This window comes from Citrus sinensis, chromosome 8 (genome assembly GCF_022201045.2).
Source record: "Citrus sinensis cultivar Valencia sweet orange chromosome 8, DVS_A1.0, whole genome shotgun sequence".
Classification (NCBI taxonomy): domain Eukaryota; kingdom Viridiplantae; phylum Streptophyta; class Magnoliopsida; order Sapindales; family Rutaceae; genus Citrus; species Citrus sinensis.
The window spans coordinates 11,743,399-11,815,487 of NC_068563.1; the positions used below are offsets into that span (position 1 = coordinate 11,743,399).

A 72,089-nucleotide genomic window follows, 5' to 3' on the forward strand; every position below is an offset into this window, starting at 1 on the left:
GAAACAAAAACCATGAAACCTGAGGAGATATGAGTTCTTAATTTGTAATTGAATCAACTGAGTTTTTATTACCTTGCGTACAAACTAATAAACAATTTGTTTCATTCTAAAAGAGATAATGCAGCATATACATTTTAAACAACCACAACTGATGCTATATCAAACAAACAAATAAATAAGTAATAGGATCGAGATATTCACCTTTTGAGAGATTCCAGGCTTGCACAGATAACTAATGTCATTGAATCTCCGTAGAACATAGCATTAAATTCGAAAAAAAAAATATAAAGGTGAGCCTCTGCCTACAAAATAAACAAAGCAACTATCTGCTCTATTGTGGACTACAAAGCGAAGATGACATCGTGAATCGACCTACAGGAACAAACAAAACAAGAGAATGGTCGATTGATAAGCACTCAGCAATTCACCAAGTAATCTTAATATTTAAACCCTAAGCATATAACTCTAATAATAGTAAACCCCAGGCCCAGACCCTATAATCAGGTATAGTGTATAGATGCTATGAAAACACCTCTATTCAGTGAAAGCACACTACAAGAAAAAGTGCCTACCATGAAAGGCAAAATCTGTCATAGTAGGGGGTGGATGACGGTTGTTCATACCGTCATTGTAGCCACCATCAAGAATTGATGACAGAATAATACCAGTCATAATCTGTGATAAATATTTTTAGTCACATAACTGTCATAACTTTATTTAGAGAGGAATATAATAAATTTGAATTTGGCCCCTTTTTTTTTAAATTTGTGCGCCATATTTTGAATTTTTGGCGGGAAAATCAAATTTGGCGCGAAATGCAAATTATAATTAAATGAATTTTTTCAATTAAATCAAAAATTGAAATTATAATTAATAAAAAAGGGGTATTTTTTTTGCACCATGAAATTATTATCATTTTAATAACAATCCTGCAATTGATTTAGTAGAAATTAATATTTCATAAATTAGCTAATTAATTAGATTATTAAAATTAATATTGCAATTAAAAATTAACTGACAAAGAAAATGAAATGGATAACATTGACTAAGATTTCATAATTGTGAGCAAACATAATTTAATCAAATTTGAGAGTGACAAATCCAACATAAATAGAAGAAGAGTATTGTAACAACCTAAGAACTAAATTCCAGCAGCATGTACAACACAAATTAACAATGATCAGTTCAATTCCAGTAGCATAAGGAAGCCAAACAACAGAGTCATTTCTACCAACATGAACAAAGGCAACAACATAGTTCATTTCCAGCAACATTTCCAGCAACACTTCCAGCAACATAAGAGGAGCCAAAAATACTGATCAGACAAGGCCAGCAGTTCCCAAACGTGAAAATCCAACCTAAGAACAACCGAAATGTGTAAAATTGCATCAATATCCAGGAGCTATTTTCCAAACAAAGAAAAAAACTAGCGAACTCCAGCAGTACCCACCATCTTCATCATAATCCAACATAGAAGTATAATAAGCTAGATAACTGCCCAAGTAAAATATATTTCATCAATGAACTCACAATAACAACATAATAGGTAAGGGTTACCTCACATAACAGCAAGTACTCCAGAAAAATGGTTTGCCCACTCAATACGGACTTCATCTAATTCAGCATCAGAATATGTTGTCTTTCCGTTGAACTATTTATGAAAAATAAATATTTAGTGAAACTTTGAAACAGGACATGTTCTTTTTTATGAAGCAAATTATGATCAAGGAACTCACATTGTTCATTAGTAAAGAGAAGTCATTAATTAAGTCTTTCATGAATCTCATGACGTAAAATCCACACACGACTGAACTTGCTGGTTGCTGTGGGACCTGTTCACAATCAGCAATTGTACAGTTCATTTTAATAACAATTAAGCATGGTAATATATAATTATAGTTAAGGTAATAGTTCAAACCTTTACGGATCTGACCATCTTATTATAATTCCATTTCTCCTTACCCTCTTGTGCTATAAACATTGTCATAGAGCTGTATACAAAAAAAAAATTGTAACAAAGTATCTGTAAATTATGTAAAAGTAATTTTATATTGACAATGGTAATAAAAAAAATTGAACATACACTTTAATGAGCTCTTTTAAATCATCATCAGGATCTCCCCCATAAGAATCGAGATAATAAACTTCTTTTTTCAACACATCAAAGATGACCAGCACCCAATGATAACTATAATAAAAGAAAGAACAGTAAGGTAGCAATTTCAGTAAATTAAGGCAAGAAAAGAAATTAATATGAGTTGAAAAGTATTAAAGGAGCATACTAGGGATTATAAGGCATAAAGATGAATTGTCCCTTCTTTGCTTTTTTCAATCGATCACAAACTCCACGTGCCCTAAGGTCAAATGATGCAGTAGGATTACGTTCTTCGCCTAGTGAAACCAGACCTGGACGAATGAATCCAAATGGTTTCACTCCTCTTTTCCCAGGGAGAATGGAAGCATACAACATCCTGATAAACAATAGACAAACAATGTTAAAGTCCATTAATTGGGACTCCCATATAAAGTACACATAAAACTAGAATGATTATGAATCACTTACGCAATATAGACTTCGATTACGTTTACTCCTATAGCATCCATTGACAGAACTGCACTACAGTCACGCCTTCCAATATGAGCTCTAATCCCTTCCAAATGGAAAACACCATCATCCAGTAGATATGGAATCCATTCTTGGTCTGACATCTTAGCTTCACACATTGTGCCAAACAACTGCAGCAACGGAATCTTGTTTCGTTGTACTCCTCCTGCATGCCTTGTGTTCCTCCTTGTTGGCAAAGGCTTCACTGCAACTTTTTTGCCCTCGTCCTTGGTCTGTTTTACAACATCTGTATGTCCTATCTCTATTATATCATTATGTTGTTCTGCTGATTCAAAGTTCAAATGTTTTTTTGTGCCTTGATGTTTAGGATTGCTATTTTTTTTTCCCTGTAACAAATCATCAGGCATCTCCACTGGGATTTCAGTTGGGTTCAATCTTGGACTCTTTCTTGCAATGACAGAGAATTTTTTGGCAGGTGTATTCTTGTTTTTGTTTGCTATGTCTGTCTCTTTCTTAGGTGTCCCTTGCTTCTTTTTTTTCAAATGATCAGGCTGTTACAAACATAATTGTTCAGTGTGATTGGCATAAATAGTTTCTAAATACTCTAAATTTCTCTTACAAAGTAGTTAACAGTATCAAATGACACCCCAGAAAGAACATATGTATAAATAGTAAACATACAGCAAACTAAATCCACAAATAACATGTAAGAACAGTAACTACAACAACCCTTATCCAGCAAAAGACTAAATCTAGAAATAATAAGAAAAATAGTAAACAAACTGACCTTTGTTGTTTCAGCAACTGCTTCAGCTTGAACAGACTCTATGCCATCATCTCCAACAACATTATTGTTTTCACCAGGCACGCGAGGGTAGCTGGAACTTGCTATATCTGAATGACGAGGTGTTTTTCTTAGTTCATTTCTCATTTCTTCCAACTGCCGATTAATTGATTCCCTCCATAGACGGTCCTCTCTTTGCCTGTCTCTATCAGCAGGCCTCTGGTAAGTTTGAAAATACAGAGACGGGGTCACAAACTTGCCCACTCCTTGCATATGACCACATTTTGGAGCTTTTCCTAAAGATTGTGCGAGAATATCATTTTTTCCGGATGACCGCATCTTTCCTTTCTTAGCTTCCATCTCCAATTTATCCTACCACACAAATGAATTAAGTAAGCCAATGTTATCAAAGTATAAGTAATCACAAATAGAATTACAGTAGTAAGCAAAAACTTTCTTACGATTTTTTTAATAACTGGTTCAACATCAGGGTGGTATCCTCCGTTTTTCATTTGCCGAGCTCTCTTCCAAAGAACACTCCTGTCCACTTCTTCTTCAGTAAGGCCTGTTTCTGAGCACTGTAAAAAAGTTAATAAAAAGTTAAAATGTTAGTAACAATCATTATTTGCATTAACCAAACAACAGTAAAATGTTAGCAACTAACTCACAGTACATACCACTTCCTGCATTAACCCAACGTAACCTTTTCTACTTAGGCGATGATTAAACTTGTTTTGTGCCCGCCTAAGTTTATTCACACCACTAACTTTCTGCTTAAAACAACCAAACAAACAATGGATAAACCCATAAGGAAAAATGTCATAAGCATTGATATATTATTAACACTTGAATTAAGACACTCACTTGAAATTTTTCAGATAGTCTTTCCTTTACAAACTTAATCCAACTTTCCTTAACAATCGTGCTGTACCGTGCTGGTGGCTTGAAAAGCCTTTTACGGTCATTAACAAATGGTAAAACATAGTTCCTCATTAGAGTGTACTTAAAGTTCCGAAATGCAGCTCCGATGGCTTGTAGTACTTGCTTCCTACTTCGAGGATGAACCACGAAGGACACCTTCAAGTTTCATTATGAAAATGTGAGATTTTTCCAGCCACAATAAAACTAGAGTAATCGTCTAAAGGAAATTATTTTATACCTTAACAGACTCCCATAGACGCTCCTTCGTATCATCTGGAACTCTACGCCAATCGTTGTAGAGGATTGGAATTGATGTACGAGCCAAAACACCAATATACGTAGCCAGCTCAATGGCTTCTTCACCAACTGGAACACCAAGGCTGTTGTATTTAACCACAAACCTTCCACTTCTTTTCCTCTTTTTGTTTTGTTCTGACCCAACAGTGCCACCTCTGCTTCGCTTACTGCTGCTCTCAGGTTCATCCTCGTTCCCATCTCCAAACTCATCAAGATCAGGGACATGATCGGCCAGGGGCGTTTCAGGATCATATTCTTCGCGGATAAGTGCCTCATGGTACTCTGATTCCTCACCAACAAATCCATCATTTTGTTCATCTAAAAACTCATCGAAATGGGCATCAGATTGCTCAGGTGAAGAACTCTCAGGGACATTTTTTCCCTTATCCATGATGAATATCACAACTGCAGAACAAAATCAAATGATGAGAATACACTACCATATAAAAACTGCCAAAAAATATAAAATAAAATAATAATAGATACCATAAATACTTCTTGTATTAACCTTAACATATATCATTTTGAGAAGGACTCAACAAACAGCTCATGCAAACAAACACAGAAACGATATTCAAGGTCCAATCCAAATTCCCTCTTTGCTGTCTCGTGCGTACATTTCAGAATCATCGTCAATAGAGTTTATGTTATCAGCACTTGGAAATTCAGTAGTCAACGAAGGGTATTCCACTGCATCTTCGCTTCTTTGTGTGGGTTTACCTCTTCTAGGCATTTGGCATACAACTGACCACTTCTTATCAAGCTGATCAGGTACATAAAAAACTTGGTTGGCTTGAGAAACTAAAATAAATGGATCAGATTTATGACCCATTCGTTGCAAGTCTACCAAAGTAAATCTGAGTCTATCCTTCATAACACCACCTCTGGTATGTACCCAGTCACACTTCATTATTGGAATTCTAAAGATAACATAATCTAGATCCCAAATCTCTCTAATCACTCCATAGTATGTGATGTTAGAAGTGACAGGATTTTTATCTTTTGAACTTGCGACTGAAATTGTTTGTGCAACCAATGACACTCCACTATTTTGAGTAACTCTATTTAAGTCTCGATCTCTTGTAACAAAGTGAAAACCATTTATGTCATATCCAGGATGTTGGAAAACATAAGGACGAGGCCCTTGGGATAACCAACGGATTGTTTGAGTAACAACGTCACCGTTCTCTATCAACATATTTACCTATTATTAATCAATAGGAATATAATGTTAAACAAGCACAAACCGAAACAGAAAGGAAAAAAGGAATTAATTAAACTAATGTTATCAAAACCTTATCTGTTAGCCAATCTGCAAATGTTCGGTTGTGTTCATCTTGCAACCACTTCTCATTTTTTCGTGGATGGCAAAGTTGTAACCAATCCTCATGCTCTCTAAAAATCAGTTAAAAGGATAAAATTTTCAGGTTCCTAAACTACCAAAACCTGACAAATATAAAGCTAAAATAACACAAGTTAGATAACATCACCTTATATAAGGCTGAACTTCCTCAGTGTTATGCAAAACATACAAGTGTGCTTGATCTAATGAAGTTCGATCAACTTCCACCATTTGTCCACCACTCATGGGCTTGTCAATTTCTAAATTCTGCACATGTCCAGGTGGAACCCCAATTGTGGGCATGTTTTCCAAGTATTCTGCACAAAATTCTAATGCTTCCTCGGCAATATAACTCTCCGCTATGCAACCCTCAGGACAGTTACGGTTTCGAACATAGCCTTTTAGAGTTTTCATGTATCGCTCAAAAGGATACATCCACCGAAAATATACGGGACCACATTGTCTAACTTCACTCACTAAGTGAATAGTAAGATGAACCATTATGTCAAAAAAAGAAGGGGGAAAACATTTTTCAAGCAAGCACAAAGTCTCTACGATGTTTTTCTCCAATTCATCTAGCATTGTCACGTCAATCACAGTCCCACACAACGAATTAAAGAAGAAACAAAACCTAATGATAGCTTCTTTGACATGTTTGGGCAGCACACACCTTACGGCAATTGGCAAAAGTTGTTGCATAAGAACATGACAGTCATGAGACTTAAGACCCTGGAGTTTAAAGTCCTTTTTTGAAACAAGATTCCTAATATTTGAAGAGTATCCAGTAGGAACCTTGATACTTTTCAAAGCTGCACAGAATCTTGCTTTTTCCTCCTTAGTTAAGGTGTGGCAAGCAGGAGGAAGCCATGTACGATTGTTGTTTCCTTTAACTTGTGGTGCTAAGGTGGGCCTAATTTTCATTTCCAAGAGATCCATCCTCGACTTCAGTCCATCTTTGGACTTTCCAGGAATATGTAGCAGTGTACCGTAGATGTTCTCACACACATTCTTTTCAATGTGCATAACATCTAATTGATGCCGCACAAGCAAGTGCTTCCAATACTCTAAATTATAAAATATAGATTTCTTCTTCCACCACGCGAGATCATTATTGTTCGCACTTTTACGCTTTTTACTGTTGCTTTTCCCCCATCTATTATCAATAGAGTCGACCAACTGGAAAATTTCCTCCCCGTTTAACAATTTTGGAGGGGTTTCATCACACACACTATTGTCAAAGGCTTTTGCTTGGAACCGAAATTTATGACCATGAGGAAGCCAAAGCCGATGCCCAATGTATACATTTTTTCCACTATGTTTAAGTCTACATTTTGGTGTTTCTACACCACAATATGGGTAGGCATAATATCCTTTAACAGTACATCCTGCTAAATTTCCGTATGCCGGGAAGTCATTTATTGTCCATAGTAATACAGCCCGCAAATTAAAGTACTCATTTTTGTAGGCATCATATGCCTCCACCCCAACATCCCATAAAGTTTGCAAATCCTCAATAAGAGGTTGCAAATACACATCAATATCTAAACCCGGTTGTTGAGGACCAGAAATCAAGAGGGACAACATCATGAATTTTCGTTTCATGCACAACCATGGTGGAAGATTATAAGTAATAAGAATTATTGGCCAGCAGCTATATGTACTACTAAGAGAGCTATGTGGATTGATTCCATCAGCTGATAGAGCTAGGCGAAGGTTTCTAGGATCGGATGCAAAGATCGGCCATTTCTCATCTACTAACTTCCAAGATGGTGAGTCAGCCGGATGTCGGAGTTTACCATCAACCATCCTCTCATTTGCATGCCAAGTCAAGTCCCTAGCAGTTTCGGATGACTGAAACATGCGCTTAAACCTAGGTATAGGAGGAAAATACCATAAAGTTTTTGCAGGAACCCCTTTCCTATATTGGTCTATAGTACCATCCTTTTTCTTCCATCTACATAACCCACAAGTAGGACATTCCAAAAGACCTTCATACTCTTTTCTGTAGAGTATGCAATCGTTTGGGCAAGCATGAATTTTAACATATTCTAAGCCCAAAGCTGACATTGTCTTTTTGGCCTCATACATAGAGGTTGGAATTTCATTATTTTTAGGGAAAGCATCTGCTAAAACACTCAACAATGCAGAAACGCTACTGTCAGACCACCCAAATCTACCCTTCACATTGAACAATTTCACTAAAAAGGATAACTTAGTAAATTTTGTGCATCCTAGGTACAAGGGTTTCTCAGCCTGTTCTAGCAACTCTTTGAATGCCTTAGGGTCCCCACAACAACCCTTATAAGCATCATTAACCATTTCTAACTCATTACCATTGTCAAACTCTATATTTTGTTGCTGAAAATGGTTTTCTCTTTGAGGAGAAGAACTCTTACGAATCTCTTCCCCGTGCCAAAACCAATTGTCGTATTTCACATCAAAACCATGCATATATAAATGATCTTTTACAGTTGTAGGTGTTTCAAATGATAAATTCCCACAATCAACGCATGGACACCTAATGACGCTACTCCCTGCAACATTTTTTATAGCAAAATTTATAAATTTCTGGACACCCTCTTCATATTCTGTCGACAGTCGATTACATTGAATCCAAGATTTATCCATTTCGGGCTTAATAATTAATGTTCCTGACATATACATAAAACAAAGAAAGAATGTACATACTTAGAATATTTGTCTAATGTTATAACACCATGTGAACTAAACAAATTTTAAAATTACAAATATAGCAAACAAGAAAGCTGATAAACTGAATTTCATACTTTTCAAAAGTTCACTCTCCTACTATACTATAAATATAATAAATAAGACAGACCCCACAACAAACACATTACATAGTATCATAATTATAAATTTAAAGATATGTAAATTTTAAGCAAGTGTATAACAACTTCAATCTACGTCAAATAATAGAGGATAAGAAATGGAACTTACCAAATTAAACACAACAATCTGCTGTTATATCCAATTCCAGGTACAAATCCAGCAACAATATTGATTACTGAAATATATTTTGAATGATCAGTTGATAAAATTCCAAAACTTGGATTCAAGAGGGCTAAAAAGTTACCAATAAATTACATTAATCATATGAGTAAGCCTAAGAAGAAATAATAAACTACAACTTCAAATAATATACATCAGTAGAACAAAAATGAAAGCAAACACAAAGAAAAGCTTCAAGTACCTTAATACAATGCCTTCAACAAATCAAGAACATCGAACTGTCACGTTTATGCAGCAATCACAACTATTTATATTTGACACGCAAATGTTACGACTCAAGACAACAACAGTAACAATAATACCACCAGATGCAAAATAGCTACAACACCACATGCATAGGTAGATGACAATGAGATGTGAGAATCCCTCAATTTTACATAACAGAATCAGTTACTAAAAGTCCCTCCTCAGGCTTTGTTATAGACATTTCAGGCCAATATCACCATCTTCATACACAAACACTCATTTAACTTAACGAAGCTTCAATATCAGAAATAGCTAGAAAAAAAATTCACACACAAACACATGAATATAATTCAGAATTACCTAGAATAAAAAAAAATTAACAGCATTATGCAATGCACGATTACAACTCAAAACAGAACTCAAAATTAACAACATTATATCTTCCTAGGAAATTATTTAGTAAATTGATTACCGAAATATATGCAATATATGCAATACATGCAAATACATTTCAATTTTTTACAAATTATTTACTACTTTACATAAAAGTTCAATAAATAGTCAAAATTAAATACATGCAAATGCAGCAATGACTCACCAGTGGCCGTGAAGCTTCAATTCACCGTCAAGCCTAGGGTTTCAACTTCGGCAACAACGATTTGGGTCTTCTTTCACGGTAAGCGATTGGGTTTCTTTCAGTCAATAAAAGTACCCTGGATGTTGTTCTCATTCCAATTTGGGTTTCGATTAGCACTGACTTCGTCCCAGCAAAGAGAGATGATTCAGTGAAACAACCAGAATGATTTTGAAACTATGGGTGTTTGGGTGTCGTTAGTTTGCTATGGCTGGCCTTTGAGGGTTTGCTCCAAGTGTGCTAATCGATTTTGAGATTCCACAATAACGCTTGCAAATTTTCTGAACACTTAGAAAAAAATTTCCCTCTTTTCTCACAAAAATGTTTCCCCCCTTAACAAAACGCAACGTTTTATTAATTGTTTTTTGTTATTTACGTCTGTTATCCTCAAACTTGCGAAACATACAACTGAGACGACATCGTTTCACTTCTATTTTAGTAATATAATATTTTTAAAAATTAAGTCAAACCCGCGCAATTAAAGTCAACATAAAAAATCAGTCTTTCATTCTTGATAGTCAAATAATTTATCACTAGTCTATCATAATTTCTTGATATATGATATTTATATCACCAATATATCATAATTTCTTGATAAACGATATTTCTATCACAAATATGTCATAAGTGTATGACAGAAAATAAATCTATCACGATTCTATTGTTGTAGGCCTCCAGACCAAAAACTGTCACACAGAGGACTGTCATAGTAGATACTTTTTCTTGTAGTGGCAGCAGATTGGGGATGACGTGAAGATGCAGCAATGCCAGTTGTGGGTTGATCTTAACTGAGGGTAAATTAGAAAACGTGCATAAAAAGTATGGGGAAATTTACAAAAATAACCTAAATTTTTTTGTAATTTTCACATTTAACCCTCTAAATTTTTTCCTGTCAACATTAGTCAAAAACCTTCTCAAGTGAAAAAAATACCCCTCCCATTCTCACCAAGCTTCATCTCTCTCTCTCTCTCTCTAACCAACGATTTTTCTCTCAAGGTGGTCACTCATCGCTGGAGACTTCCCGAAGTCCATCCTCGATAGCCAATATCACCAAAATTTCGGTTAAAATCTGAAATTAAAGGTTAGTTCAAAAACCCTAGATTTTGAAGCATGTTCTATTTTCTATTCTTCTTTTATGTTGTGGTTTTCTTGTTGTGTTGGTGATGGTGAGTGAAAATTGAAGTGTTTGTGACATTGATGGCATGGGTGAAGTTGTTGGTGTGGTGCATAGGTGAAGATTGAAGTTGGCGTGTGTTAGGCTACTACTTTGAGATAGCAGTTTAGAAGCGACAAATTGATGAGAAGAATAATGAGAAGAAGTGGCCAGAGGGGAAACGAGAGTTTTAGAAGCAATTCTTATTATTTATTAAAGTAGCAACAGTTCCTTATACAAGCCAAAGTGATCCTACGAAAATAATAATTCCTAATAACTTAATAACTAATCCTTAACGGAAAATGAAATAATGCAGATCTAAGACTAGGATTCTAACATCCCCTCCCCCTAAGAAGGCAGCTTGTCCGCAAGCTGGAAAAAAGGAAAACGGGCCGCGAACTCAGAACATTCCTCCCAAGTAGCCTCCTCCTTAGACTGACCTTACCACTGAACAAGGAGCTTAGTAACAGGGTGATTGTTGCGTTTGAAAATTCCACAATCCAAAATGGCCAAGGGCTGCCATTCCCAAGCAACAACATAAGGAGAATCAGGAAGCTGTTGTGATGGTGTATGAGCCCCAAGTTTCCTCTTTAAGCATGAAACATGAAAAACAGGATGAACCTTGCTTGTAGCTAGCAGATCCAATTTGTAAGCCACAGTGCCAATGCGAGAAAGAATCCGGAAAGGACCATAATAACACGGAGATAACTTATGAGTACCATTAGGATGCAAAGTGGACTGCCGATAAGGTTGAAGACGAAGATACACCCAATCCCCTTCAGCAAATACTCGTTCTGTACGTTTTTTGTCAGCAAAAAGCTTCATTCGTGACTGAGCAGCTTCCAAATTTTCTTTAAGAAGACGTAAAATCAAATCCCTATCGCGGAGAGCCAAGTCAACAGCATGAACATGAGTTGTGCCAGGCAAATAAGATTCGATTCAAGGGGGCGCCGACCATAGACTGCTTCAAAGGGGGTCAGTTGGATAGCAGAATGGAATGTAGTATTATACCACCATTCAGCCTAAGGCAACTAGTTAGTCCATGTAGAAGGCTGGTGACTAGCAAAACATCGCAAATATCCTTCCAATGAGCGATTAACGACTTCGGTTTGGCCATCCGTTTGAGGATGATAAGCAAAGCTGCGGCATAAAGAACTGCCCTGTAATTGAAAGAATTCCTCCCAAAATTGACTAAGAAATATAGGATCACGGTCGCTGACAATGGTGTGAGGCATTTCGTGCAATTTAGCAACATCCCGCACAAAAATTTTAGCGACAAGAGCGGTTGTATAAGGATGGGATAAGGCACTGAAATGAGCGTACTTGGACAAACGATCTACCACAACAAAAATAGATGTTTTGCCTTTAGAAGGTGGAAGACCATCAATAAAATCCATGGAGATATCTTCCCAAATTTTATCAGAGATGGGCAAAGGTTGAAGCAACCTGGAAGGATGCACATTTTCAGCCTTGTTTCGTTGACATACATCACATTCAGCAACAAAAAATTTAGCAGCCCTTTTTAACCCTTTCCAGTAAAAACTAGCTTTGAGTCTTTTGTAAGTGCGTAAGAATCTCGAATGACCTCCAGTTGGAGAGGCGTGAAATTCTTGTAAAATGTACTGGCACTTAACGGAAGAAGAAGGAAGAACAATTCGACCCTTGTATCATAAAATGGAGCCATCATAGGAATAATTAAGAACAGATTGGGATGACTGAAGACGGTCAATAAGAAGTGACAGGGCTGGGTCGGCTTCGTACTCTTGCTTGATTTCGGTAAGATGAGAAAATATTGGGGAAGAAATGGTATGGAAATGTGAGTCTTCGAAGCGATGAGACAAAGCATCCGCAACTGAATTTTCAGATCCCTTCCTATAAATAATTTCATAATCAAATCCTAAGCGTTTAGACAACCACATCTGTTGTTCCGGAGAGGAAATGTGCTGATCATGGAAATTCTTAAGGCTGCGATGGTCCGTAATAATTTTGAAATGTTGTCCCATAAGATACGGACGCCATTTTTGCATGGCAAAGACAATAGCAAGCATTTCTTTATCGTATGTGGACATGGCTAAGTTTTTTCCAGATAAGGCTTTGCTAATATAAGCGATTGGATGGTCCTCTTGCATGAGGACTGCTCTGATTCCCCGGCCAGAAGCATCGCATTCTATAGAAAATGGTTTGGTGAAATTCGGCAAGGCTAAAACTGGAGTGGAAGCCATGGCTTGGCGTAGCTCATCAAATACTGCTTCAGCAGTAGGACTCCAAGTAAAAGAATCTTGTTTAAGCATGTCAGTTAAGGGAGCAGTAATTTTTCCATACCCAGCAACAAATTTACGGTAGTATCCCGTCAAGCCAAAGAAGCCTCGTAAAGTTTTGATAGTGGTAGGTTTAGGCCATTCAAGCATGCACTGAACCTTTCAGGATTGACAGCTACTCCAGTAGAAGAAACAATATGACCCAAATATTTAACAGATGACTGACCAAAACAACATTTTGTAAGCTTGACATAAAGTCGATTTTGTTGCAAACATTGAAGGACAACAGAGAGGTGTCAAGCATGCTCCTGTAGAGAAGTGCTGAGGACAAGGATATCATCAAAGAAAACTAAAACAAATTTGCGAAGGAAGGGCCGAAAAATCTCATTCATCAGGTTCTGAAATGTGGCTGGCACATTTGAAAGGCCAAAAGGCATCACAAGAAATTCGTAGTGGCCATCATGAGTACGGAAGGCTGTTTTTTCTATATCGGAGGGATGAACTCGAATCTGGTGATAGCCCGAGCGAGGTCCAGCTTACTGAAAACTGATGCACCATGTAATTCATCTCATAGTTCGTCAACAACCAGAATCGGATAACGATCTTTGATGGTTACCTTGTTGAGAGCAGAATAATCGATACACATACGCCAAGAACCATCTTTCTTTTTAACTAATAAAACCAGAGAGGAATAAGGACTAACACTATGCCGAATGAGCCCAGCATCCAAAAGCTCACGAATCAAGCGGTCAATTTCTTGTTTCTGAAAATGAGGATAACGATAAGGTCGCACATTGACAGGAGAGCTTCCAGGAAATAATGGAATACGGTGATCAATTAAGCGTTCAGGAGGAAGTTCGGTGCATTCCGCAAAGATGCCAGAATATGTCTCTAGGACTTTAGTAATAATTGAAGGTGCTGATATATCAATTACTGAAGTGGTTATTGCCATAATCTGGAAAAAAATGCCTTGCTTTTCTTGAAGCAATAACCAATTAATTTCACCATGATTTCCCAAAGCCGGTGGCAGGGAATCATATCTAGTGAGTTGAACAGTTTGGCCTTTCCAAGTGAAGTGCATAGTTAGCTTTGAGAAGTCCCACAATATAGCACCCAATGAACGTAACCACTCAGCACCCAACGCAATGTCACAGCCACTTACTGGAAGTAAGAAAAAATCCAAGTGAAATTGGAAGCCTTGAATATTCACTGGGACGTGAGAACATTTTCTCGAGCTGTTGATCACTCCACCATCAGCTACAGTAACTTGAAACTGAGTTGTAGTAGTGACAAGGCACCCACATTGCTTAGCCAAGGATGGATTCAAAAAATTGTGAGTAGAACCAGAGTCTATTAATATAGTGACACCATGTTTTTTTAAATTCCCTTTCAGTCGCATGGTGTTTTGTGGGGTTCCTCCAGTGAAAGCCTTTAAAGAGACTTCTACTATTTCTAGTAATTCCTCTAAAGCCTCAGCTTGTTCATCTTTATCTTCAATATTTGCATCCAACAATAGAAGTTGAGGAACTTTACAACGATGCCCAGGCTTAAATTGTTCATCACAATTGAAACACAATCCTTTGGCTCGTCTTTCAGTTTGTTCGGCAATTGATAGACGTCGAAATGGTGGTAATCCCAGAGGGGGTGGGCCTAATAAAGACGGTTGTGATGACCCCCCAGTTTTGGTTATTGTGGGAGATGAATTAAGGAGTGGTGGCGATGGCCTGCTCATAGTAGGCCGAGGTGGAATCCTTCGATTAGAAACAGCCGCGTATTCTTCTTGGAATTGCTCAAAAGTTTGTAGGAGACTTGCAGGTTTCAACATCTGCACTCCAATTTTAATATCCTCTCGTAATCTCGAAAGGAAGCAACTAATGAAGAATGATTCTGGTAAATTCTGAGTTCTATCAGCCAATCGTTCAAATTGTCGTTGATATTCAATAACAATCCCAGTCTGTCATAGTTTGGTAATGGACCCGACTGCATCACCGTCTTTGAATGTTCCAAATCGAGTAACTAGAGCTCGTTTGAATTGTGCCCAAGTCATATTACCCATAGTTTGCTCTAACCAATGATACCAAGGTATCGCATCTCCATCTAGGTGTCCGATAGCAAGTGACAGCACATCTATCTCAGGCAAGGCAGCCAATCGCTGATACTGTTCACAACAAAAGATCCAGCTTGTTGGATTTTCCCCGCTGAAAATTGAGAAATCCAGCTGTATATGGCAGGGTTGCACAAGTGCTCCTCCAATACGTCCTGCAGGTTTGGGTTGTTGATTATTGATTTGTAACGGTTGGTTGTTGTTTCTATCTTCTTGAAACCGGATGAATTGTGTTGTGCAAATTTTAATGTACTCGCAAGCGCACGAATCTATTGTAGTATAGACTAATGGTGACGAGTGTCGATCCCACGAGGAGGTGGATTTTAATTGTGTAGAATAAATTTTGTAAATGGGTGATTGGATTTGTGGTGGAAATGATTTGAAATATGCTAAATCTTAAATTAAAATGGCAAGAATAAATTCTAAAATTGGAATTGAAATGGCGAGAATAAATTGAAGCGAAATCTATTGAAATGACGTACTTGGGTATCTGGATCCGTATCAACATGCATCATGGGCTAAATAATCCGTATTAATGCCAATTAAATCATGAGGGGGGAATCCACACCTCATGAACCACACTCTAATCAATATGGTGCTAAGGGCTTATCGTGCCAAATAATAATAACCTTGTACTAGAGGGCCAGTGAAACCAAGGCGGTACTAGACAAGATTAGTATTATTTGTCGACGAGAAGTCAAAGCATCCACAAAAACTAGAGGGGAAGAGAAAATAAATTTACCAAATTAAGCCCATGACACATGTTGAGACTTCACCTTCAACCCAAGCTCGAAAGAAAATTAGCCACTCATAATTGAACTAGGGGCAAAATGGGAATTTATTAAAATACGAAGAAAATACAAGATGGAGAGGGAATTTTAGAAAATAGAGTCCAAAAATGGATTCAGAGATATCAAATTAGGGGGGGGAGGCTCCCTTTTTATAGATACATGGAGTAAATCATGGCCATCGGATTAAAAACAGTTTGGACGCTCAGGATTGCGCCACGTCATCAGTTAACAGTCCACGGTTTGACTCAGATGAATAGTAACGCGGTTTGGTTGAAAATAATCCTGTGTGATGCATGTACCGTATGCGAGATTTTTCATCCACTGATATGCTGCCACGTCACCATCAACAGTACATAAGAATTTTAGCCCAACAGGATCGTGACACCTCATCAGTCAATGCCACATCATCGGTTAATGCCACGTCATCGATCCGTCTATGTGAACAGTGTTGTGAACAGTAACGTAGTTAGTACCGTACACGTGAATAGTACCGTACATATGAATAGTGCCATTTTTCCTTTTATGCTCCTCCTAAGGTTTTCGAACGTCCTGAGTTCAAAAGCGATGTCTGTTTTGCCGTCTGATCTCTCCTTTATTGTGAAATGACTATAATGCCCCTAAAATACATAAAATATTAATTAAAATAAAACACATGTAATTAAATCACAAGAAGGTTAAATACATAAAAGTAAGGGTTGTTAGTAAGACTTGAAATGTAAAATGACGGTTTTCTCCTTTATAAATATGCATTTTCTAACACTCAACAAATTGATCGCGGAGACTTAAGATTAATTCTTGGAGGTCGTTGGACTGTTGGGATAAGACCTTAACTTTCTCATTAAATTGATGAGATAATTGCTCTACCCTTTCTTCCAGCTCCTTAACAGTCATTATGCCCAAGAAAAAAAATTGCTCTGATACCATATGTTAGGCTACTGCTTTGAGATAGCAGTTTAGAAGCGACGAATTGATGAGAAGTATAATGAGAAGAAGTGGTCAGAGGGGAAACGAGAGTTTTAGAAGCAATTCTTATTATTTATTAAAGTAGCAACAGTTCCTTATATAAGCCAAAGAGATCCTACGAAAATAATAATTCCTAATAACATAATAACTTAATAACTAATTCTTAACAGAAAAGGAAAAAATGTAGATCTAAGACTAGGATTCTAACAGCGTGGGCTTGGTGCCGGGAGGCATCGCGCCTGTCGCACCAAAATTTTTTGTTAACGTGAAGTTGCCTGTCGCGCCAAATTCTCTTACTAAATTTTTGCGACAGGTGCCTGTCACACCAAGAGACAGTTTCGGTGCAACAAGTTGCTTGTCGCACAAATTCAGTGGGACAGGCGCTTGTCGCACCAATATACAATCGCACTGAAACTCTCTTGTCATACGAAATCAAGTTGACTCTATTTCACTTTGTTAGACTCATGTTGGATTGGTGTTGGATCCGGATGGATTCAGCTGTATTTGATCAGAGTGCACTTTTACCGTTCGCCGTCGTCGTTTGTCGTTGCCGTTTGTTGGTGATGATTCAAGAGTACAAGGCTGCGTTTGGTTTGATAAAGAGGGAGAAGAAAAGTTGCGTTTGATGTGATGGACAAGGGTAATTTGGGGAAGAAACCTTATGTTTGGCTAATTATGATAGGAGGGCCAATTGTGAAAATTACAAAAAAAATTGGGTTATTTTTGGTAAATTTCTCAAAAGTATGTGCAATAGAATGTCTTTATATCATAACAGTGGACCAACTATTTTTATTATTATAAAATGATTATAACTTAAGGTTATTTGTGATTATTATTTAGAAAGTTAAAAGTGATTTTACAAAATTAAATAATTTTTAAAAATTTAATTTTGAGAATTAATTTACACTTATTAAAATTTCTTATATGTCCTCGCATTTATTATAAAAATTCAAAATCATTTATATTTAATTCGAAAATAAAATTAAAAATTTAAAGATTAATATTATTATCAGTAATATTGAGATACCAAAACAAACAAACAAATAAAATATTTATTTGGTTATCAATTATTATATATAATATTATGTCCATTTCATATAATAATAAATTTTATATAATAAGATTTGTTAAATCCAAATTTACAGCATTTTAAAAAAAATTTATTAAACATTTAACTATTTCTTTTCATAATTGACTATTTTTATAGCACATCTAATAGTAATAGTTTTCAAAACTACAAGTAGTTACAAAAATTATTGATTTGACTTAAGATTAGTTTGGTAATATTGAATCTTGTAAAATAATTGTTGTTAGTTATACGATAGAAATAATTAACTATAAAAAAAAACTAGTTGAATTTTTGAAAAAACTCATTTTTAGAAGGACTGTGAGTTTTAAAGCTAGTCTATGTGTTTGGTAAATCTTATTGTTAAACTATTGTATGAATGTAATGTCTAATATTTATAAACAATATTCTTTTTATTGTGTACATATCATGACTGATAATAAAATAAATATTTTATATTCTTAATTTTTTATTTTGTTATCTCAGTATAATTATTAGTAATAATAATAATAATAATAATAATAATAATAATAAGATGTTTAAAGTTAATGATTTCATTTTCTATTTAACAAGGATAATTTTAGAGTTTTTTTTAATATATAAGAGGATATATATAGAATTGCATTAGGTATAAAGGTTGTTCTCAAAATTATATTTTGAAGAATTACTCATTCCCTACTTTTCAAATCAGCTGTAAAATAGACTGATTTTACCAAAAATGATTTTTTAAAACATTTACCAAACATCAAAAATCAACTTTTAACTATTCAAAATGATTTTTGTGCCTCTCAAAAGCAATCCCAATTGGGTCCTTAGCTATCTTTAATCCAAGTGATATAGGAATAAAAAGTATGCATTACAATAATCTTATATAATTAGAAATATATAAAATTATCTTAAAAGTCTAAACTTTTATATTCTCCTTAATGTTTTTCTCTCAATACAATTCCAATAAATATTATACAATAATTTGGTAATAACTCTAAAGAATAAATTATTGTTCCAAGCAACTTTAAAAAAATAATTTATCCTATATTAAACCTTTAATGCAATATAACATTTTTTTGCAATATATAAATAATTACTATTATATGGAGATAAATTTGTTAATACATAATTTAAAAAGTTACAATTTATTATAATATAAACTTTATTCTTATTTATAATTACTCAAATTAAATCGTAATTTTTTTTATAGTTATATGAAGATTTTTCTAATATAGAGATTATCATTATAAAAGAAATTTTGGTGCAGTATAAATAATTTTGAAGCGTGTTCGTATGATTGGGTAAAAATACCCATGATTGTGGAAACTAGCATTGGAATCTCCATACTAGCAGTGGATTATTATTTGAAAAATCTTACACACTGAAGCATTAGTCTCTCCTACCACCACCAGGCCTTGTTTATGTGGCCAACGCCAGCACCAATTTGACTTAAATTTTATTATTACATCTTCTATGATACAAATCTCCACTACTACCATTAGCTAACATATTCATTCTCAATTGAATTTCTCAAAAGACAATGGCTGCTGCTGTTGCTGCTGCTTCTTTTGCCAATTCACTTTTATCTCAAAAGACAATGGTTGCTGCTGTTGCTGCTGCTTCATTTGAAAAATCTTTTTTATTTAATAATTTGTTTGTATGTTGTTAATTATTTTTTTGTTAACATTACTTTAATTTGTCTCTTTACAGGGTACACAGCATTTCCTAAAGTGATGGACATCAACTAGATTTGTGACATTTTGCCACACAGATTAGTTTGCTTACTGAAATTTAAACACATTCATGACACAACAATTAATTATGATTTTGATGTACTTGTATAGATTCCCGTTTCTTTTGGTGGATAGAGTTCTTGAATTGCTATTGAGAGTGTTACTATTAATTATAATTTCTTTCCGGGCCATTTTTGTGAGAGGCCAATTAGGCCTAGTGTTATCATGGTTGAGGTATTTTCTTTTTCTTATTAAGTCAATACTGAATGCTCTTTGCTTATCTGTTTTATAGTGGGCTTACATCGAATCGTATTACTGATAGGGCTACAATGAGTATTAGTTTGTAACTTTCTAATCCCATTTTTTTAAAACCAAAGTTCAAACTCTTCTTTGACAAAATTGATTTGTCAATTGAATGTATTATCCCTTTTGTTTGCTTTTCTTTCCCTGGGGTTTGCGAATGTTGTGGATTGTTGTATTCATTTGTTGTGAATTGCCAGTGGTGCAAGACAAATGAGTTATGATCGGCAAAAATTGGCACAAAAGTCATGCTTAAACATAGACGTGGAATGTTGAACTTGGTAACTCTAAAAGATCTAGGATATACCTTCAAACAATTACCTGACCTTTTAGACCATAATCACTTCACTTCTACAACTTTCTATACAAGTTTTTTACATGGGTCGAAACAAGTATTGTGTCCTCAAGTTTACGACACATCATATTTACAGCCACACCAATGCATTGGTTTCCTTGGGTTATTTAATGAAATTCTGATCAAATAATTGAGTAATTAAGATGGCCATTATGGCTTGGATTCGATCTTATTAATTTTTTTTATTTGATTTCAAACTATTATCTTTTTGGAAATTTTGTAGTTGCCAGATTGCCTTTGGCATTGGAAAGTGGTTGTGAAGAAAAGAGAAGTTGATAATGCGATAGAGATTAGAGAATGTGACAGTCACAAGTAGGACTTCGAGATCAGAACCAAGTGAAAAGAAAACAAAGCAAAAATCTTATTATTCTTATGAATCCACTTCGAGATTAGAGAAGTGGATTCATAAGAATAATAAGATGAATTTCAGACTAGTAGAAAAGAGAAGTTGATAGTGCGATAGAGATTAGAGAATGTGACAGTCACAAGTAGGACTTCGAGATCAGAACCAAGTGAAAAGAAAACAAAGCAAAAATCCTTTAATATAGTGGTAGGGAATCTTGGAGCAAGTGGGAGTGAGAGTAAGATGATGGATGTTCCTTGTGTAAGACTTTTTCGAGAGAATTTCATGTAAGGGTCTGATAATTTCTTGTTGTGCGCGGAATGCAGAATCAAGCGCACCAAATAATTATAGAAAAATAAAAGACACAAGAATTACGTGATTCGGTAATTAAACCTATATCCATGGAGGCAAGAAAGAATAATTATTTATTTAACAATTAATAGAGTACAATATTTGAGTAACGAATCTTACTTCCCAGAAACCCAAATATACCCAGTACTCTCACACTCTGCAAGAAAGATAAATTCCACAGACACACTTCTCTCACTTCTCTCAAAAGCTTAGAAACTTATAAGCTTAACAATTTTGGGATGATATCAAATGAATGAAATCCTTAGCTATTTATAGGAGAAATGAATTACTATGCTAAGAATAAAATAATTAAAAATATAATTTTTAATTATTATTATTTTTCAACAAATTGTTGGTGCACCAACAATTTGTTGACTTCAACATTTCTCACAACCACAAGTTAGGATGAAGAACAGGATTTTGCTAAGATGGTAATTTGCTTTTGGGAATGCATGAATAGAACTTGAAAATTTTTCAAACAGTGTTATGAACGGGCATGAATGAATACCACTTTTAGCATTCAAATTGTTGAGCTTGGCAACTGTCTTACTCTTCTTGGGAGTAGATGCTCCACGATCCAAATGCTTATTTAGGTTTTTAATTTGTGTCTTGAATAATGAATTTGTGGGTTGGTGCGGGCGTTGCCATATTTTATCGTCATTAATACATTGCCTAGAATTGGAGCAAATGCATTTTTGGAATAATCTTTGGATTTATGGCTATTGTTTTGGTAGTTTGCATAATAATGAAATGGAAAATCTTTGAAGGAAATAGATGAGCTCCTTCAAATATAGATTGAGGAACTCTTATCATCTTTAGACTATTAGATGTCTCTCTTTTGATGTCTGTATTTGGACTCTATTTTCGAACACTTTTTGTTTGTATCATTGTATCTCTTCTCTGGTTTACTTTTCTCCCCATCCATTTAAAACCAATTCTTTCTTCTACGAAACATTTATTTATTTGTTTATTTTGGAGTCTAACGTGGACTTTATAGTGGAACCCATATCATATAGTTTTACAATGGGGAAATTATGTTGGTCCATAAAACATTGGATTATTTTACATTTGCTTAAAGAAGCACCAGTAGTTGTTTTTAACAGCTAAGAGTTGATAATATTTTTTTTTTAATCACCAATGTTGTTTTGTCAGTTAGGAGGTGATGTTGATGTTGGAACAAAATTAGAACGGCTCTAACTAAAGCCCAAATAAATATGGTCCCAACAAAGTACAAGTCCTAATTGATAAAAATCTTTAGGAAAATCTCATAAGATGAACTTCATCAGACAAACCACTTGAAACAAATCTCTTAGGATAAGTCACCTAGGATAAACCTATAAATCTCTTAGGATAAATCACCTAAGATAAATCTTCTAAATTTTTCATAGGACAAATTACCTAGTACAAATCTTCTAGGACAAAATCACCTAAGATAAATCTTCTAAATTTGTCATAGGACAAATTACCTAGTACAAATCTTCTAGGACAAAATCACCTAGGACAAATCACCTAGAATAATATCTCTTAGGACAAAACTTCTAGATTAACTTAAGATAAAAATGCTTCTTTCGAACTAAGTACTAGGACGTCATATCCTTAACCAAACGGAGAGGATGGATACACTTCCTCCTCTGACTTGAGAAGATGATTGCATGGCCAAGTGTCACCCAGCCTGGACAAAAGAATTACAAGCTTCACCAATTGTCACAAGCACAATGACATTTGTCATCAAAATAATGACTAAATTCAAATCAAAGTCACCTAGGGAAAATATTGGCTTTCCCTCTCTAAACTTTATCTCTGTAAAAATCTGGTGAATGATTTGGTGGTCAAAGGGTTTATGCTAGTAAAGCCAGTCTTCTGACTTCTTTATTACGTTTGTAGAATATTATCGCGCAGTATCATGTTGAGTGTTAGAAAATGCATATTTATAAAGGAGAAAACCGTCATTTTACATTTCAAGTCTTACTAACAACCCTTACTTTTATGTATTTAACATTCTTGTGATTTAATTACGTATGTTTTATTTTAATTAAGTAATTTATGTATTTTAGGGGCATTATAGTCATTTCACAATAAAGGAGAGATCAGACGGTCGAAAACCTTAGGAGGAGCATAAAAGGAAAAATTACACTATTCACATGTACGGTACTATTCACATATACGGTACTGTATACGTTACTGTTCACGGCACTGTTCACATAGACGGATCGATGACGTGGCATTGACCGATGATGTGGCATTGACTGATGAGGTGTTACGATCCTGTTAGACTAAAATTCTTACGTACTGTTGATGGTGACGTGGCAGCATATCAGTGGACGAAAAATCTCGCGTACGGTGCATGCATCACACAGGATTATTTTCAACCAAACCTCGTTACTGTTCATCCGGGTCAAACCGTGTTACTGTTCAAAGTCGGGTCAAACCGTGTTACTGTTCAAAGTCGGGTCAAACTGTGTTACTGTTCATCCGCGTGGTCAAACCGTGGACTGTTGACTGATGACGTGGCGCAATCCTGAGCGTCCAAACTGTTTTTAATCCGATGGCCATGATTTACTCTATGTACTATAAAAAGGGGGCCTCCCCCCCTAATTTGATATCTCTGAATCTATTTTTGGACTCCATTTTCTGTAATTCTCTCTCCATCTTGTATTTTCTTCGTATTTTAATAAATTCCCATTTTGCCCCTAGTTCAATTATGAGTAGCTAATTTTCTTTCAAGCTTGGGTTGAAGGTGAAGTCTCAACATGTGTCATGGGCTTAATTTGGTAAATTTATTTTCTCTTCCCCTCTAGTTTTTGTGGATGTTTTGACTTTTCGTCGACAAATAATAATAATCTTGTCTAGATACCGCCTTGGTTACACCGGCTCTCTAGTATAAGGTTATTATTATTTGGCACGATAAGCCCTTAGCACCATATTGATTAGAGCGTGGTTCATGAGGTGTGGATTCCCCCCTCATGATTTAATTGGCATTAATACGGATTATTTAGCCCATGATGCATGTTGATACGGATCCAGATACCCAAGTACGTCATTTTAATAGAATTCTCTTCAATTTATTCTTGCCATTTCAATTCCAACTTTAGAATTTATTCTCGCCATTTTAATTTAAGTTTTAGCATATTCCAAATCATTTCCACCACAAATCCAATCACCCATTTACAAAATTAATTCTACACAATTAAAATCCACCTCCTCGTGGGATCGACACTCGTCACCATTAGTCTATTCTACAATAGATTCGAGTACATTAAAATTTGCACAATATATCATCCTTTTTAAATCCCAGGAGGTGGGTGCATCCCAAGAGAAAATTTAGAGGAGTACAATAGAACTTGAAAATGACAGGCCCACGTCGAGAGTTCAACATGGTTTGATCCAAAAAGAGGAAAACCAATCCTTCTAACAAGTTGGGACAAATTTGCACCAATAGTTGAATCTTTTTGAACCACCAATTGTTGTTTTGTTGGCTAGGAGGTGATGTTAATGTTTTTTGAAATGAAGATGGAGAACTTTTTGAAATGATTAGCACTGAATCCAATAAGAAGGAAGCTTAATTTTTCCTTGAAGCTAGGTGGGTTTAAAAAGAAGAGTAGGATAGCAATTTTTCAGTCTAAAGTATCATTACTATGTACTCACTTGCTTTAGTTATGCAATTTGAATTTATGATTAGTAGTTTGACCTAACAAACAGAAATGGAAAATGATTTTTTTTCCTCCCAAGATAGCCTTTATTTTGTATGATTATTAGCAAAATCTCGATTATTTGGAATCTTATGCATTTTAACTCCTGTTGTGGGTATTAAAAATTGGTATTGTACCTCCCCGCTAATGCTGTTTATAGCAAGTAGATTTGGTTATTGTTTTTTTCTTGTTTTAATGTGTACAAACACTAAAATGAAGGTAAACATTTTCACATATAAATCTGTAATATATATTGGTGATAGGTTTCGCACACACGTAGACATTTTAAAGACGAGGTTCCCATATAAATTATAACCATGTAAAGTTTCTTCTGCAATAATGGAAGCAAATCATATGATAAGTAGTGAATTTGAAATCTTAAGTTTGGTTAAGAAAAATTTTAAGTGTATATCTTTTCATTTTTTCCATTGTCAAATACTATATAAATGTAAACCAAAATCCTTCCCACCCTTGTGTGAGTGAGATTCAAACAACCAGCACACGCAAGAAAATGCTTAAAAGAAGCTACTATGTTCTTTTCTCATCCTTTTAGAAATCATATGCACTTGTTTTGTAGCTTGGAATTCCTCCGGTTGATGATTTTATTTTATTTTATCCTACTCTTAGGCCATGTTTGGTTTGAAGACAGGGGAGGAGAGGAAAAGAGTGGAATGGAGGGGAAGGGAGAAGAAAGGAGTGGAGGAGAATAGTAAAATTAAATTTCACTGTTTGATTTGATACAAAATTTGATAAGGAAAGGAATTATAATTTTTTTTCTTTGGACAAATTTATCCGTTATCTTAAATATTAAATTATCTATATTAGTAATAAAATATAATTTAAAATCAATACCAAATTATTTTAATGTCAAAAAGTTCTAAAACAATTCATAATTTATTAGAATTATATATATGTATAATAAAACGGCAGTCTGCCGACGGTCGACGATCGTCCAGCGACGGTCGGGCGAAGTTCCGGCGATTGTCGACAGTCATCCGGTGACGGTCCAGCGAAGTTCCAACGAAGGTCGATGACTGCCTGGCAGAGTTTCGACGATTGTTTGGCAGCTTTCTGATGGAGTTCAAATGACTTTTCGGCGATGGTCTAGTGACTGTCCGATGGAGTTCCGATGACGGTTAATTTATATTTCTATATTTTCATATTAAATAAAAAATAAATAAGTTTATTTATTTTATTAGATTTCTTAAATCATTCGGTAAATTTAATTAATGTAAATTATTTATAATATTAAATTGATAAAATAAATTTATAAATAATAATTGTTAATGGCATTGAACAAGTTAAAAAATTGAAGCGTAATTTTGGAAGATTTGGTGTCCAACATAAGAGGAATTAAAATTCTTCACTCCATGGTGTGGAATCCAAATTCTATATCATGATGGCTATTAAATTGTAATAAAAATTAAATTCTTATATATTTTGTCCAACCAAAGAATGGAAATAAAAATAGAATTTAAATTACTTTCTTCTTCTCCATTCTTTTCTCCCGACCAAACACCATCTTAAAGTTTGTGCCTTAGTGCTAGGTCATTGATTTTGACTTTGGAGATCCAATATGAATGAATGAAATAAGGATCTAGAATACAAAATGGGTAATAGGGTCTGGCTAGCTGTCCTCATTCTTGTAGGATAGGGAAGAGTTCAAATATTGTTACAGATCTTACCATAATCAAATATGAGTTTGGAAGATATTAAAACAAATAGGGAGCACAAGATTCCAAAAACAAATGACCTGACACTAATTTTCTAGTATATGTTAGTAAGAATACATATAAAAAGAGTTATTCTAGATTAACTTATATATACGGTAGAATAACTTAACTGATTGAAGATTTGATCTTTATATGTAGGAAACTCTGCTAAAATTAAATCCTAACCCATGAAATGGCTTTAAAAACACAAAAGAAAAAAATCTCTGCAAAAAGGCTTAAACATTAATATTGATATTAATTGGTTTCTTTTATTAAGTTGATATATTCGATTAATAACATAAAAATATATATTCAGTATTTAATACCACAAATAATTTCAGTAATACTTACTAGTTAATTTGAATTTATGTTTTTAAGCATTTAATTATTTTTTGTAAAATGGTGTCATGTTAGTTTTTATTATAAAACGTAATTACAAAAGTATAATAATCAAAAAATAAATAATTAAACCAAAATTAATTATTTCTTGCTTTTATTAAATATTTACAAGCTTGCCAATGTAGTACTGCTCTAATTTCAACAGTTCTAAATTGTTTAGCTCTTTCCTACCCAATGTAATCCGATCTAGTCCATGGTACCAAATGCGCTAGAAATGTTATTTTGGGTTAGAGTGTGTAAACGATTTGCTTTTCAAAAACTAGAACTTCCTCCATGGCTGCATAATGAGTTTAAGGCATAGATTACAGGCAACATTGAAATTGCTGTAGTACAAACTTATTTAAAGCCATTTCTATTCTTTTATGTTGTATTTGTATTCCAATTAAATAATGATGCATGGCTTTGATTGTTGGATCAGGCAATGGCACTGGTTGGTGGCTTGGTTATGCTGCAACCAGAAGCAGGAGGCTCTCGTGAAAATTTCTTCTTTGCTGGAATTGATAAAGTAAGATTTAGGAAACCAGTGATTGCAAGTGATACTTGGGTCATGAGAATGACACTCATCAAGCTACAGAAACGCTTTGGAATAGCGAAGATGAAAGGCAAAGCTTACGTGGGAGGTGAAGTCATCTGTGAGGGCGAGTTTTTGATGGCTACTGGTAGTTAGTAATGTTCTAATTATGAAATAGTATCTAAATGGGTGGCTTTTTCAGATATTCCTTAATTCCAGCCTCTCCCTGTCTCCCTTGGTCATTGAATTTTGAGTAACCCTATGTTTGCTCTTTGGTCTCCCTTCACTTATTGTAAAATCAACCTCGGTAGCTGCAGACTTTTTTGCATCATCGCATTTTCTGGTCTTATTATGGATAGCTCGTGAAAATAGACATAAAATTTCAGTTATGATTAAAAGACAAAGCTCCTGCTTTAGTTTCAGTTAACTTTGTGACACTACCTTCTTTTCTCTTAAATTTTTTACTTCAGTATGAGATTAAGAAATCCATGAACATGCACGATTAGAATATGAGATATATGATCAGTCTAATGGATGGTACTTGGTGAGTGGGAGAAATTTGGGGCTTAAAGAAGAAAGGGAGCAAGTAGGGTTAAGAGTTGAAAGACAAATAATCTTACTCTTATAATTACCCTTTTCAAAATATGGAGTGATTTCGATTAGGTTTTAGATTCTTAAAAATCTCAACTGGAATCCCAAACTAACCCCATCAAATTGAACTCTCATTGAGGGAACTCATATACATCCGATTGATTACGCTTTAACACCAATCAGTGAGTTATCTACATAAGCATGTTTTACAAACCAAGAGCCCCAAGTGGCGTCTTGCCTTGGCCAGCTTCAAAGTAGAAAATCAACATGGCCACCATAGCAAGCCTAGCATGTTTAATCTCAGCAACTTTGAGCCTGTCAAGCTTCTCAGTGTCAGGAATGTAGACACCATCCTTAATTGTTCCAGCCAAACATAAGGGATCAAAAAACTTTCCACCAGGGTAGCCTTGTTCACCAGTCGCATTGGCAAAGTTTTCAGCAGTTCTTGACCAAGGTGTTGCCCATTCAACTGATTGAGATTCAGGATTGAAAAAATCAACCCACCGCTTGCTCTCAACCCAACCCATAAGGAGAAGCTGGGTTCCCAGGAGTGAGCCGAAGGAGAAGGGTGCTATGGCTCCAGGATCTGCTCCAGCCTCGAACCATGGAATCCCACTCCACGCCTGTCCGACGAATATCCCAACAACTGCAGCCATTGCCCATCGTCCGTGGATCAGTTCTGCTTCTCTGTACCATTTCAGGAATGCTGGGTCCTTTCCAAGCCCAAGTGGGTCGAATCCGTAGTCACCTGGGAGACTAAACACACAGACACGCCCCAGACGCGCACGAAGTTATATGGTAGAATATTAAAATGTGAGAAAAAACAAGAAGGATAGATAGATAGATTGATTGATTCTTAGCTTGTTCGGCGTTTAGGCACTGTTCTAACATGAGTTTGAGTTAGTTGTATTTGAGGCCGACGAGACATATGATGTATTATTAACCAAGCAAAGAATAGATTAGATAGAGAGAATACTTACGAGCCATCGAGCCATTCGGGATTAATGAGGTTGCCACCACCTTTAACAGCAGGAATCCAAGATTTTTTAGGTGGAAGAGCAGCTACAACAACTGACTTTTTAGAACTTGTCACTCTATTCGTGCCAGCCAAAAGAGCCTGGCTCTTCTTGCCACCATTTATGAATGAAGAACCCAATCCGTTTAACACAGCCCCGGATGTTGCAGCCGCCATAGATATGATCTCTACTTGACTTCTGTAGCTGCAGAATGGGCTGTCAATCAATACTAAGTAGTAAAATGCTTGCTTGGTCAGGTTCTTAAGATATCTAAAGGAAGATTTCTAGAGAGCCAAGTCGGATAATGAAATCCAGAGACGAAATCTGAATAATTATCGTGGATAGATTACGGACCAATGGGAGCCTGAGGTCCATCCACATCTTTAAATCTCTTCCAACCATGTGGACCTCTTCTTTTATCTCTCCTCTTCTGCACTCACAACTCACAAGGTAGGGGTCTACATTTTTTTTTCCTTAATATTCTCCATTTAACGACTTTAGGAACCAACAAGGCACCAAAGATATCGGGACTTGGCTATGATATCATATAAATTGACCCCTAGATGGCAGCCAAACAACTTCAGCAACCGGTTTTCCATACGGTTGCTGCCATTAATATGTATTTTATATATAAATAAATTAAATATATATATATAATAAATAATATTATAAAAATTAAAAAAAAAGACAAGTAAAAATAGAAAAAAATTAATTATAAATATTTTTAAAATAAAATAAAATAAATATTAACAAAAAGATAAGTTTAATTTATTTCATATAAAATTTAATATGTCCCATATTTAACACTTGAAGTTTCATGTTTAATGTTGAACGTTTCACGTATTAATTTTTTAAATACTCCGAATTTTTTCCCCGTTTCATATTTACGTTTAAGTTTCATGTTTTCTGTTGGATGTTTCATAGTTGATGTTTCATGTTCACGGTTACAGAGGTACTCATATTTTATATTGATTGTTACACATTTTAAGTGCCTTGTTTCATGTATATTATTCAATATTTCATATGGTTATTTTCGAAATACCACAAATTTTTTCTCGTTTGCCCCCATTTCATGTTTTTTATTCGATGTTTCATGTTTGATGTTTCATATTCATTGTTACAGAGGTACTCATATTTTATGTTAATTGTTGCATGTTTTAAGTAATTTATTTCATCTTTCTCGTTCAATGCTTCATGTACTGATTTTCCAAATACCCTGAAATTTTTCTTTTTGCCCCCGTTTCATGTTTACGTTACAGTTTCATGTTTTCTGTTAGGTGTTTCATGTTTCATGTTTCATGTTAACTGTTACGAAGGTACTCATGTTTTCTATTGATTGTTCCATGTTTTAAGTAATTTATTTGATCTTTCTTGTTCAATGTTTCATGTATTGATTTTCCAAATACCCTAAAATTTTTCTTTTTTGCCCCCGTTTCATGTTTACGTTACGGTTTCATGTTTCATGTTAACTGTTACGAAGGTACTCATGTTTTCTGTTGATTGTTCCATGTTTTAAGTAATTTATTTGATCTTTCTTGTTCAATGTTTCATGTACTGATTTTTCAAATACCCCAAAATTTTTCTTTTTTTGCCCGGTTTCATGTTTACGTTCAAATTTCATGTTTTCTGTTAGGTGTTTCGTATTTGATGTTCATGTTCACTGTTACAGAGGTACTCATATTTTATGTTGATTGTTCCATATTTTAAGTAATTTATTTCATCTTTCTTGTTCAATGTTTCATGTACTGATTTTCCAAATACTTCGAAATTTTTCTTTTTTTCCCCCATTTCATGTTTACGTTCAGGTTTCATGTTTTCTATTAGGTATTTCGTGTTTGACGTTGCATGTTCACTGTTACGAAGATACTCATATTTTATGTTGATTGTTCCATGTTTTAAGTAATTTATTTCATCTTTCTTTGTGATGTACAATTGTCACACTTAAATATAATAGAATTTATTTTAATCTAACAAGCTCCCTTAAGTATTAAAATAATAATAATATAAAATATTTAATTCTAAGTGATGATGACATAAGTAATGACATAAGTGATGATGTAAGAGAAGGTTGTAGAGAAAATATAAGAATTCTAGAATTTAGTAAGGCATTTATAAAGGTTAATCTCAACCATTGATCAAGAGTTATGGTGGTAAAATCCTAACCATCCATTAGCCTTAAAAAATCCTATAAATACCCCCCCACCTTTCATTTAATAGTCTGGCTGCTTTTAAGGCAGAGATGGCATACATTATGTTCTCTTTGCATTCTCCTTTAAATGTAAATGATTCCGTTTGTGGTGGTCAAAAAGTTACCTCCTTTTTCTTGCAATCTATCTTGGCATAATGCTTTGATAGCCAATCCATGCCAAGAATTACATCATAGTCATGCATCTCGAGGATTATTAGGTCAACACATAGTGTATTACCACTAATGCTAACCTCACATGGCTTCACTAATTGTCTCGAGTTTAATATTTTACTCGATGGTACCATGACACTAAAAAGCCTATTTATTATGTCAGGGACATTTTTCGATTTTCCTAATGAATGCTGGTGAGGCAAATGAATGTGTAGCTCCTAAGTCTATTAGCACATATGCAGGAGTTTTGGAGATAAATTGTTCACTTGATATTATTGAGGGGTTTCTTTCTGCATCAGTCTTGGTGAGTGTGAATACTCGAGTATTAGCCTTTTCTTGTTCCGTACCATTTTATGGGCAGTCCCTGATGAAGTGTCATTCTTTTCCACATTTGAAACATGTTTTGGTATTTGCTTGACATTCCCCAGGATGAGTTCTGCCGCACTAGTTGCACGTTGGTTTCTATGGGACTTCCTTCTAATGATTCTTTGGGCGCTTGCTTTTACTCTGATCTTGGACCACTAGCATTCCTTTTTTCTTATTATTATTTTAGCGTTGTCCTTCGTGGTTAGCTTGAAAATTCCTCTAGTCCATACTTTCTTTATTCTTTCGTTTTTCTTCCTTTTTTTTCTTCATCTGCTTGCTCAATTACCAAAGCTCGATCGATGAGTTCGTTAAAGGAACCATCACGAACTCCCGCCACCTTTAAATCTTTTGCCAGATCTTTGTGCAATCCTTGCATAAAATGGTCATTTTTCAAATCTTCCGTTGCAACCATATGTGGGGCATATCGAGAGAGCTTATCAAATTTTCGAATGTACTCGAGCACAAACATCCTCCCTTGTTATAAATAAACAAAGTCTCTTCTTTTGGCTGAGCAAACAGTCTCTAAAAAGTATTTGTTGTATAAGTGTTCTTTAAATTCCACCCATTGTATTGTTGCTTCATTATGAATTCGTTTGATAGAGTCCCACCAGTATTCCACCGCTCCTCGTAGCATAAAGGAGACACAAGTGACTTTTTCTTCTTCTGGCACTTTAGATACTTCTATCATTCTTTCCATGGCTCGCAACCATTGGTCTGCTGCGATAGGATCTACACCTCCTTCGAATATGGGTGGATTTAATCTTCTAAATTCGCTCCTTGCATTGTTCATTGCTTGAGCAGGTTCATCCCTTATAATGTCTCTTTCCAAGAGTCGTCACACAACGTTTGTAAGTCGATCAATTGCATATTGCTCCCCTGCAGCTCCTTCTGCCCTTCTGCTTTTGTTGCCCCTAGTGCTTAACATCTCAACGAGTTTTTAATCTAGTTTCTACGTGTTAGACAAATCAAATGTAAGCTTTTCCTAATTACCTTAATTTTAAGTTATAACTAAAAAGCTGAGCCTTGTCTTTCCCCTTGACTTGTGCATATGGACGGTCTACAAAATCGCTTTAAAGATTAGGCGGCATAGCCAATCATAACGTAATTAAGTATCATAGATTAAAATAAATTCTATTATATTTAAGTGGTCATTGCTTATACCTAATCTATGATATTTAATAAATTCATTTCTTATGTCATTGCTTATACCTAATCTATGATATTTAATTACGTTATGGTCGGCTCTGCCGCCTAATCTATGATATTTAGTTATGTTATGGTCGGCTTTATCGCCTAATCTAAAATACTTAGTTTTATGGTCGGCTTTATCGCCTAATCTAAAATACTTAGTTATGTTATGGTCGGCTCTGTCGCCTAATTTAAAATACTTAGTTATGTTATGGTCGGTTCTGCCGCCTAATTTGTTTCGTGTTTAATGTTGCAGAGGTACTCATATTTTATGTTGATTGATCCATGTTTTAAGAAATTTATTTCATCTTTTTTGTTCAATGTTTCATGTACTGATTTTCCAAATACCTCAAAAATTTTCTTTTTTGCCCCCGTTTCATGTTTACGTTCAGGTTTCATGTTTTCTATTGGGTGTTTCGTGTTTGATGTTACATGTTCACTGTTACAGAGGTACTCATATTTTAAGTTGATTGTTCCATATTTTAAGTATATTCACTGTTACGGAAGTACTCATATTTTATGTTGATTGTTCCATATTTTAAGTAATTTATTTCATCTTTCTAGTTCAATGTTTCATGTACTGATTTTCCAAATACCCCAAAATTTTTTGTTTTTTGCCCCCATTTCATGTTTACGTTTAGGTTTCATTTTTTTAGTTTAGTGTTTCGTGTTTGATGTTGCATATTCACTGTTACGGAGGTACTCATATTTTATGTTAATTGTTCCATGTTTTAAGTAATTTATTTCATCTTCCTTGGTCAATGTTTCATGTATTGATTTTCCAAATACCCAAAATTTTTCTTTTTTGCCCCTGTTTCATGTTTACATTTAGGTTTCATGTTAACTGTGAGGTGTTTTGTGTTTCATGTTGCATGTTCACTGTTACGGAGGTACTCATATTGTATGTTCAGTGTTGCATGTTTTAAGTAATTTGTTTCATTTGTTTTGTTTAATGTTTTATGTATGTATTTTGAAAACGTACTTATATTTTTTCCAACAACTCTAGCAGTATATTTATTGTTGCATTTATAACTCATTCACTATTCAACCAATTAATGTTATTGTCCATTCCTTCATATATATATATATATATATATATATATATATATTTCATTTTAAATGCCACTTTCCCACCATAACTCACTCACCTTGGACTAAGATTTTGTTTCACCTCCATAGCTACTGTAGGTGCAAATTTCAACTGTTGAAAAAATTTGTGTTGTTCCTCAAGTAAGTGTTTATGACTTAAATACTTGTTTTAATCTTCACACCTCAGTTTAGTTTTTATTTTATTTTTATGGCAAGTAGATTTTGATGTCATTTTCATTAATTTTTTAAAATATATGAATGATGTGTGCTGTTGGATGAATGTCAATTGATTTTTTAAAATATACCCATTGTAATTGTATTTGATTTTTATAGTGAAATTTCATGCTATTACCTTTTAGGATTTACAGATAAGTAAATCCTCTAATGTTCTTGAGTTACCTTGGACCAATGTACTTGGAGCTCAGTTTGATTCAGTAGAAGATGCAAATGCATGGTACATGAACTATTCAAGAATGCTTGGTTTTAGTGTTATAAAAAATGAGCTTCGTCGTTCCAAGTTTGGACTATCTATGATCCATCGGTGGGTGGGTTTGTAATTTGGAAGGATATAAGGCTGAAAAATATTTGGCAAATGATAATAGAGTGCGGGAACCACAACCAATAACACATACGGGTTGTAAAGCATCAGTTCGAGTGAATTACGACAATTCCAATGGCAAGTAAACTGTGACAGAATCCAGAACTGAGCACAATCATCTGTTGACTTCTCCGAACAAAGTACATCTCCTTTGTTCACATCATCATGTTAGTGAAGGAGATCTTGCTTAAGCTAAGGTTTTGAGGCATGTTGGTGTAAAGACATGCCAAGTTGTGGATTACATAGGCGATTAAGTTGGGGGTTCACAAAATCTCAAGGTCAAGTGTAAGGATTTGCAAAATAGATTAGATGCATATAGATGTGCTGAAATTGGTGATACTGATTTTGTGGCAACTATAGCATATTTTACGGCAAAATCTAATAATGATCTTGATCTATATCATGAGTATACATTAGATGATGAGAATAGGCTAAGAAACTTGTTTTCGACCGACTATATGGCACGGTATGATTATGAATGCTTTGGTGATGTTTTGCTATTTGATGCGACATACAAAACTAATGCATATTAGAAACCACTTGTGACCCTTGTTGGCACTAACCATTATCGTAGGACTACAGTGTTTGGATTTGCCCTATTGGCAGACGGCACATGGCTACTCCAAACTTTTTTGGTAATCGGAAGCTAAACTCTATGATTACTGATGGCGATGAAGTACAAGAAAATATTAAACACAAAGACTTCACTCATAAATTTTGTGATCATATGTTGACAGGCATGAGTCCACGTGAATTTGACCAGTGGTGGTTTGCTTTAGTTGATGAGTTCAAGTTGCACGAACATGGTTGGGTTAAAAAAATGTATGCAAAGCGACATAAATGGGCCGAAGCTTTTCTTAAAGGAGCATTCTTCGTCGGTATGCGAAGCACTCAATGGTGTGAAAGTATGAATTGTTATCTCAATTATTTTTTGTAGTACATGTTAAAATTATATGAATTTGTACTACAAATTGATCGTGCACTTTGCAACATTCGGACCACAGAAGCTGAAGATGAGTTTAAAACAAAATTTAGAATTCCTGTGTTGACCACACACTTATGTAGCCTAGAAAAGCATGCTACATATGTTTTCCCAATTAGGGTATTCCATTGGATTAGGGAAGAAATTCGTCAAGAAGCCACTTTGATTTAGTTTGAAGCCTTGAACTACACTTATACTCACTACTACACACTGACACAATTTGGGAATGTAAACATAAAGTGGACAGTGGTTTATAATAAACCCACTAACAAAATCGATTGCTCTTGTCAAATGATAGATTTTGCTAGAATCCCATGTCGACACATATTTCATGTCATGAAAGTGGAACAGTTTAGAAATATTCGTAATAATATGATTCTTCATCAGTGGACAAAAAAGGCGAAGGATTATACATCGTGCAGCTTAGCACGATCATAAGTTGATAGTGAGGTTTCCAATGTTGCTAGATTCAATGCTTTCCGCAACTAACAAAATATGTTTCTATGTGGCAAAAAACGAGCACTCGTATAAAGATGCTTTATCTGCAATCAATCAATTGACATCAAAATTTCAAGAACTATTTGGAGGACAGAGAACTAGCTTTTGAAGTCCTGCATACAGTCCACAAACAAATTTCAGGGTACTAGATCTAGTTGTGGTGAGGACAAAAGGTGCTACAATAAGATTAAAAAAATCCCCTAGAAACAATAGGAAGTGTAGCGTTTGGCCATACAGCAAGATGCTATCCTACTGCTAGTAATGGCGTGAGGTAAGTTGCTTTTATATTTGTTGTTGATTGTTTGATCCATTTATGGCAACAAAATAAAATTTTATTCACGAATGATTATTTGCAGGAGTAGCGAAGCCAATGTTGGGGTACATCTATATTAGCTGGCTTGAGTAAACAATTTTCATTCTACAACATTAAAGTCTTGTATGAAATTGAAACCCAAAATGAATGTGGGAGTAGTTCTCAACAGTGCTATGAATCCACAGATCACTTCTGGAATAATTCATCAATGCCACCATCGGTGGGAAGGAATACCTTTACATTTCTTCCATATCCCACCATGCACTTCGAGATGTGGCCTCGGACAATTCTTCTCACTAATCGGAAGACATGTATTTAAATGTATCTAATTGAAGCTTTTCACTAATCAAAAGACATGTATTTAATTGAAGCTTTTTTTAACATTCCTTAAGATGTAATGTTGTGATACGCTTTAATTGTGATGACATAATGTTAACCATCATGGTGCATGCATTACAAATGGCGTTTCAAATTTTTTGGGACCGTAAAATGGTTTTGGAATTGGTCAATTTTTGTTTGAAAGATAAAGAGGCACAGTTGTGGGAAAATCATATAGTTGCTATTCATGAAGAGGCTAACCGATTTCGGGATTTGTTGGCACCCTTTTGGAAAATCGACTAGCTGCTGGAGATGAAGAGGCTAACTAGCATCTTTTTTGAATTGAAATGGCCAGCCGTTTTATATCATACGGCTAGTCAATTTCAGGATTTGTTGGCACCCTTTTGGGAAAACCAGCTAGTCGCTAGAGATGAAAAGGCTAACCGACTTCTTTATGGAAATGAACCGACTAACCGTTTTATATCAAGTGGCTAGCCGGTTTTGTTTATAGGAAGCATCATTTCTTCTTCTTCTTCTTCGTCACTCATTCCATTCCTCTCTCTCTAATGTTGTGTTTCCCAGTTCTCTCTCTCTCTCTAGATTTCTTTGTTTGCCACCCGATTTCTTGCCAAATCAAGCCTCGTGATCCCTTTTCCTTTCATTAAACCCCATCTTTCCACTCTCAAGACACAATTTCTCCATTCAGTTTCAAAATCTCCAAATTTGCAAACCCTAAACCCGTTTCTTATTTGCTCAGATTATAGCTATTTTTCCTCATTCTACACCAAATTAAGCCTAGACATTCACTTAAATATCCTCCATGAACATATGCTTGGGATCAAAATTATCTTTTATGCCAAAATGATTCAAATTGAGTTTGACAATTGTGGGTATAATGGATTTTGTCACAATGGCTGATGGTGACAAATCAAAGGCCAATCAATTAGCCAAGAAGCAAAAAGAACTCACTGAGGACATTCCAGAGTTCATCTCCATTCACTTTTCATAGACAAGGTTCATTATTCACTCTTGCTATGTCAATATGGATAAACTTGATAATTTATCGATTTGTTACAAAACGCTTAGGACTTTACTTGTCAATATGGGCTGGGAAAATGCCTTAGTTCTTAGGGAACCAGTTTATTTGAACTTAGTGCGAGTGTTCTATTCCAATATGATTATTTCTTCTAATACTGCAAGTAGGATTGTTACCAACATTGCTGGAATTCTTATTGAATTTGATGTGAAGGATTTAAACATGATTCTTAGAACCAAGGATGAGGGATTCCATGTGTATACATCTAGAAGTAGGATTGATCATCCCTAGTACTTAGTGGTAGATGTTGTTCAAAACATATGTAGGAGGTCTGATTTATCGGAACAATTCTGTAACTCTGCCCTTAAATCCCAGGCTTTACCTCTTCAAGTTCAAGTCCTGCATAGTGTTTTTCAGCATGTAATTAGTCATCAAAAGGGACATGGTGATGAGGTTAGCATTCTTGTGGGAAGAAAAATTAATGTGGGCTATGTTATCTTTTAGCATATGCTTAACACCCCAAATACCTGTATCCTCAAGCATTTCCGGGTCCCGATATCTGAACCATCTCATGATGAGAGCAGAGAGTTAGAGGACGAGGTCATTGCCAGTTTGGGCTTTGTCTGGGAAAGTGGCTAGTGGGTCAAGAATCGAAACCTTACGAAAAAAGCCACGGAATTTGCTCCCTCCAATGATCGTATCTTTAATGATGTGCTTCCTCCCGACCGGCTTCTTGACCTTAGTACTTCCGTGCGATCACAAGCTTCACCCCGTCGTTCTGATGCTCCATTGTCATCTTTAGTTGGCCTAGAGGATCTGATGCAGCAGTTATTGACTGAAGTTCATTCCATATCGATACATCAAAGCGAACTTCAGTCCCAGTTTGAGGCATTTCAGAAGCAGATACTTTCTGAGTAGTAGCGGGTATTTGCACAACAGCAACAGATTCTAAATGGGCAAATGCAACTCTTTCGCACTCTCGAGCTTCAACACCCCTCCGCACCATCATCGAAGCCTCCTGGCCAGTGATTTTTTTTTGGGTAATTTTTAAAAACCTCCCCTGAGGTTTGGGCTTGTTGCAAGTAGATGGCGAGAATTGATTTATTTGTAAAAAACCCCCTACCGTCAGTTAAGTTTAACATTGACCGTTAGTTGACCGTGCAAAGACAATATTACCCTTAACAATAGTTTATAAACGAAAATAACTAAAAAAAAAACCAAAATTATTAGCTATTTTACACTTTTTAAATTATTGATATTTTCTTAAAGTTCTTATAAAAAATTAAAATTAAAAAATTAAAAAATCCTCTTTAAATTATTGATATTTCCTTAAAATTCATACAAGAAAGATAAAATTAAAAATTTAAAAATGAAATAGTCATAATCTTTACCTATGATATTGTAAATTTTTAGAATTGACAAGGATAAAATTGTCAAAAAATAGGGTTTGTGCTTTTTGCACCAATAATTTTGGTTTTTTTTATAGTTATTTTCGTTTATAAACTATTGTTAAGGGTAATATTGTCTTTGCACGGTCAACTAACGGTCAATGTTAAACTTAACTGACGGTAGGGGGTTTTTTACAAATAAATCAATTCTCGCTATCTACTTGCAACAAGCCCAAACCTCAGGGGAAGTTTTTAAAAATTACCCTTTTTTTTTTTTGTTATGATCCATTGTTCTATGCACTGACATTATTTATATTATGTATTTTGTTTTTCGAACTCATGGATTCTATGTGTATCTTGGCGATGGATTATGAATATTTGAGTTGGATGATCATTTTGTATTTATGTGCATCTTTCATTTCTGAAGGTTGTGATGCCTTGGCATTTGTCTTGTTGATGGACTTGTATTGCTGACAAAGGTTAAGGGTTAGCGAAATGTAATTTGATGCTCAAGAGAACATGTGTTTGGCTAAGATTTTCATCTATGGTAAGTAGATTTTTTTTGGCTAACCGATTATAGTAAGCAGTTAGCCGCTTACTATTTAGCGGCTAACTGCTAATATTCCAGAAATATATCGGTTGGCCACTAATTTTCTAGCAGCTAGCCGAATTCGGGATTTCTAAACCCACTACAATTAAGTAGCCATTCCAAAAATGTTTCGACTAGCCTCTATAGTAAATGGCTAGCCGATTTCGTCTGCATTAAAATTCAATCTTGTCCCAGAGAGTTAACGGTTAGCCGGTTACCATTTAGCGGCTAACCACTAATATTCTAGCCGTTAATTTTCTAGTGGCTAGCCAAATTGGGGATATGTTTCTCCCCGTCCCCAAAGTTAGCCATTCCAAAAATGTTTGGGCTAGCCGCTATTCATGTAGCGGCTCGCCGAATTCGGGTTTTGTTTTCCCACTAACCTACTTTGGCCATTCAAGAAAAGTTTTGACTAGCTGCTACAAGATTAGCGACTAGCCAAATTCAGGATATTTTCTCCCCGTCCCCAAAGTTGGCCATTCCAGAAATGTTTTGGCTAACCGCTATTCTTTTAGCGGCTAGTCGAATTCGGGATTCAGCCACAATGCTTACAATCCAGAAATGTTTCGGCTAGCCGAAATCGATATTAGCTTTTCCAGTCCTTTCACACTCCTTTCATGCCAATGGCGACTATCCGACTATGATGAAGTGGCTAACGATATGTCATCCGAAGACATATCGAGAAGACGACTGACTTCAAGTGGCTTGTCGACCTCTGGCAAATTGCTCTGAGACAATCAAAATCGATATCCTAACCTTATAAATCAGCTAGTCAACAAGCTTTATATCAGCTAGACACCTGATACTAGAATTTTTAAATTGTGTAAAACACTTAAATATTCAGCTACGACCCAAGGTAGCATGAACCACAACACCTTCGTATATTAAAATATACATTATACAAACAGAGAGCATTCAAAGCAGTATTCATGACTAAAAATTATTTGAATACACACATCAGAACAATGTTACTAGTAAGTTATTAGTAATGTATACTACAAAAGTCAGTGCGTAAAATGAACAATTTTGATTCCACAGCTAAACCTATAACAAAATGTGAAATTTCACTCAAGCCCTATCAAGAAGACCCAACATTTACTGCTGTAATCTTTTTGGTTTTTTTTTTGGCTTTTCCCTAGATCTTTTGTGCCTATTCTAAATGTGTTTGCCTTCTGCATAGAGGCTATGGCCCTTGCCTAGGCAACATGTTCATCAAATATAACATTTGCTTGAGCAAGTAATCTGGCTCATGCTTCATTAAAGGTCGAGTCAATAAGTTGAACTGCTAGTCTTCCACGAACATCTTGTGAATCATGCTACGCAGGGAGAATATTTTGGAATAAATTGTTTTACTTGATCAATACAATAAGGAGACAATGAGTTAAAATATCTTTATTAAATTTTTTAATTTCTACCATATATGATTTGTTGGGAATGAGCTCTGGAGTCTCCATGAATTTGATGACATAAATTCCATAATCAAACCAATTTGGTTGTTTCGGAACCCCCTCACCAGACCGGATAAGGAACCAAATGAATTGTGTTGATGGCTTGGCATTTCGAGGTAACTTAGAATGAAATATGAAATCAAGAGAATGTAGCTGCCAAGTTCAAAACAAAATGGAAAATTAAATTATTAAACAATAAAACCTACACGAAATTGAGGAACATCATATACACATGAAACATACTATGCGTTCAGCTTGTTGCTCATGTTTTCGATTACTTTGACCATCTGGAAGAGCGCCCTAAACCTCACCATAGCCTTCTTTGACATTTACGTTGAACAAGAACCAATGAAAGACACCATCGTTAATTGGAACATAAACCTAACAAAAAAAATCAATATCTTTCTCATAGATGATGTTTTACAAAAAGTAAAAAAGTAATCAGTTGAGAGTTTAGAAAGTAACCTTTTGGCACCTTCGAAAGTTTGGCATGAAAGGTTTTACGATAGTAGCTGATTGTGCAAAACCATCAACGTCAGCTCCAACAGTAAGTGTTGATTGCTATAAAAGAACAATAAGTAAACAAGTGATATGTCAATAAATGGCGCATTGAAAAAACGTTATTGTATAGAGCAATGTTTGAAAAATTATTATAGATAAACAACAAGTTCAATTCAAATAGACATATGTAGTGTTTACTTTCTGGAGTGGGAGTGTGGAGTGTGGATTCCTCCCACTCTAGTGTTTACTTACCTTAAAAAAGGGGGGGAGTGGGAGTGGGAATCCGTGGGTCCCACTCAATTTTGGAGTGGGGAGTGGGATTCCCACTCCCATGGGGGGAGGTGGGAGTGGGAATCCACTCCCCCCTCTTCCCATTTTATCCTTATAAAAATAAATAAATAAATAAATAATATTTAATAAAATAAATAATATCATATTTATTAAAAATAATAATTATATCATATTTATTTTATTAAATTTAATAAAATAAAAATAAATAAATATTATATTTAAATTAATAATATTAAACATTAATTTTAATAAATATTAATTAATTATTTATTTAATAATAATAAATATTTTATTCTTAAAAAATATTAATTTTGTACTATATTATCAATAATAATATTTCATTTGTGTTGCTATTATTAATAATTTTTATTCACATAATTTAAATTTAAATTAATAAAAAATTATTATTTACATAATTAAGAATATTAGTAATTATTATTAATTTATAAATATAATAAAATATTTATTTTATTTTCCAAATATATTTTTTATTAATTTTTTAATTACAAATTATAATTCTGTACATAAGGATAAAATTGTAATTTAAAACAATTTACTCCCAATCCAAGACAAAGTAAACAAATAATTAGGATTCTGATTGACAATCCATACTTTCATTTAGTCTAAGTAAACACCCTACTCCCACTCCTACTCCACACTCCTAATCCAAGGATTCGCACTCCTCAGGATTCCCACTCCAATCCAAAAAGTAAACGCAGCATAATAGTGTTGGATACTTACTACATATAGTGTCGGTAAATACCAGTTTATTGGTGCATCACCAGGTTTAGCCCGTTCACAAAGTGTGAGGTGATATGCTATCATGGTGAGAATCTAAAGCAGTGGTCAATAAGTGACAACTTAGTATTTTATCTTCGAATAAGCCATCCAAACATATAGTATGTAAAGTGAGTACCGATACACCACAAATCTCTTTGCTCAGAACTGTGTTAGGCAAAAGGCTCATGAAATTATGCATGGAGATAAATTGATCATCAGTAGAGACAATGATTTCACTGAAAACACAAACAAGTAATAAAATGTTAGCTAATCAATATATATGTATAAGGGAATAAAAAAATACAAAGCCCTATAAACCACAAGTACCTTCCGTATCTTTATCAAATGCATATTGAATGAACTTCATTTGGTCAAGAGAAAGGGGGTTATTTACATAGAAAAGACCAGCTTTAAACTTAGCATTCGCTCCCCGAGACACTTTATCGTAAGGAGAGAATTGGTATCGTCCCATCCTTCTGTTCTGTGCTGGTTGTGTTATCGGTACACTCATGCTAGTAGAGGTCTGGAATTCTTGCTTAATGTCAATTGATTCAGCCAAATTCTATAAATGTCCAAGGTCAGACAAACCTGTCCCTCCTCTTGAGGTAGTGGCGTTAGATTAAGAGCATGTCCTCCATCAAATTGAAATGAATCGAGCGAAGTTTCGCTAGTATGTCAGTAGTCCCAATACAGCCCAACATGGCATCAAAGGCTCGTAAACTTGCTTTCACTTTACGATCCACAGAGTCATCATCACTGACCAAAATCATTTTTCCTTCAGTTTTTGACATTGTTTTTCCATTCGGAGATGTAGGATTTTGACTTTGTAAATTTGAAGGTGGATCGGGGGCAGTTGGTTGTTTGATTGATCCTCCATGATACTCTGATGTCAACTCTCCTAATATTTTTTTCTATGTTTTCCAATCTCCGTTCAAGGGTTTGGAACGACTCTTTGTTTTGGTCGACGAATGACCCAAACCTTTCCATTAGTAATTGAAAAGCATAATTATTCACATTATTCCACCTAGGAGGTTCTGTCTGTTGAGGCTTATGAAGCCGATTAGGGTCACGCATCAAAACCTAAAATAATTCATAAAATAATAATAATTTAGTCCCAAAATATGGTAAATTGATTTCATTAAAATAGCATGCACATTTTCTATACCTTATTGCTTTTAATGCCACCAAGCCTTTTTTGCCATTTCAAGAATCGTCGAATCTCATCATTATTCCATTCATAGATAGGACAGAATGTTCTAGCAATAGAAGGTTGATCATATACAACAGAGGCAAAGTAGAACAGTTGTCCATCAATGGCAAAGATAACCAAAATACAAGAAACAAGTAATAATAATTTTTTTTATTAAACACAAACCTTTAAGAAAAGAACGCAGCTGCTAACAGAGCTTACTTTATTTTCTTTAAACTTTTGCACACCTTCCCATAAAAAGGTAAAGCACCAACTAGCCCAATTTTTTGCTCTAATTAAATTTGTATCTTTCTGTGAACGAAGATACAACAAATTAATGTATATTGCGCTTATGGGACAAAATATGGTTCCCAACGCAAAAAGACTAAAAAGTATCTTAAATTCATCATCAAAAGTTGAACTATTCATTAGCCTTTTTTTCACCTCCACTATATGAATTCCTCTAGGTCCACTGCTACGCAAATTAATTATATCAACTGCTTGGTCATTTAAGTCGACATGTGTCCCTCCATCTCCAACCCCTATTATAGTTGCAAATGTTGTAGGGCTTAAATTGTATTCTTTCCCATGTAGAATTATACTTTGCCTACCCATATCACATTGTTCAATTAATGCTGCACATAACTCTTGTCTTAAGCATCCACATTTTAGGTCAAGTATATTTCCAAAGCCGGCTCGGAGAGCGAGGCTACACAACATCAAGATATAAGGTTGCCACCATCAGCCCCGTCCTCATTAGATTCCTCAATATTTTTACTCGCACCACTATTTTCACCACTATTTGAGGTAGATATCTCATTCATATTACTAAACATTCATTGATGCCTCTCCTCGGGGGTTAATTTCTTCCAATTTTGTGCAATATCAGCTCTAACCTACAACAATGATAATATATATACGTTCAGTGGCATATATATACGTTCAGGTAAATATTCAGTAGGTCATATTTTGGTTACATACCGTTTTATCCACATTTTCTACCCCTAATAACCTTAGTCGTTTTGCTTCTGCCTTACTGTGATCAATATTTAAAGTTACATTAATTATAAAAATTAAACCTTTTAACATAATGGGTACATAAATGCATATAAATTATACTTACAAATAATATATCCATGCTTTTTTATTCACTCCTTGCTTTTCCTACTATAATGATTTCATGTCATCTTGTAAATGCTACAAGAAAGCAGTTAATAAACAACAATTATTGCCTCTCTCACTCGTGTTTGGTGTGACGGTGCCTATCGCACCAAAGCACAGCTCATACGTGTGATGGACATCAACCAAAATGCATCTAAACAAAGGCACGCATGATGCCTTTCGCATCAAATGAATGCATACGCCAACCTATCACACAAAGCTACCACACTCGAATGGCCAAGTCTAATTTTTTTTTTCATTATCAAAGTATTATAAACAAATAGAAAACACAGCTGCAACATTTTGTCAACAAAAAAAAAAAGGTAACCTATAATCTTAAAAAGACAACAAATAATCCTATGGCATTTTGTCAAATATTGTGTGTGCATTATATTTCTACACTATATCATTAACAAATTACTGAAGGTATGGTAGGATTAGAACGGACTTGACTGATTTCCTAAAATTTTTACTAAGGGTATGGTAGGATTAGAACGGACTTGACTGATTTCCTGAACTGTAGAAATAACAGAAATTTCCTCAATGTCAAAATCATCTGTGGACTCTGTAAGGATGAATGCTGTTTGATCATCTTATTCTGTCTGTTCAGAGAAAATTGACTCAACATCTTCTTGATCAGAAAGCATTGAAGATTGTTGTAAATGATGGATAAGATGAACAGCTTTGGTAGACTTGTTTAGACAATTTCTAGCAAAATGACCTTGTTTTTTGCAGATAAAACATCTGTTATGCTTCTTTTTTCTGAACTGGGATGGATCTTTCTTCCTGAAATATCTGTAGGGTTTTTTGAATTTATTGGAAGAAGATTTGTGAGAGTGCTTCTGAAAATGACCTTTCTTTTTTGTGGAACAAGTGCATTTGTTGTCGTCCTTGCACTGAATCTTTAGATATGGCTTTTTGCAGGCTGAAGCAAAAGGTTGTCTGTTTTCAATGAGGTCTTTGAAGAAATCTTTCTGCTCACATATCTTGTCGAGACATAACATAGTCAACTGAAAGATTTTTCCAAGGGAGATGTTGGCTATGTCCAGGTTGAAAACTGTTATCTATCTTTGAAGTTCTGGCTGGAGTTCTGGAGGAAGTGAAGCAATGAAGACATGCTTTAAAGTTGGATCATTGAATCCATTTAACTTGTAGCATAGCATGCTCATTCGCTTGTAATGTATCTCCAGATGATTGCGTTTAAGGGAGCAACATTTCATCTAATGAAATTCTTTTCTGGCTGCTTCCTTTGCTGCAGTTGGTTCCCCAATAAATTGTTCATGAATGACTACAAGAGCTGTAGCTGGAGTAGTTTGAATTAGTTGAAGCTGTCTGTATTCTCCTAGACTTTCAAACCAATCTCGTAGTGAACTAGTAAATCTAGAACAAAATTCTCGGACGACTGCTTATGACTGAGCATTAGGTCGTGTCATTTGAACATCGATCCATGCAACAAATTCTTAGTATCTGGCTGGCCATTTGTGTCAGGGAATATCATCAAAAGTGAACCATGATGTTGGAGATGGTTTGGGAGAAAACTTAGGGGCTGAGGAAGGAGGAATTGGTACTGTTGGGAAAAGACTGTGGCACCTTGAAGATGCACGAACAAAGACTGGATCTTTGGAAGAGGAAATTTATCATCTCTGAGAAAAGCATTCAGAGGCTGATAATCAATGACTAATCTCTTTTTTCCTGGAACTAATTCAGACTTTTTTTCAACATAAAAGGCTTGACATGCCCAATCTGAGGTTGTTGACTCAATGAGACCTTGCCGTAACAATTGATCACATTCTTGTTTGGCTAAAAGAATATCAGAAGGTGACATTCCCGCATGAGTTGCTTTTGTGGGATTGATATCCAGAGAGGAAAAGGATGATTAAATTGAGAATGACTTTCAGGACAGAACTGAAGAATGTTTTGTGTGATGGAGGAATAGAGAGGGGCTGTATCTGAGAGAGTATACAAACATAGAACATATGTATAAAGTAAGAACATTTGTTTGAACTTGATTCCAGTTGGTGTGATGTGAAGCTTTTTAACCAGATGGAAAATATCAAACCCTATGCGAAGGTCTTTATCTGGTAAATCTGAACCAACGAATTTATGCCATATGACACAGTTTGGAAAAAACTGAATTCCAATGGGTTTTTTGGTAATCAAGGAAGTTTCAAAGATCTCACCATTGGCTGCTTTGAAGAATTCTGTGTGATTTTCCCAATAAGAAGAAGGGAGGACAGAAGGATTAAGCATGCTTTGTTGTGCACAAGTGTCAAGAAAACCAATGACAGGAATAGGTTTATGGAATAGGCTATGATTTTCCCAACAGTACACTTCCAGCATGGAGTGTTGTTAAAACAGTACCGATGACATCATGTTGGTATTCCTTGAATCGGGTGTCTAGCAAGGCAACTCTGGCTGAAACTGGCAAACCTTTTTCTGCCATGCAAAGTGAGGATTAATCTTACACCTCCTAAATGAAGGTGTGTATACCCTTCTCGTTTCCAACTGGTAATGAGATCAGTAGGTATCTCAAGTGTAACATATTGTTCACTTTGGGAAGCTTGAAGAGCACATTGGTCCAGTCTGGAAGACTGTATATACTCTTTAGGAAGAGGTCTTTTTGTAGAAATCAAAGTTCGAATGCTTTTGGTGAAGGAGGTTTTTTGTTTGTAAAGTTGGTAAGGGCTCATTACTGGGAACTGTGACTCATTAATCTGTACTGACTCAGGGATGTAAGAGTATTCTACAAGATTTTCAATTTTTGAAGCAACATGTTTTTGGCAAGAGCGAGGAAGGGAAAGAGAAGAAGAAAGGGATATATGAGAAGATTGAGAAGAAGCTGGATTTGCAGATGAAGATGCCATATGAATGAAGTTTCTCCTAGGTTTACAAGTAACACTTAAACACATTAAACTATGGTACCACCTCTGCTTGAGTTCGTTTGGCTCTGATACCAGTTGGGGGTCAGAGTACGTGGCATTGTTATACCAAAACTATAACAGGTTGAACTTGTTCTTTGGACCAGTAGTCCGCAAGTTCGGGTTTCCAACCGATATACCCTTATCCTTTAGATATCAAACCAGTGGGAGAAAACCATTGCCCACGATACCACCCAAGAACAAGTCATTCTCTAGACTCTTGGAGAGGGTGAACGTTGCGAGCGAATAGTTTTGTGAACTGGTTTGAAGATAAATCAGGACTTTTCTGATGCACAGGATCCTTAATCAAACGCAAGTGCAGAGCATACTCAGTATAGATATAGAGATGAAACACTCTTAGAATAGTGGTTCAAGTATTGACTTGCTACCTAGAAGAAGAAGGGTTTTTAGAAAGACATTGGAATTATGAACAAACTTTCAAATGTTTTTTGAAGATGTTCTGCCGAATACAAAGACTTGAGATCTCTTATATAGAGCCTCTCAAAGCAAAAGATAAGACATGACCCTTATCTTTAAAGCAAACGACAAAAGCAAAAGCACACACGTGAAAAACATAAAAACACACTTTAGATAGGACAAGACCCCTATCTATCTTTATTAAAGCCTCGATTTTTGGAAAGCTTCTGTAGCCATATGAAGCTTTATGGAGTGGAGGGGTATCTGGATGGTGATATGTCACCTTTCTCTTTTTCATACTGCTTTCGAATGTTTTGAGCATCTTGGAAAAGGACATTGGTGTAATCAGGACGCTCTTCTCGGACGAGAATTCGTTGAGGACAAGAGCTTGATCCTGGGGTACATGTTTGAGCTTTTGGTAAAATCTCAAGGGAGTGAGATGGCCCTATAGAGGTGTGGTAGATGTCTGATGGGGCTGGTTGAACATTATTGAACTCCATAAGAAAAGCCTTGAGAGTTGAGATTACAGTTGGATCATGGTTAATTGGAAATAAATGTGGAAATGTTTTCCATTCATATGCCATGTCTTGTGTCCAGCAATCCCTTGTGATCGGGTGTTGAAAATATGGCCTGTGTATGATGAACATGGAAGTGAACATATCTGCTTCTTGGTCAGGAAGTCTGTTTAGTTGGTGGTGGTTTGAAATGTTTTAAAGCTGTTTGCGCCACCATGTGAGTGGTGAAAACCATTCAAGTAATGTCTAGAGGAGAGACGATGCATGATCAGGTGTAGAGATGTGCCTGAGAGTTGGTTGAATTGGAAAAACTAGTTTCGTGGCATATAGAACTGTGAGACACCAAACATACCATAATTCATCTTCTGAAATGGTAAGATTTGGGCTGAGGGTGAATTCTGTAAAAAATAAGTGTTCCAGGTGAAGAGATGGAAATTGAAGTGGTTGAGTTTTATGAACATTCATGACATACCGAAAAAGGAATTTTCTGGCAAAGTTTTGGATTTGAAAGGCTGAACTGAAGGAGAGATTGAAAGGGAAAGTTTTTTGGGTTAAAGCTTTGAAAGGAAGAGAAACCATCATCCAGATCCCAAAAAAGATTCAAAAACACGAATTGCTCAAATTAATGCCACTGGATTGGCTCTCTAATTATGAGCAATTTCATCATAATTCAGAACCAATCCAGACTTCTGAGGCTATCTTTCACCAGGACAATCTTCAGCTCTAGAAACTCCACGGGACAAGAAGAAAATCTTCCAATCCATGGTTTTTCTTCAGAAGGATATCTGGTGTATCCTGACAAAGTTAATGGTCATTTCTTATGGGATGTTCCAGAAGCCCATATGTGCAACCCTGATTGCCCTTGTCTAGATGACCCATATAATGATGAAGAAGAATTTGAAATTATGAGGAGAAGATGAAGGAGAAAGAAGAAGCCTTCCATTTCAAAAACTCCTCGCAGATCGTGTTCTCCAGAACCACCAGATGATCCAAGCTCAAGTCAGCCTTTACCCATCTACAAGAAGACAAAAAGGTCACTCCACAAGAACCTATTCCTTCTCAAACAAATATCAGGTCGTGCTTGATGTTTTCTTCCTCCAGCCGGTCTTACCAAGAATCTTTTCCCCCTCTGGAAAAACAAACAGATCCACAAACAAAGGTTATTTCTCAACCTTTTGTGCAATCAGCCATAACTTCCTCTAGCCAACCAGAACCTCCAAAACAATATGAGGCGGTCCTAAGTTGGCAAACTCAGAATGCCAATGCTCATAATCAAGCACTTCATAACCTTGGCAGAAAAATTGATAAAGTTGGAACGCAGATGTCAAAAACTGAAACAAAGGTGGATTCAATTAGTGCTCAGCTTGAACAGATTTATCTAAATCTTCAAAGCAGAATCTCTGAGTTAGTACTGATCTCAGATCGATGATCAATAATCGTATTTGGGGTCTAGAATTCAACAAAAAAGAAGCAGAGATTAGAAAACTCAAAGCAGAATTAGCCAAAATTGATGCAGAGAAAGAACAACCATCTTTTTTCACCAAAACTCAATCTTTACCCATTTCTACCCCGTTCTTTGATACATACCAATCCTTTTATCATCCTTCTAAACCACCAATGGACTATAACTATGAGGTACAATTTTCTTAAATATAGTAGAATTTTATTTTTTAAGCTAACAAGCCCCTTGAGTTTATAATATTTAATTTTAAGGAATGATGACATAAGCAATGACATAAGAAATGATGACATAAGCGATGACATAAGTGATGATGTAAGAAGAATTGTAGAGAAACTTAAAGAATTCTAGAATTTAGTAAGTTATTTATGAAGGTTAATCTCAACCATTGATCAAGAGTTATTTATGAATGTATTTAAATTGACTACCTTTTACTGTTAATGTTCAAGAAATTGTCACCTTGCATATGGCAACAATTTTTACATTTGGCAAATTGCTGAGGATGTGAGGAAAAACTCACCAACTGATTGTGCCAACCTTTATTTCCAAATATATCAAAATGCAAAAAAATAACACAATATCTTAGAAATAGCAAAAATACAAATTTAACTTTGTGGAACTGAATTTCCTATAGTGGCATGAAATTTGTCAAACATTATGTTATAAAAGAATGTTAGCACTGGTATGTGGTACTTATATTATAACCAAAATAAACAAAATATGTGGCACTAAAACATGGAAAGTATAAATTTGCATTTTACTATCTGATGCAATGGAGTATGAGAATACTTACAACTATAATCCTAGTAAATATAGTGAAAACCCTTGTTTTACTAACACCGTTGAGAAGTTGTATAGCATGGATAGGATCAACATGTGCCCATTCCACATAGAAAATATCTAAAATCACATCCTTTAAGGAATGTAAGTTGTGTAGTACATACTATCCCAAGATGTCAGTAGCTACATCGACAGATTCCAAGATTTGAGCTGAAGTAAGAACTTTGTGCTCAATTTGACTAAAATAATTGACGTCTGTTACTACCCTTTAGGTCAACTTCTTCAAAGTAGATGATGAAATGATAAATTTGGTTGGAGGGCCATCATCAGTCATATATGCCTTAATTGACAACTCTTCAATTGAACAGCAAATTAAAAAAGAGTATCTGGTTTAAGTTGTTTTTAGGATATTGAAGCAAAAACACAAAGAATCTTAAGATTAGGAAACCAAATTCCATCTATAGGAAGTTTGAGGACAAAATTTGAATCGAGTTTAAGAACTTCAAGTGTTTTGGAAGTGTAAATATTGTTTGGTAACTTAAAGGCATTTTGCTTGGCAAGCAAGAGTTCAATCTTACGAATAGAACACATCAGTGCGGAAGAAACCTAAAGGTTGAAACGATGCAAAGAAGTTCATCTGGACCAATGGAAGTAATAGGCCATGAATTTTATTTTTCATTTTTTAGTAATACAATTTGAAATTTTATATATCATAGGGAATGGAAAAAATACATAACAAACCATTGCCTTTGCATGCCATACCCATAACGGCCTGCAAATCCAAACAAAAGCCACAATAAGCAAATAACTAACCTACAAACATAAATTTCATTTGAGGAATAACAAACTAAAAGAAACATAGTTGGTAAGTCCAATAAAAAATACTTTTGTAATTAACAGACGAATTAAGATCTAGACTTCTATGGTGATAACAACTGTTGTAAATCTAAAGAGCAATCGACAATATGATAATGATACTTTGTTCATAGCATAAAAAAAAAATTGGATTATACGCCAATGTGAAAGAACATAAATCAACCGACAATAAGATAATGATACTTTGTTCACAGCAAGAAGAAAAACTACATGGAAGACAAACCATAGAATATTTCCTATGAATGAAGCTTCACAATTGCAGACGAGATGGGTTTTAAGTCGGCCAAGAAGGATGTTGAATAAGGAAAGGGAAAGTCTACTTTCTTATAGCTAGATTTGTGTTTCTTTCTTTTTTCCTTTTTGAATTAAAAAACCTAAGGGTGGGAAATGATGTCGTTTTCATAAGATTACTTCGTCAATATTTTTGATACACACCTTGGCATGGAACCAGAAATGTTCATGTCCTATTTAATACCTTAAGGCAATGATGATAAGAACATATAGTTTTTTAACAAACAGATCAAATAATGAGTATAAAGTAACGGTTGTTCAACATAAACTATGCAAATTAGCAAACAATCACAATAGTTCTCTGCAAAAAGATAACTACATTTATACTCTCAACGAATAGAGCTTAACTTAAATTTACCCAGCCATTCAATTTAATTTCAGCAATATCAGACCCTCTTTATGGCGGTAGTAGTTTATGCTGGATACTTTTTGAATTTTTCCCCTTCGAGATTCCAGCTGCAATTAATGCTCATCATTTCTGATACTTCACAATTCTTCTTTAGGAACTCCTCATGTCACATGTTGGTTTTTCTTCGTCAAGGCTCTTGATTTTGATTATCTTGACATTGTAAGTTAAGCATTGGGGAATAATTGTTGTTTCTATCCATCGGAGTTGTTCTTTGCTGACCTTCTTCCAACATGCCGGATGAGAGAACACACAATAATCCATAAATAACTATAATCAAGTACCACATAGATTTTAAGTTCGTGTAATCCTCGCCATTTGTATGACAAAAGTCTTAACGTATGACGTACTACTCAGGATTGCATGCAAAAATTTCCATCCAAAATTACCAACCGTAGCATGTGAATAGGTCAGTTCTGCAATTGAAGCAAAGAAATTATCTTACATGCTTAAGATTTCAATAAATATTAAATATGATGATCAATCAAATGGACAACAATGTCATCCATGGTTGATGGTATACAAACAACAGAGAGAAGAAAAACTTTCATTTGGAGTTTGAGGAAAGTTATTAAAATAACGCTAGCGAACATAGTTAGATACTTGGTTTTTGTTAGACCCATGACTAAGTGAAGAGCATGTCTCGAATTAACATCTAACCAATCTGATACTTCACATCTAATATTGCTTTGCTTAGGGATTGTTGATCCTATACCACATATGACATGAAAATGTCATCATTGATATGGATCAACTCAAGGATTAGAGCCCTAATCATTGCAGTATGGTACCAACATGAACCACTTCAAGGTTATGGATGAAATGATAAAGTGATATGAACCCGGCCATGAACTAATGCGACCCTAATCAATTGTCCCCAAGATTGCTTCTAAACCTGGAATTGAATGGAACCATGACCCGATGCTCAATGAAAGCATGAACCTTTGTATATGAGGACGCGACAATCAGCTATGGATGATTGATAACTCTATGAAATGAGAGTTATCATGGCACTTTTGGACTTAAATCGCGATTACTTAGAAAGTAAATGATGTGTTTTTATTGCATTTTAGTTATATTTTGCATAAACATCTATTTTAGTTTATCTTTAATCAATTTTGTTTGATTTAGAATAATATGTGCGCTTAAATCTCATGCATAAAGTTTCACGAAAGGAATGTTGTTGCAATGGGCTTGCAAAAACAAGGAAAGAACTTGGCTATAGAAGAATTGAAACAAATTTGGAACAGTGTAGTTGTTGTGGCCATTGCTGTAGCAATCCTAGAGCATTGACAGAGAAGATTTTGCGGGAGATACTTTCTGATTGCAATTTAAAGTTTCCTAATCTAGAATATACGCACCTTAGACTTCCGTTTACACTAATTTTCAGCTATAAAACAAGCACACATGCAAAGGAAAAAGAGAGCCCTCAACCAAGGACAAAAATCGAAAAGAAACAAGAGTAAAACAAAGTTCAAGAGCAAGATCTAAGGCTGCACTTGAGGAGAAAATTGCAAGATCAATTGGGAAACCAGTCTTTCTTATTCTTTTCTTGTTTTGTCATTTACTCTTTAATCATGGGTATGTATTTGATGGCTGAACCTCTGTTATTTATTTTTCTTTCGCAAACCATGAACTAAATTTATTTGTGGTTCAGTGATAAACAATCTTCATGGTTGCTATAGCACTTTGTTTTGATAGTGCTTATTTCTATTCATTATTTCAGTTGGCCACCCATTTAATGATATTAGCTAAGAAAGAGCACAAAATGGCCTATCTTAGTGGTCAGAGCAATACTTGGTTTTAGATTGGGTTTCCTGAGTTGAGTTTTACTTGATTCCAAAAGGGTCATGTTTAATCTAAAATTAGTGATGAACTAGATATAGGGATTCACCTTGTAGGGTCATTAGAATCTAAGAGTGTAATGCTATATATTATGTTGGCATAACAATTGGTCACTATTAGGTTGCATATAGATATAAGACGTCCAACATGCGACAATTAAGGATACATAAGGATTCTACCCAATGCTGTAGTAGATGCTGTAGCAATTAAACCTAAAATTTGAACAAATAGTCAAAACCATTAAGAGAGTTTAATCACTCAACTACTCCATGACCATTGGTTTTATCCTTGTGTGTGACATGAGAATTTACTTTATTGAGATTGTTGTAGCAAATCTAATAACATCAATCCTTGTGGAGACGATCTCGAATATTTATAATTATTTTACATGTTGTGTACACTTGTACATTGACACCAATAGCATTTGAATCAAAAATTACAACAATGATCTAATTGATAAGTCAAGAGTTTGAACGCCACAGAAATTCAATAAGTTCAAAGAGTTTGTTTAGAAACCAAAGATAATTAACTCTCTCACCAATTGCATTAAAATTGATCTGTCTCTGTTTATTGGATGCGGTGCATTATATAGGGTTGTATACAAGAATTTTCAAAAATAAATAGGAAAGGAATCGTACATGATATTTAGACAACTAAGGGTGTGTTTGGGAGAGAGGTGCTGTAGCTTTTAAGCTGCAGCTGCTGTGAAGTAAAAGCTACAGTTGTGGGGTAGAAGTTAGGAAAAAAAATTTGCTAAGCTGCCAAAACTCAGCTACAAGTGTTACCAAACACCTTAGCCAAAGCCCAACCTCATCACACTCCCAAACGGACTATAAATGTGTCATTCAGGCTCTTAAAGTTTCCAAATAGTCACTTCCATGAAATCAGGAAGTTGGCTTGCACATTATGGTGGAAAAAATTATTACTTTCTTTCCTAGATACTTTCCCTTTTGGAGAATATACTACTTTCCTTTTTGGATACTTTCCCGTTTCTTGAGGAGGGTAGTGGCAAAACAAATCAGTTATTTCTCTTTTAATTGCTTGTTTCCATTTTAATTAATGTAAGACATTTAAGCCGATTAGAATTTTGATTTGATTTAGATTCTTTCCTATTTGCATTAGGTTAGGATTCTGATTTGATTTAGATTCTTTCCTTATTTTCTTTAGATTAGGATTCCAATTTAATTTTGGATTAGGATTTATTTTGAAAAATTCTTGTAACCAACTCTATATGATGTACTCACATCCAATAAATAGAGACAGATCAATTTTGATGCAATTGGTGAGAGTTAATTCTCTTTGGTTCTTAAACAAACTCTTTGAACTTATCGGATTTTCATGGCATTCAAACTCTTGACTTATTGATCAGATCATCCATAGTTGATTGTGGCATCCTCACATACCAAGGTTTGTGCTTTTATTAAGTATCGGATCGCAGTTCAATTCAATTCTAGGTTTAGAACGATCTTGAAGACTAAATTGATTAGGGGTCGCGTTAGTTCTTGGCGGGGTTCGTATCATTTGATATCATAGCGAGGTTCTGACTAGGTTTTGCTTATCATAAGCCTTAATTCCCGTTCTCCCAAATTTAGTTTTGAAAATCCCTAAAATTGTTTTGGCCAAATTTCATCCTCTTGCTTTAATTTCTAAGTTTCGTTAGTCTTTTATATCGATTTGTACTAAAAAGAAAAAAGAGGATAAAAAGGAAACAAAGAAACAAGAGAAGAAGGAAGAGGATAGAGAAAAAGAAAAAGAGTCCCCAACCTCTGCTTAAGTGTGCAAGTAAAGGAAGATAAAGTAGTGCAATGGGAAAATATTTTCCATACTAGGTGCTATGTTCAAGACCAAGTATGTAATATGATTATTTATGAAGGAAGTTGTACTAATGTTGCTAGTATTATCATGGTGGAGAAGTTAGGGCTAGTATACAAACTATAGTGTTATGTGATGTAATACTAATGTAGGTTGGACAATTGTTACTTGGGTGGCCTTGGCAATTCGACAAACGTGTGAAACATGATGGCTTCACCAACAAATATTCATTTGTGGTTAATCAACGCAATATTACCCTTGTTCCATTGACACCAAAGTAGGTTTACGGAGACCAAATGAGCCTACAAACAAAGAGAGATCAAAAGAAAGAGAGTGAGCAAAAGGAAAAGATAGAAAAAGAGAGTGAAAATTAGAAAGAGGGCGAGAAAAATGAGAGAGAAAAAGCAAAGAAAAATGCGGCCATTGAGAGAAAATTAGAGGGAAAGCAAAAGAATTTCTAAACAAGAGAGAGTAAGATGAAAAAAACTGTTGTTTTCACATCAGCCAATGATTGTACTTTTGTACAAAGAGACATTCTTAAACACTAACGAACTTGACCCTACTTTGCCTAGTTCTATTACTTCTCTCTTGCAGGAATACAAGGATGTCTTTTCCGAGAAAACACCACATGGTTTACTTCTAATTCGAGGGATTGAGCATCAGATTGATTTCGTGCCTAATGAAACCATTCCAAATTGACCAGCCTATAGGAGTAAGGAACTTCAAAGGTAGGTTAATGAATCGATGAAAAAAAAGGTACGTGAGAGAAAGAATGAGTCCATGTGTAGTTCCGATTTTGCTAGTTCCTAAAAAGGATGGGACATGGAGGATGTGTGTTGAATTCTAAACTGTCAACAACATAATGGTAAAGTATCGACATCCCATTATTAGGCTAGATGAGATACTTGATAAATTACATGGTTCTTGTGTATTTTCTAAAAATTGATCTGAAAAGTGGATATCATCATATTAGAATGAAAATGAGATTGATGTACTTTGTATAACGCTTCTTTTCTCTTAATGTTTTGTCTAAATAATTTATATGATGGTCTACCAAGGCCAGTTCAATCAAAAGTCACCACAAATATGACATGTGTGACGTCAACCAAAAATTCATGTTATCTTAAGTAGCATTATTATTTTATTTGTGTTCCTTCTACTATCATTATTTATATTTAGTTTTGCTATAGTTATTAATATTAGTATCATGCCTCATGAGATTTATAGTTAAATATAATAAGAATGTATATATGTTTATGTTCTACGCTATTTTTGTACTCTTTTAGATCAATAAGATATTCTTAACATTTTGTTTATACAATTGATTTGTATAAGTTCCAACACTTAAGGTGTTGAAATATCTTTTTTCAGTTGAAATCATTATTAATTACTTTATGAGATTTGATCGTGACTTTGATTATCATTTAAATAATTATAATTTGTAGCCAACACTTTTTTTTTTAAATGAGTATCATTCTCTTTTAAATATGTATATTATTTTCAACTCACCAAATAAGTTCTTCAATCTTTGCAAAATAATCATTCATGACTATGATTTTAACTATTATATGGCATAATGAAATTTTAACAGTATATTAACAACATTTATGACTATGATTCAGGCATGCTTAATTAATTATTTTTTAAATGGTTTGTTGGCATTTACTTGTAAATGAAATCATATAAAAACCAATACAAAACTACATCAATTTATAGCCTCGAAAAACTCAATTCCAATGTTGCTATATTTCAAGGGTAATAGAAAACAAGGCTCAAAAAGATTAAAAAATATTCAAAATTTCATATCCTTGTCACAAATTCTTAATGTTAGGGGTCATAGGTTGAAATCCCATGATGATCTCTAATGGACTCTTGCTTGTAGCCTCGCTCTACTAAAGGTGGTACAAGAATTGGGCAACATCCAGTAACTTTGCCCAATCTCGCTGATGAGCTCTCATATAATGCCTAATATACATCTCAAATAGGCTATTGATACACTCAGTTTGCACGTCGGTTTGACGGTGGAAACTTGTCGAGAACTTAAGATTAGTTCCCAACAATTTAAAGAGTTCCATCCAAAAGCGTCCAATGAATCATGGGTCTCTATCGCTTACAATGCTTTTTGGAACTCCCCACAACTTCACGATATGCTTGATGAAGAGGCGCGCAGCTTCATCTGCTTTATAATCAGCTGGTGCGACGATGAAAGTTACATTACCATGATGCCTCTGCACCATCAGAGTTGGGCAGGTCATGATAAAATCCATGGTGACACTCTCCCATGGCCTTGAGGCTAATGGCAGGGGCTCCAATAATCCTGTAGGAAGTTGGTGATTTACCTTGTCTGGTTGGGACATAAGACAAGTCTGCACATAGGCACTGATGTCGTCTCTTATATGTAACCAAAAGTATAAGAGTTGGATTGGTGCGGTTATGCGCTCAACTTTGGGGTGGCCAACCCACTTTTATACCCAAAAAAGATGATTTATTTCATAGCAAGCAAAAACTTCATTAGAAAATGTAAGAGAGACATAAGAATCTGTTAGTATATATTTTTAAACTTTATTATTACATAAATGAGCTGAAGATATTTAGTTTTTCTATAAAAACACAACTAAACCCATTATAATCTCATGGTTTGATATGCCCATGTGCACTTTGTCTCGGTTGGGACTTGGCACCAGCTTGACTTACTCATCATTACTTGCCATGTAAGGACTACATGAGCTAATGCCTAGTAAAATAACACTTTGATGCATGTGTTGATTATTATGCATATAGATGGCCCTCGGTATGTTGCACTACAAGGTTGACACTTTTCATTTTTAAAACAACATGCTCTTGGGCTTAAATTAATAGTTGATCTTTTTATGTATTGTCGTCCCCAAAAGCTTTTTGGAAACTTTGCCACTCTAGTAGTACAATAACCCCTTTTCTGAAAACTCTTTTTTTTTTAACAAAAAATGTCTTCTTTTCAAAGTAATCTTAACATATTAACAAAAAATACATGTGTACAACAGAGCCAACCATACAAAACTTTTTAAAAACAACAATCTTTAATATAAGCAGCAGTTTGACCAGAACATTATTATAATATAGGTGGTAGAGCTGACCATATTAACCAACCATATAAAGATTAAATAAGAAAAGAACACAATATAGGCAGTATAGCCAACCATATAAGGATTAAATAAGAATATATCATAATAGAAGCGGCATAGTCGACCATATGAGGGTTAAATAGGAAAATATCATAACATAGGCGGCATAGCCAACCATACAAGAATCAAATAATAAAATATCATAATATAGGCGGCATAGCCGACCATATAAGGATTAAATAATAAATAATCACCTCATAGTAGCCATTACAAGATAAAGAATTATTAAAAGATGAATTTAAGTTTAAAAAGAACTTTGTCTCTACATTGTAGTTGAAGTGTTACTTACCTCTTAAGCCACCGACCTTATTAATTAAGGTTTGAGGATGAGATTCTAGAGATTTTCGTGAAATGGAAGAAATTGGTGGAGACTCAAACTGGTAGAAAGATCAAAGTATTACGATTTGATAATGGAGGTGAATATACTTCTGATCCATTCTTGCAAGTATGCCAGAACGAGGGTATTAAAAGACATTTCACGATGAGACATACTCCGCAACAAAACGATGTCGCTGAGCATATGAATCGTACTTTGCTGGAGAAAGTACGGTGTATGTTATCTAATGTTGGTTTAGATAAAAAGTTTTGGGCTGAAGTTGTGAGCTACGCAAGTCACTTGATAAACTGGTTGCATTCTGCTGTAATTGGAGGTAAAACTCCTATGGACCTTCGTATTATTATCATGTAAAAAATGGTAAACTGGATCCTCGTGCTAGAAAAGCTATCTTTGTGGGATTCAAAGGTGGAGTAAAGGGCTTCAAGCTTTGGGATCTCGAAGATAAAAAGTTTGTGTGTAGCAAAGATGTCACGTTTGATGAAGCTTCAATGATGAAAGCTTCAAGTTCTCAGCAGGTGGAGTAGGTGGAGTTTGATGCAACTCCATATGTACCAATTAGTTCTACATCAAAGAAGGATTCAACTATGGAGGTGACACCCAAGGTTGAAGAAGAGGTTGTTTCTTCTGAATGATGATTTTATAGCAACAAGGAGGCCAAAAAGAGAAATAAAGAAACCTAGATGGCTTACTAAAGACATGGTACCAATGCACTTCCAGTTATTGATGATGACATCCCCAATACTTTCGGTGAAGCATTACGCAGCAATGAAAGTGATCAATGGAAGTTAGCCATGGAAGAAGCGATGAAATCTCTCCATAAAAACTAGACTTGGGAACTTGTGGAGTTACCAAAAGGGAAAAGGGCTAGGCAATAAATGGGTCTACACCAAGAAACAAGGATCTCTAAATTAGACAACTTCTCGATACAAGGCAAGGCTCGTTGCAAAAGGTTGTTCTCAGAAAGAAGGTATTGACTAAAATGAAGTTTTCTCTCTAGTCGTAAAACATACTTCCATTCATATCATACTTGCCTTAGTAGCTAAATATGAGTTAGAGTTGGCTCAATTGCATGTTAAGACGACGTTCTTACATGGAGATTTAGAGGAGGAAATCTATATGACTCAGCCTTGTGGTTTCAGAGTTGTTGGAAAGGACAATCATGTGTATAGGTTGATTAAATCTTTGTACGGACTGAAGTAATCGCCAAGCCAGTGGTACAAAAGATTTGATCAATTTATACAAGGGCAAAAATTCACCAGAAGTGAACACGATCATTGTGTTTACTTTAGAAGGCTACTAGATGGAGCTTTCATCTATTTGTTACTCTATGTCGACAATCTGGCTTTTAAAAATAAAGATGAGATCCAAAGATTAAAGAAGCAGTTGGCTTCTGAGTTTGAGATGAAAGACTTGGGTGATGCACATAGAATACTTGGGATGGAGATTCGTAGAGACAAGAAGAATGGTTGACTCAAAAGTCTTATGTGAAGAAAGTGCTAGAAAGATTCGGTATGGATGACAAAACTAAACCGGTATGTACACCTCTAGCTCCTCATTTCAAATTAAACTCTTCTTCATGTCCTACATCTCAAGAGGAGCGTGATTACATGGCTCGTGTTTCATATGCTAGTGTTGTGGGTAGTCTTATGTATGCTATGGTATGCACAAGGCCTGATATATCTCAAGTTATGAGCATGGTTAGTAGATACATGCACAATCCAGGTAAAAATCACTGGCTTGCGATGAAGTGGATTCTCCGATATCTGTGTGGAACAGTTGATGTTGGGTTATTGTTCAAGAAGGATACAAGGGAAGATCAACAATGGGCTACGTATTCACATTGGGTGGAGGTCGATTCTACAATCGACAATTGCTCTGTCCACTACGGAAGCAGAGTATATGGCATCAATTAAAGCTGTAAAAGAAGCTATCTGATTAAAAGGCTTGTTAGGTGATTTGAGAATAATCCAGGAGAATATTATGGTCTTCTGTGATAATCAAAGTGTGATATTCCTTGCGAAGAATCAAACATATCACACTCAGACGAAGCACATAGATGTGAAATATCATTAGGTGAGAGTGATTATCGAGAGCGGTGTTGTGCTGTTGAGAAAGATTAATACCAAAGATAATCCATCAGATATGTTGACGAAGGTAGTTTATGGAGTTAAGTTTCAACATTGCTTGAAACTAATTCAAATCATTCGATTGTGTTAAGTTATGTCCTTCGGGAATTTTGAACTATGGTTGGCTTGATCCCCAATTTTGGGTACGTAGGCAGTCATAGAGATGCAGCCACTTTTGGGGATGATGGATCGTTGGTAGTCGGCTTAGATTTGGACAAATTTTCGCCGAGGTGGAAAATTGTTGAAAAGTCATGCATGTGGCATCCAAATTTCAAGAAAGCATGCAAATTTTCAAAGGGCTACCAAACAATTGAAGAAAAAAATGAAAAGTTGGCAAATTTGTCAAATTTGCCAAATGGACACCATTGACAATTTGCTTAGGTTAGGTGGAATAGTAAAGGGGTTGGTGCAACAGTGCCATTGTTTTCCCTATAAATAGATTGCACCTCTTCCATTCTAAGCATCCCAAAAATTTGTTAAGCTTATAAGTTTCTAAGCTTTTGAGAGTTCTGAGAGTGAGCAATTGGAGGGTGTGTGTGAAAGTACTGGGTGTATTTGGGTTCTAGGAAAGAGAGGTTTTCTTTACTCAAATTTGTACTCAAATAATTGTTAATAATATAATTATTTTTCTCTTGCTCCTGTGGACGTAGGCATATTGTCGAACCACGTAAATTTTGTGTTCTTTATTTTTCTATAATTATTTGGTGCCCTTGATTCCGTATTCCGTGCACAACAAAGGTTGCAGGTCGTCCACCCAATAATACATCAGCCTTTATAGACTCCTTTAACCCACTAAAAAAACAGCTGACTTGGTGCGCTTGATTAAGTTAGCCTACTTTTGGGTTTCATATTGGGCTTCATATTCGCGAACAATTCCTGATTGTTGTAGCTTAGTCAAATCACTAAAGGAATCTTGAAACTTATTAGGACCAAATTGGGCGTGTAATGCATCTCGAAATGCATGCCAATTCACATTTCCCCTCTCATTTTTAAGTGTCTAGTACCAAAATTGAGCTTCCCCTCTAAATGAGATGATACACATATGACTCGATCTTATTCAGGGGTATAATCAAATTCAAAGAACTATTCTACTCTACAGACCTAACTTGTTGTATGCTCTTCGCTAAGGGTTGGCATTTTACCTAACTCGACCCGACCCGATCAGATTAAAAATTACAAACCCAATCGGGTTGTGATCGGTTTGGGTCAAACCCGACCCGATCCGAATACCCGATCGGGTTGCAAAAAAAAAAAAACTAAACCTAACACTGCCCACCACACACACACACACACTGCACAGTAGCACGCACACACACTGCACAACAGCGCACACACACGTTGCACAACAGCGCACACACACACTGCACAGTAGCACACACACGCTGCACAGCAACACACACACGCTGCACAGCACACACACACACTGTACACAGTCACTCAACAATTCACAAATTCACAAACCTAACACACACACGCTGTCAGCCACACACCACCATCACAAGTTCACAACTTCACAAATCACAAGTTCACTATCAAACTCAAACACAAACAAGGCAGTCGCAAGTCCGCAACCAGCCACCACAAGACTCACACACACCGGTCCACGATCTGTTGCTGGCAACTGCTGAAACCACGATTTGCTGCTGCCAAGTGAAGCTGCGACTAGCTGTTACAAAGTCAAACCCGTCCAGCCGTGAGCCATCCGTGTCTCCCAAGTGAAGCCGCGATCTGCTGCCGAGTGAAATCGCATCTAGTCGTGAGCCGTGGCCACCGATCTACTGCTTGAAGGCCGAATCCTCACAACTCGACCCGACTTTCTCCCCACCCGAACCCGATTTTGAAGCTTTCCACTTTCAAGCTTCAAGTTTCAAGTTTCAAGTTTCCTATTTCCTAAGTCGTAAGTTGTGCAGCGTGTGTGTGTGCTGTTGTATAATTAATTAATTGTTAATTATTTATTATGTAATTTAGTAATTGGTTATTATTTAATTGTTGTAATTATTATTGAGCTCTTCAGAAATTGTTTTTTCATATATAAAAAGGAATTGTTGATTGGTGGGTTTTGTTTTTATTTCATTGATTGTTATCTTTTGTTCTGTTTAGCGAATAGACCATATTGGCTATCAAGCATAAAGGACATGAAAATGGTGTTAGCTAGCGAATAACAAAAATTTTGTTAATTATTAATAATTGAAATAATATTATTTTTTATGAATAAATTAGCACATTAGGTAGATTAAATATTAAAATTAAGTATTATGTTGTATATATTTTATAATTATAATGTATTATGTGATTATGTGTACTTGTGCAGTAGCTTCAAGCCTTCAACCCTAAAAAAATTAATATTTTATTGTATGTTAAATTGTTAATCATCCGTTAAGTCGTTAAGTACAAGTAACTTGGGCTTGAAATTAAAGGGGAATGGGTAATATCATATAATAAGAATTAAGACTTAGATAGACAAATAATATCATATTATTAAGGGGAATGGGTCATGAGATATTATAAATTAATTAATTAATCATGAATTTCTTACTTTTTGTTTATGGAGCATGAACAACTTGAATTGAAATTACTAATTTTTGTTTATGGATTATGTTAATAACATTTCTGTGTTTTGATTTTTGAATTAATGATTATTAATTATTATTTTGAATATTCAGATGCTTGGACACTCAAGATCGAATTCGATGAGTGAGGATGAAGAACAAAGTGTACACCGATGAAGAAAAGATCGGAAGTATGGAATCATTTCACTTTACTTGAAGATAATCCAAACAAATGTAGGTGCAACTATTGTGGTAAGCAATATCAATGTCATTCAAGGCTTGATGGGATTACAAATATGACAAGGCATAGAAAGACATGTGAATCATATAAGACATTTCGGGCACAACAAAGTGGAAGTCAACAAAATTTGATAGCTGAGGGCGGCAAAGAAAATGCAAGTAATTTAGTTTTGGGTAAAGGATGGAGTCAAGACGCATGTCGAAGGGCAGTAATTAAAATGATTATTATGGGTGAGTTGCTCAGTTTTGTAGACAACAAAGGATTTAGGCATTTCTACAGTGTAGCTATCCCGCAGTTCGTTATGCCATCTCGAAGAACTATTGATAGAGATGTTATGGAGTTATTTTTGGAGGAAAAGGCAAATGTTGAAGAGTTTGATTTGCAACAACAAGCAGCAGGTGTCTCTTACAACTGATTTATGGACTTCTGTTCAAAACATGAGCTACATGGTGATTACAAATCATTTTATTGATAGTGATTGGTGTTTGAATAGGAAGATTATTAGTTTTAGTGCAATTGAAGATCATAGAGGGAAGACGATTGGCAAAAAGATTGTGGCTTGCTTACAAGATTGGGGGATAGAGAGGTTGTTTGCAATAATTGTTGATAATGCCACTGCAAATGATATTGCTATTGGTTATGTCACTATGCAATTGCTTACTTGGAGGAATGATAATGCACTTGTGTTGGCGGGACAATATATACATGTGTGTTGTTGTGCACATATTTTGAATTTGATTGTTGTTTCAAGATTGGGAGAGTTGCATACTAGTGTTACTGCTATTCGGAATGTTGTGAAGTACGTGAGATCCTCCAGCACAAGGTTGCAGACATTTAAACAATGTGCTAAGCAGGTGAATTGTCCAAAAGGAATTGTTGTTTTGGATTGTCCTGCCAGGTGGAATTCCACTTATTTGATGTTGATGACTGCGCTGAAATTTCAAGCGGCATTTGATAGAATGGCAGAAGTGGATAAACCTTATGAGGCATACTTTGCTGAGAAAGAAAATAATGTTAGAAGGGTGGGCCCACCTGGACCGGAGGATTGGGAGAGTACTGAACGAATTGTGAAGTTTTTGAAGGTATTTTATGATGCCACATTGTTGTTTTCTGCCTTTTTGAGTGTGACTTCTAATCGTTGTTATGATATTATTGGCTTAATTGAGAGTTCATTGACCGCACTGCAAGAAAATACAGATCCTTGGGTGTCCTCTATACCTTATAGTATGAGGGAAAATTTTGATAAGTATTGGGAGTCCACAGGAAAGATGAACAAAATGTTGATTGTTGCCTCTATTCTTGATCCACGAGTGAAAATGGATTTTGCTAAACATATTTTTTAGATCATTTTTTGCAATGATAGCTTGATGGTTGAACAAATGACCAAAGCAGTGAAGGACTTGTTGAATGAGTTTTATGATGCATATAGTGCATTCTTCGCTAGTTCCACATCATTGATGTATGGTGAGAGTGGTCTTAGTGGCAGCTATGGAGGTACAAGTCCTTCTCAACGTTTTACAACTTAGGCTAATTTGGTGGATGTTACTGGTGGTGAATGTGATGACCCTTTTCGAGTTGCTCGCCCTTTCCTTGGATATGCCAGGAAGGTTTCTGTTCATAATGAGAGTAGAAGAGTAGTATTTGAGGTGGAAAGGTACTTGAAGGACCCAGTTGAAGATCCCAACAATCTTAAACTTAATGCTTTGGTGGAGGGTGAATGGATCGAGGTATCCAATTCTGGAGAATATTGCAAGAGATGTCCTCGTTGTTCCTGTTTCCACAGTGGCATATGAATCTACCTTAAGCATCGGGCGTCGTATTATTGATGAGAATAGGAGTTCTTTAACCCCGGCTATGGTTGAGGCATTGATATGCACTGAAAATTGGCTGCAATCTAAACTTTTTGCCAATCCCGTCTACAACCTCCAAGAAGATATTAAGGAGCAAATGTTTCATATGGAATTACAAGAAGGTAATGTTTTTAATTTTTTATCATACATTCTATACATAATTTATTTAAAATGCATTATAACTTTATATAGAACATCTACATGCGGTCATGTACTTGAGTTACTAATTTTTTTTTTTTTTGGATTTTATAGAGCTTATAAGATCACAAGCTTCGACAATGGAAGCGGTGAGCGCCGAAATTGGTGTTATGGATGTTTGAAATGTAACTTTTAATATATATTATTATTCATAATTTGATATTATAGTACTATTAGTATTTGGTTGTAATTTAAACTATAATTATAGTTGTTAAGTTGAAGTTGATAGAATGTTATATTGTCTAGTATTATTATTAACTTGATTTGGTGATGAATGCCATAAAATATATATATATATAATAGAAATTAGAAAGATTGTAACACCCCTTTAGCTCAATTAAAGATATGAATTAGATTTATTTATTTGTGTTTGTGTTTGATGTGTAACCTTATGAATTTAGTTTATTTGCTCAATTTTTTATATGAATTGAGTTCGTTCATTTGTAACGTGGCTTAAAGAAAATATTTATTGTACATTTCTTCAATCTTTCTCTAGGCAATCGGCACTTGAACTTGGAACTTGTCAAAGTGCTTGCATGGAGCCATGGAGGAACCAAGGTGGAGGAACCAAGAAAACCTATTTAGTTTTAATGTTTGAACTTTGAACTTTGAACTTTGTGATTTGTGTTTCTAAACAATTTAATTATGTTTAAATTTTGTGACTTTGTGAGTTTGTGTTTCAAACTTTCAAAGACGTTATTTGGAAATTGTGCTTTGGACTTTATAAGTTTGTATTAATTTTAACTTTTATTAAATTTGGACTTTGTTGGTTGAGCAAATAATAGTCCTAATCCTACCCTCCAAGCCAATAGTCAAATAATCCTATTCTAGCATTTTAACTTTATTCATTTATTTTAATAGCATTTTCTTTTTTTTTCTGTCGAAAATTAGTAAAAATGACTACAATTAAGAAAAATGTCTTAAAACTATCATAAAAACTACAAAAATAGCAAAACAAAGGGCTCAAAATTGCATTAACCAAATCGACCCGATTTCAACCGACCCGAACTGACCCGAGCTCAATCCGGCCCGTTTTAAATCCAACCCGATCCAACCTGAACTTAATAATTCGGGTCGGGTCAATAATTTGGCTTAAGTTCAGATTGATTCTTGACTAACCCGAACAACCCGAAACCCGATCGGGTTGACCCGAACCTGGTTTTGCCCACCGCTACTCTTCGCCTTGGAAATGTGGAAAAATCAATTTGATAATTTTGGCCCAAAAGGTTGTGGCAATCCACCTTGACAAACTTCATTGGAATGGCTACCCCGTTCTTCTTGTTGATGGAGTGGAGCCAAAGCGTGTTCTCCTTCCTCATGAGCTTGAATAGTCTCATTAATTTTTACAGATAGTTCCTCTAGCTTTTCTAGAATTTGTTGTTGTCTAGTGGACAAAGAGTCCACTTCATTCTCCAAATTCTCAACTTTAGAGTCCACACCCTGTCTCTGACATCACTATTGATGAGAACCATCAAGGGAATACCATTAAAACTTCAAGTGATCCTTTGCACATTCATGGAGGCCCAATTACAAGAGCAAGAGCCAAAAAGATGCAAGCTGCTTTAAATGGATTAATTGAGAAAATATGGATTGAAAATGCAATTCAAGATGCAAGACATCATGAATTGGGCTTGAAGAGAAGACAAGGCATTGTGGGCATTATTCAAGTTATTGAGAATAAAAACTGTATTGATTGAGCTAGAAGTAATGTGTAAGCTATATACCATTAGAAATATAATTAAGTTAGATTTCCAATAAATTTTACAGAGCTGGATTTGGAGTTCTCTAGAAGGAGTTATGACCAATTCATTACAGTTTGTTCAGACTTGGGATTTTCAACTACTCCTTTGTTTGTTTTGTTTCAAGTTTGTTAATGTGTAAGGTAAATCCACCATTAATGATGGTGGGCTAACATTAAGTTTTTCAATGATAGCATTAATTATAGTAGGCTAGCATTAAGTTTGTCAAAGATAGCATTAATTATGGTGGGTTGGTTAAGACTTTTGAAGCATCCTTGGACAAACCTACTTGGAGGGTTGTTCCAATGTTTCCATTTGTATTTTTAGGATTTTGGATTTCTTTTAGCCTATTTAAATTCAATAACCTTGCTATGTAATATTATTAGAGATGAATGTTATTTGAAATTGAAAAATTATTCTTTCTTTGGTTCTTTTGAGAACTAGTGAACTTATCAAGAATTTTCATTCTTGTGGCGTTACAAATTAGACTTATCACTCACCTTCTCATCTATTTCTTGAGTGTGGCATCAATATCATTCTGTATACCTTTGATTCATATTTTCTTAAGCATTGGGTCGAGGTTTTGTTAGTCTTAAATCTGTTTAGAACTTTCTTGGGAAGTTTGAAACTACAAATTAAGTGTGTGTTTGAAAGTTTCATTGTGAGATTCGCATCATTTGGTATTAGAGCTAGTTTCTAATCAGGTTTGAATGTCTTATTTATTTTGATTATAAAAAAAATACCAAAAAAAAACCAGATTGCAAAATGAATCAAGTATTCCTACTTTCATCAAATTGAAATTTATTCATTTTCCTTGACATTGTTTACACACAATATCAATTGTGTTCCTTTGCTTTCTTGCTTTCTTTTCATCAATTTCCTTTGTCGTTCTTTGTGTCCTCTTAATTCCCTTTCTTTGTTTAGTATCTTGGTTTGTCATATTTGGTGTGCCACTTGGGTTTTTCTTGATTTTGTTTATTTAGTTCAATAAAGAACTGAAAGAGAGAATTAAGTGTGGTAAATAATAAAAAAAAAGGTTTGTGTTATCATTAGAGGGTAAAAGCCAATTTGTGTGTTAAACACAAGAGTTAAGTGACATCAAATTGAGTGAAACATGTGAGGGAGTGTTGTGAGGTAACATTCTTTTCAGATCACAAATATGTCAAAAGATTAAGAAGCTATAGACCAATCAATCATGCTCAAAGCCATGCAACAACAATTTGAGCACATTAATCTGATGTTTGGAGAGATCCGTGACAAATTGGAGAGGCAAGACACTGCCATAACCAATCTACAAAGGGGGCAACAACCAATAGCTCCTAATGTAAGAGGTAATCAAGGGTGTGCTGTCATGGGAGAAGAAGATGGCGATGACATGACCAGGCCACCGTTGACATGCATGTAAGAGATAATAGAAGGGCAAGACGTATAGATCGTGATTTCGGGAGTATCAAACTGAAAATTCCTTCTTTTCAAGGTAAAAATGATCCAGAAGCTTATTTGGAGTGGGAAAAAAAGGTAGAGCTAGTATTTGATTGCCACAACTACTCTGAGGAGAAAAAGGTGAAACTAGCTACTGTTGAATTTACTGATTATGCTATTATTTGGTGGGATCAACTTGTTTTGAGTAGGAGACGAAATCGTGAAAGGCCTATAAACACTTGGGAGGAGATGAAGGCCATCATGAGGAGGAGATTTGTTCCTAGTCATTATTATAGGGAGCTACACCAAAGGCTTCAAAGTCTTATGCAAGGTTCTAGAAGTGTGGAAGATTACCACAAGGAGATGGAAATAATCATGATTTGAGCCAACATTGAAGAAGAACGAGAGGCCACTATGGAAAGATTTTTACATGGTTTAAATCAAGCTATTGCTAATGTGGTTGAATTGGCACTATGTTGAATTGGAAGATATGGTTCACATGGCCATGAAAGTGGAACGACAATTGAAAAAGAAAGGTTTCACTAGAACCAATTTGGGTTCATCTTCCTCATGGAAGTCAAAATGGAGGAAAGATGAAAAGGCTGTTTCAAAGCCTAAGATTGAGCCAATCAAGGATCGTAAAGAGGGAGGCAACCAAAGCAAAGGTAAATCTGATTCCCAACACTCTCGAAATAGAGATATTAAGTGTTTTAAATGTTTAGGGACAAGTCATATTGCATCTCAATGCCCAAATAAGAGAGTAATGATCTTGAGGGATGATGGTGATGTTGAAACCGAGAGTGAATCAGATGATGATCTTATGCCACCTTTGGAGGATGCTAATGATGGTGTAGAATATCCTGTTGATGGTAAATTGATGGTTGCTAGGCGTGCTCTCAACATGCAAGTAAAAGAGGATGCGGAGGTACAACGTGATAACATCTTTCATACTAGATGCCACATCAAAGCTAAGGTATGTAGTATGATAATTGATGGTGGAAGTTGTACTAATGTAGCTAGCACTAGTTTAGTTGAAAAATTAAATTTGAAAACTTTGAAACATCCGAGGCCATATAAGCTACAATGGCTGAATGATTGTGGGGAAGTTAAAGTAAAACAAGTGCTGGTTTCATTCTCTATTGGAAGATACAAGGATGAGGTTCTATGTGATGTAGTACCCATGCATGCTGGACACATTCTTTTGGGTCAACCTTGGCAATATGATAGGTGTGTGACACATGATTCCACCAGAAGATTCATCAAAAGCCACTCCTGAACCTCCCAAAAAAGACAAAGGCCCAATGGATCAGTATCATTATCATACTGTCCAAAACACATCTTCTAACTCCTATGAGCCAGAAACAGTTTATGAGTCAAACCCATCAGAGTCCAACCCGTCTTCCTCATCCTCATCCACAAACTCAGTCGGTACCTCCACTGACTCTGAATCTGAATATGCTGACATTACAAGCATATTAATGGCCACCAAAACTGAAGATCCAAGCACTTCAACTGCCACACCTATTGTTGAAGACAGTTCTTCTGATGCTGAAAATAAAGCATCTCCAACAGAACCAGAGCCATCAATGCCTCCACCAGTTCCTGATCACTCAACAAAACCATCTTCAGCATCTTGGTTCACATTTGATGACATTCCCCGTCATAAATGGCCTGCTCATCTTCAAGAATTTGCTGCATGGATTGACCTCTAAGGAACCAAACCTAATGCTCAACCTCAAGCTGTTCTCCGTGAATTCATGGCCCGATCAACGCGATCTTTACGTGATTGGTTAGAAAGCTTGGGAGAATACCGTCAGCTCCAATTCATGCAATCTCCAATTGGCACAACACTCAATATCATTCATGAACAATTCATCAGTGAAAAAACGGTTTCCACTAATGCAGACAGAAAAGAGTATCATCAGATGAAGTGCTGCTCGCTCAAAAGACACCTTTTAGAATCTCATTAC

General features: G+C 35.3%; 2 protein-coding genes and 1 pseudogene across 2 annotated transcripts; 1 reads left to right on the plus strand and 2 right to left on the minus strand.

Annotated features, from left to right (window-relative positions):
• Positions 1 to 5,142: 5,142 nt before the first annotated feature.
• On the minus strand, positions 5,143 to 8,538 carry LOC127899314 (uncharacterized). Its single transcript, XM_052432663.1, has 3 exons — positions 6,059 to 8,538; positions 5,864 to 5,963; positions 5,143 to 5,772 (listed from the first exon to the last, which is right to left on the minus strand). The coding sequence occupies exons 1-3, from the start codon at positions 8,536 to 8,538 to the stop codon at positions 5,143 to 5,145; spliced, it is 3,210 nt and encodes a 1,069-aa protein (XP_052288623.1).
• An 8,979-nt stretch (positions 8,539 to 17,517) lies between these two features.
• Positions 17,518 to 28,160, plus strand: LOC102611462 (uncharacterized; annotated as a pseudogene).
• A 17-nt stretch (positions 28,161 to 28,177) lies between these two features.
• On the minus strand, positions 28,178 to 29,558 carry LOC102609463 (chlorophyll a-b binding protein CP24 10A, chloroplastic). The gene is made up of 2 exons (XM_006493956.4): positions 29,048 to 29,558; positions 28,178 to 28,823 (listed from the first exon to the last, which is right to left on the minus strand). The coding sequence occupies exons 1-2, from the start codon at positions 29,257 to 29,259 to the stop codon at positions 28,274 to 28,276; spliced, it is 762 nt and encodes a 253-aa protein (XP_006494019.2). The 5' UTR covers positions 29,260 to 29,558; the 3' UTR covers positions 28,178 to 28,273.
• Positions 29,559 to 72,089: the final 42,531 nt, after the last annotated feature.

What these genes read in the sequence shown, in the direction of transcription:
- LOC127899314 (XM_052432663.1), bottom strand. Translation starts at nt 8,538, where the DNA reads ATGGATAAATCTTGGATTCAATGTAATCGACTGTCGACAGAATATGAA. An exon ending in GAAGTTCAGCCTTATATAAG is followed by an intron (nt 5,964 to 6,058) that starts GTGATGTTATCT and finishes ACTGATTTTTAG; the next exon opens with AGAGCATGAGGATTGGTTAC. An exon ending in CAGATTGGCTAACAGATAAG is followed by an intron (nt 5,773 to 5,863) that starts GTTTTGATAACA and finishes GATTAATAATAG; the next exon opens with GTAAATATGTTGATAGAGAA.
- LOC102609463 (XM_006493956.4), bottom strand. Translation starts at nt 29,259, where the DNA reads ATGGCGGCTGCAACATCCGGGGCTGTGTTAAACGGATTGGGTTCTTCA. An exon ending in CCCGAATGGCTCGATGGCTC is followed by an intron (nt 28,824 to 29,047) that starts GTAAGTATTCTC and finishes CTGTGTGTTTAG; the next exon opens with TCTCCCAGGTGACTACGGAT.